The 72,089-nt window shown below is 40.1% G+C and overlaps 1 protein-coding gene and 3 pseudogenes across 3 annotated transcripts; 1 reads left to right on the forward strand and 3 right to left on the reverse strand.

Moving 5' to 3' along the window:
* Positions 1 to 400: 400 nt before the first annotated feature.
* NOX1 (NADPH oxidase 1) lies at positions 401 to 29,855 on the reverse strand. Of its 3 annotated transcripts, XM_024240799.3 has the most exons (13): positions 29,592 to 29,855; positions 26,210 to 26,305; positions 20,383 to 20,493; positions 20,057 to 20,141; positions 19,568 to 19,719; positions 19,291 to 19,472; positions 19,070 to 19,202; positions 8,359 to 8,451; positions 7,267 to 7,502; positions 6,889 to 7,051; positions 6,397 to 6,543; positions 5,745 to 5,869; positions 401 to 1,158 (listed from the first exon to the last, which is right to left on the reverse strand). In XM_024240799.3, the coding sequence occupies exons 1-13, from the start codon at positions 29,634 to 29,636 to the stop codon at positions 1,032 to 1,034; spliced, it is 1,695 nt and encodes a 564-aa protein (XP_024096567.1). In that variant the 5' UTR covers positions 29,637 to 29,855; the 3' UTR covers positions 401 to 1,031. The 3 variants fall into 3 exon arrangements, with proteins under 3 accessions (XP_024096567.1, XP_024096568.1, XP_024096569.1); XM_024240800.3 differs by lacking the exon at positions 20,383 to 20,493; XM_024240801.3 differs by lacking the exon at positions 6,397 to 6,543.
* Positions 11,841 to 13,268, reverse strand: LOC112130844 (heterogeneous nuclear ribonucleoprotein A1-like; annotated as a pseudogene).
* Positions 29,856 to 42,864: 13,009 nt separating the features above from the next.
* On the reverse strand, positions 42,865 to 44,199 carry LOC100447559 (heterogeneous nuclear ribonucleoprotein A1-like; annotated as a pseudogene).
* A 24,397-nt stretch (positions 44,200 to 68,596) lies between these two features.
* Positions 68,597 to 71,991, forward strand: LOC100439581 (ribosome biogenesis protein NSA2 homolog; annotated as a pseudogene).
* The last annotated feature ends 98 nt before the right edge of the window (positions 71,992 to 72,089 follow it).

Consider the following 72,089-nt stretch of genomic DNA (forward strand, 5'->3'; position numbering starts at 1 on the left):
ACATCCCAGAGCCAGTGTGGTCCTTGTAGGCCGAGGTTGGGTAGATGGCAGAAATAAAAAGCATTCTGATAGAGAATGAAGGCATTTTGCTTATGTTATTAGCTGAATGATTCCTTAGCGATATAGGTAGGAGTCCACAAAAATCTATGAAAATTATAAATTGTTATTTTTTAAACTAGACATTAATAAACTCCCTTAATAGTGATAAAGAGCTCCTCTTGACTAAATAAGTCATGCTAACATGGAGTTCAAGTTTTCACAATCGCTTTTAACAGAATAATACAAGATGACAGTATAGCTGACTTGCAATTATAATACAATTTCAATTACAATTAGCATACTTTCTAGATTTTCTTTCCCAAATGGAGAGCCCAAAAAGAAGTAACAAAAGACTCATTCATCAAGCAAAGAAGAAAATCCTTTATTTTTTGATGAGCAAAAATAAGAATAAATTGCTGTTCACACTGGAGAAGACCATATCAAAAGTGACAGTAAAAATGTACACTGTTGGTGTTATATGGGGATGGGGTTCTTGGTAATTTTGTTTATTATTTATGTTTATTGTTATGTTTTGTCATTAATTATTCAATAAATTTTTATTTAAAAAGTCACCCTACTTAGAAATCTTCTGTGGGGATGGGAGGGACAAAAGATTACAAACCAAAACTCAGGAGATGGTAACACTGGAATTGATAAAATCACCTGGGATTAGTTGTATAACTCTCAACAACCAAACCTCTGCTATCAAGCCTTGCTGCAGTCATGGCTGTCCAGAAAGATTTACAGTTATTTTTCCAAGAAAGGATCCAGGGGCTTTAAGAACTTCAGAACTTTAGGAACTTCAGAAGTTCTTAAGTTGCTGAAGCTCAGGTAACGAAGTTGAATGCAATCAAAAAAAGAATACCAGGGAGTCAAGGCTTGAGAGGCACATTCTTATCCTAAAGTGACTGCTCAAACCTGACCAGACCAAGTAAATTACTGAAGATACAAAGGAGAGACAAAATGCAGATTACCGTCCTTATTCCTATAACTCAAAAATTTTCTTTGTTGAAGTAGAATTGAACCTTTCTAGGATCCAGACTGGAATATCGGTGACAGCATTTGTGCAGGCTCTTTGCCAAAGTCTGAGGGCCACATAAGAAAACTCCCACTACAGACCTGTAGGAACAGAACAATAGCAAGGGCTAGAATGCAGCAATGATAGAATGGAGAAACTGCCTCTGTTAGGCCTCTACTACTTCCAAGAACCTTGAATAAAAATTCGGTTGTTAACTCCCACGTTCTTCATGGTAGTTTTTTAACCTTTTCTGCACACAAACCCCAAATATGCTCTCAGCCCTTAACACTCTCAGCACTCAGCCTTCCCTGTTTTGAGAACACAGATGAGAGACATAGGACAGTGCAGTGGCTAAGTGCCAGACTGTGCAGCCAGTCTGGGTTGTCTGGGCTCAAATCTCAGGTCTGACATTTATCCCACCTGTGGGACTTTGGGCACATTTCTTTTTTCTTTTTTCTTTTCTTTTCTTTCTTTTTTTTTTTTTTTTTGAGATGGAGTCTTGCTCTGTCCCCCAGGCTGGAGTGCAGTGGCACGATCTCGGTTCACTGCAACCTCCACCTCCCAGGTTCAAGCAATTTTCCTGCCTCAGCCTCCTGAGTAGCTGGGACTACAGGCACGCACCAGCATGCCCAGCTAAATTTTGTATTTTTATTAGAGACGGGGTTTCACCATGTTGGCCAGGCTGGTCTCGAACTCCTGGCCTCAAGTGATCCGCCTGCCTCAGCCTCCCTAAGTGCTGGGATTATAGGCGTGAGCCACAATGCCCGACAAGGGAAAATTTCTTAACCTCTCTCTGTTTCAGCTTTCCCACTTGCAAAATGGGGACAAAAATAGTACTCACCACGTAGGGTTGTTTTAAGGATTAAATAAGAACATGTAAATAAATTAGAAAAATGTCTGGCACATAGCAAGTACATACGTATTAGCTCCCATTAAACCCATCCACTGTGAGCTTATCCCTACCTCAAAATTTCTTCTACTGGAGAGGTAGTGTTCTTTCTTGCCAAAGCTAATCTTTCCAACTATGCTCTGGGTCTCACCATCTTCTTCCTTCTCTCATACCTTTCTCTCCCCCTCTTTTTTAAAACTCTAATTATGGTATGGTTTCTATACCATAAAATTCGCCCCTTTGAAGTGTGCAATTTGTGCTTTTTAGCATAGCCGCAAAGTTATGCAACCATCACCACTATCTAATTCCAGAACATTTTCATCATCCGCAAAGAAACCCCATCCACATTAGCAGTCCTCATTTCCTCCCAACTACCCTGTCCTACCCAAGACGATCACTTATCTACTTTCTGTCTCTGTGGGTATGCCTATCCTGAATGTTTCACATAAGTGGAATCATACAATACATGGCCTTTGGTGTCTGGTGTTTTTCAGCATGATGTTTTCAAGATTTGTCCATGTTGTAGCATGATTCAGTACTTTGTTTTTTTTAATAGCTAAATAATATTCCAGCATGTGAATATACTACATTTGCTTCATCCATTCATCTATTGATGGACGCTTGGCTTGTTTTCACTTTGGGGCTATTATGAGTAATGCTGCTATGTACATCATGTACAAGTTTTTGTGTAGACATATTTTCATTTCTCTTGGGTGTATAACAAGGAGTGGGATTGCTGGGTCATATGGAAACTATGTGTTTTTTTTTTTGTTTTTTTTTTTTTGAGACAGAGTCTTGCACTGTCACCCGGGCTGGAGTACAACGGTATGATCTGGGGTCACTGCAACCTCCGCCTCTCGGGTTCAAGCGATTCTCCTGCCTCAGCCTCCCGAGTAGCTGGGATTACAGGTGCCCGCCACCATGCCTGGCTAATTTTTTTCACCTTTTTTTTTTTTTTTTATGGAATCTCGCTGTCGCCCAGGCTGGAGTGCAGTGGCACGATCTGGGCTCACTGCAAGCTCCGCCTCCTGGGTTCACACCATTCTCCTGCCTCAGCTTCCCGAGTAGCTGGGACTACAGGCGCCTGCCACCGCACCCGGCTAATTTTTTTTTGTATGTTTAGTAAAGACAGCGTTTCACCGTGTTAGCCAGGATGGTCTCGATCTCCTAACCTCGTGATCCACCCGCCTCGTCCTCCCAAAGTGCTGGGATTGCAGGCATAAGCCACCACACCCGGCCTAATTTTTTTTATTTTTAGTAGAGACAAAGTTTCACTATGTTGGCCAGGCTGGTCTTGAACTCCTGACCTCGTGATCCACCCGCCTTGGCCTCCCAAAGTGCTGGGATTACAGGCTTGAGCCACCGTGCCCAGCTGGAAACTGTGTTTAACACTTTGAGGAACTGCCAAAGAGTTTTCCCCGAGTGTGGTATCATTTCACATTTCCACAAGCAATGTACTAGGTTTGCAGCTTCTCCACTTCCTTGCTAATACTATTGTCCATCTTTTATTATGACCATCTTAGTCCTCTCCCCTCTTTCATGTATTTATTTTATTTTATGTACTGGTCCCTGTTCTGTCTATAAATATGCTTAAGCTAAATCAATATTTCCTGACCCTGCTACTCTTCCAACACTATTGACCACGCTTCTGTAATATTTGCTCCCTTGGGTTCTGTGACACCACTTCTCTGTGTACTCCTATTTCTTCCCTGGTTTGTCTTTTTCCCTTCCCATATAACCTAGGCAGCATTCCTTGGTACTGTGTCCCTTGCTAGTCTGTCTGTCTCCCTCTCTCTCTTTCTCTCTCTCCTGACAACCTCATACTCTCTCAAAACTTCAGTTACATTCAACACAATAATTAGCATCTTTTATGCTTATATGCTGCTTTAAAATTTACAAAGCATTTTTTCATATATTGTCTCACTTAATTGTCATAACAACCCTGCAAGTGAGTAGAGCAGGCATTCACTAATATGACCCTTGTCTTACAGATGAGGAATCAAGATCAGAGGGTTCAGAAGTTCAAGGTCTCATAACTAGAAAGTGTCAGAACCAGAATAAGGGCCGGGCATGGTGTCTCATGCTTGTAATCCCAGCACTTTGGGAGGCCGAGGTGAGTGAATCACCTGAGGTCAGGAGTTCTTGACCAGCCTGGCCAACATGGCGAAACCCCGTCTCTACTAAAAATACAAAAAATTAGCTGGGTGTGGTGGCGGGCACTTGTAATCTCAGCTACTCGGGAGGCTGAGGCAGGAGACCTGCTTGAACCCAGGAGGTAGAGGTTGCAGTGAGCAACCATTGTACTCCAGCCTGGGTGACAAAGCAAGACTGTGTCTCAAAAAAAAAGAAAAAAGAAAAAAAAAAGAGAGAACCAGCATGAGGACCCAGGATCATCTGAATCCGAGTCACTAAGTGCTCTAGCCACTGCCTTCCTGAAGCCTTTCCTAATCACCCCATGTGGCCATAGACTTTTCTTCCCTCTAGCGTCCATGAACCTCTTTCACGGAGTGCATTATTCTGCTTTGAGGTGATTGTGTGCATCTCTTATTCAAATGTATGCTCCTTGAGGGCAAGAACCATATCCTATTTCTCTTTCAACCTCCAAAGCTTCTAGAACGGTGAGAGCTGAGCTTATAAAAGGTAACCAAGGCCGGGCTTGGTGGATCATGCCTGTAATCTCAGCACTTCTGGGGGCTGAGGCAGGTGGATCACCTGAGGTCAGGAGTTCGAGATCAGCCTGACCAACGTGGTGAAACACTATCTCTACTAAAAATACAAAAAATTAGCTGGGCATGGTGGTGGGCACCTGTAATCCCAGGTACGTGGGAGGCTGAGGCAGGAGAATCACTTGAACCCAGGATTCGGAGATTGCAGCGAGCAGAGATCGTGCCACTGCACTCCAGCCTGGGCGACAAGAGCGAAACTCCATCTCAAAAAAAAAAAAAAAGGTAATCAAGAATATTTGTAGCATTGAATTGATCATCACCTGCCTACTTGTTCAGGGAATCTCAGCTTCATCTCCTTCCCATTGGAATGGCTGATTTCATAGCACCAGGGTTTTTTGTGCTGTAACATGTCTCAAAACCCTCCAGAAAGATTGAGCTCAGGTGGCCAGTAAACTAGATAATAACTTTGTTACTTTAAGTAGAGATTATTGAGTCCCCTCCCCCCAAAAACACATTTGAATTGCTCCAGTTCTCTAGTCTGTTTGGTAGTATAGATCAGAAGTGGGTCCACTTGCCTCACTGTTTGAATGGAGTTTGCTGGGGCAAAAAAACCTCTTTTCATCAATTTCAAGATCATGACCCTATTTTTCTAAAACCCCAGATGAAATTTCCTCAGTCTTCACCAAGAATCTAAGAATGGCACAAAAGATTTCTGCCCCAGAGATCTTTTCTTAAGAGTGTTCAACATGTTGTAATACTTTCCTAAATCCTAACTTCGCATTCATCTTTTTTTTTTTTTTTTTTTTTTTTGAGACAGAGTTTCTCTCTTGTTGCCCAGGCTGGAGTGCAATGGCGCGATCTCAGCTCACTGCAACCCCTGCCTCCCAGGTTCAAGCGATTCTCCTTGCCTCAGCCTCCCAAGCAGCTGGGATTACAGGCATGTGCCACCACGCCTAGCTAATTTTTGTATTTTTAGTAGAGACGGGGTTTTGCCAAGTTGGCCAGACTGGTCTCGAACTCCTGACCCCAGGTGATCCACCCACCTTGGCCTCCCAAAGTGCTGAGATTACAGGCAGTAAGCCACCACGCATGGCCCCTGCAAACTCATCTTACTAGAGGAAAATATACTTACTTGGGGTGGGAGGTAGCTATTGTAGAAAACTCATTGTCCCACATTGGTCTCCCAAAGGAGGTTTTCTGTTTCAGACCTGTCACGATGTCAGTGGCCTTGTCAAAGTTTAATGCTGCATGACCAACCTGGATTCAGAGGAATAAAAGTTAGAAAAACCAAGTCCTAGGCTGGGCGCGTGGCTCATGCCTGTAATCCCAGTACTTTGGGGGGCCGAGGTGGGTGGATCACCTGAGGTCAGGAGTTCGAGACTAGCCTGACCAACATGGTGAAACCCCATCTCTATTAAAAATTCAAAATTAGCTGGGCGTGGTGGCGCATGCCTGTAATCCCAGTTACTCGGGAGGCTAAGGCAGGAGAATTGCTTAAACCCAGGAGGCAGAGGTTGTGGTGAGCCAAGATCGCACCATTGCACTCCAGCCTGGGCAACAAGAGTGAAACTCTGTCTCAAAAAGAAAAAAAAAAGAAGAAGAAAGAAAGAAAAGAAAAACCAAGTCCTGATAGCTGCCTCTTCTTTCCACCACTTTTAAACTTGTGTGTGAGTGTGAGGGCAGGTAGGAAATCATAAGAAATAACTTCTAATCCATATGCACTATCCTTTGTCTGACATTCGTCTTATGTTTAGTAGGGGAATTAGTGTGTTATTTGGACTCACAATATTGTTGTCCCATCCGGTGAGGAAGAGACGGTAGTTTAGAAAACCCACTTTGCCTAATTCCTCCATCTCCTGTTCCAGGGAAGTCAACAGGTTGTTGAACCAGGAAAAGGCACCTGTCTCCCTGCAGATCCAGTAGAAATAGATCTGAAATCAGCAAGAGAGAACATAGCCTTATTAGGTGACCTTAAAAGCCACATTTATAGAGCCGCAAACTTTAGGCAGCAGGAAAGTTCAGAGTTCTGACAATTTTCCTTAGGAACAAGCCTTCCAACATCTTTGGTCAGGGTGATCTTAAATTCCAAATTGAAAAGAAGACCCTGTTCTTATGATAAATCTGTAGAAGTGGATGTCCTGGCCAAGAGAAGTGATCACTTATTCTCATAACTCCAGGGATAGGTTGCTCCCTTATCAATTGTAAAGAGCTTAGCCCAAGAAGGCAATAGACTTGTCAGACTCAGGCCAGATGAAAAGTGATATACGGGATTATACCTTTTTTGTTTTGAGGTTGTGGTCTGCACACTGGAATTTGTACCAGATGGATTTCAAGATAGAAGCAAAGGGGGTGACCCCAATTCCTGCTCCAACCAGCACAGCCACTTCATACTGGAAAACATCCTCACTGGCTGTGCCAAAGGGACCATCCACTTCAATCCTGGCAAAGACAGAAGATAACGGGCAACTGAAGACTCCCCTCCACCTCCAACCTCAAACATCCTCCCAGAAATATAGTTGTTCCCATGGCTGACTTCTGCGTATTTATTATAATCCTATTCTATTGTACCAAACTTAAGGTTCAACGAAGAATTGCTTTCTCTTTTCTGCCAGTCTGCATCCTGGTCTGGGACTCTCCTGGTCTCAAGGACCTACCTGGGAATTGGTGAATATTGTTGTTCAAAAGCCCTTATGAGATTTTCTGTCCAGTCCCCTGCTGCTCGGATATGAATGGAGAAGAAATCTTCCTCTGGAGCAGAGGTCAAAGTAAAAGGATGCCATTCCAGGAGAGAGATTGAGGGGCAATTAACAAAGATATACTGCCCCACTTCCATGCTGAAGCCACGCTTGTTCATCTGCAATTCCAAAACTTTGGATGGGTGCATAACAACCTGTGAATGAAGCACATAGACCAAAGAAGGCAAACTCTAATGGCGACAGGGACAGGCACATAAAGCAAATGAGTGAAGCTGGAGGGCTGGTGACAGTGGTGAACTACAAACACAAGTCCTCTCTAAAGAGGGCAGCAGCTACTTAGCTCCAGACAGTGGTTGCGATATGGAACCATGACAGTGTTATCAGGTTTCCTGATTCTTCAAGAGAAGCAAGAAATAGCTTTTAAAAAGTCAAACAAAAGCTTCCATCCAGATTTTTAAATGTTGGCAACCAATTCAACTTTATAAACAAACACTGTGTGCACCAAACAAAACATATCTGTGGACTAGCTTTGGCCCAGGCTGCCTGTTTGCAACCTCTGACATAGACTCATCCTGATGATTTCGGCCAAGCCCCTCTTTCCCAGTTCTGTCCAGTGCTGGAGGAACTGAGGTATGCCAAACCCAAGTTCTTCTTTTTTTTTTTTTGAGACAGAGCCTCTCTCTGTCATCCAGGCTGGAGTGCAATGGCGCTATTTCGACTCACTGCAACCTCTGCCTCCCGGGTTCAAGTGATTCTCCTGCCTCAGCCTCCCAAGTAGCTGGAATTACAGGTGGGCACCACCACGCTCAGGTAATTTTTTTTTTTTTTTTTTAGAGACGGGGTTTCGCCATGTTGGCCAGGCTGGTCTCGAACTCCTGACCTCAACAGATCTGCCCTCCTCGGCCTCCCAAAGTGCTGGGACTACCATCCACTGTGCCCAGCTTCCAAGTTCCTCTTTATTCTTTTCAGGGTGACAACATAAAAATTGAGGTCTGTAGTCCGATAAAAGATAACTCTTATCACAGCAAGAGGAAAGTGCATATTCTTTACCTTGGTAATCACAACCTTCTGCTGGGAGCGGTAAAACCGGAGGATCCTTTCACAGATATAAAGAATGACCGGTGCAAGGATCCACTTCCAAGACTGCACAGAGACAGGGTTAAGAATGAGATTACACATTAATTTCTTGGCTAGGACTTATTTGTGTAGCAGTTCATCCTTTATTCTTTACTGAGTTCTCCAATGTGTATCATTTTTAAGCTACTAATTTCACCAAATCTGGAAGATGGAAATAGGAAAAATAAAGGACAATGGTTTCGTTTGCTAATCTGTTATTCATAAAACAGACCATTTCCTGAAAATTTACAAGTCTGACCAAGAAGCAGGAGAAAAGCACAGAAATGGGACACATGGTAAATATTCTTATTCTTAAATTACATATAAAATTTAATTTTAAGGCCTGGCACAGTGGCTTATCCTAGCACTTTAGGAGGCCGAGGCAGGCAGACTGCCTGATCTCAGGAGTTGGAGACCCAGCCTGGGCAACATAGCAAAACCCTGTCTCTACTAAAAATACAAAAAATTAGCTGCACGTGGTGGTGCATGCTTGTAATTCCAGCCACATGGGATGCTGAGGCATAAGAATCGCTTGAACCCAGGAGGCAGCAGAGGTTGCAGTGAGCTGAGATCATGCCACTGCACTCCAGCCTGGGCAACAGAGCAAGACACTGTCTCCAAAAAAATAAAATAAAATAAGATTTAATTTTAAGAATCTAAGACTGTCTTCGAGGACAGCTTGTCAAATCTAAAAAACCAACAGAGAAAGTAGATGTGAAATAGAAAGAAGCAGATGATTAAAAACAAAACAAACACAAAAAAGGGAAAGTATGTGACTGATGCTACTGGTACATAAAACTCAGTACTTATCCATCACCTCCTTTCTCAAGTGCTTAAACATTTAACATAGTAATTTTTTTTTACCTTGTGTACATTTTTTTTTAAGGCAGCTTTTTGGCCAGGCACGGTGGCTCACGCCTGTAATCCCAGCACCTTGGGAAGCCAAGGCAGGTGGATCACTTGAGGTCAGGAGTTCAAGACCAGCCTGGCCAACATGGTGAAATCCCATCTCTGCTAAAAACACAAAAATTAGCCGAGTGTGGTGGTGGGCGCCTGTAGTCCCAGCCACTCGGGAGATTGAGGAAGGAGAATCACTTGAACCCAGGAGGTCGCAGTGAGCCCAGGTTGCACCGCTGCATTCCAGCCTGGGTGACAGAGTGAGACTCTGTCTCAAAATTAAATAAATAAATAAATAAATAAAGCAGATTTTCTATCCCTGAGATCTTTGCAAAGCAGCAGTTTGCTTCTACCTGCACAGGAGCTACTAAAAATGTACTTCCTAGCAATACTAAATTATGTCCTTTCTTGCACAGTTGCTCAAGTATGATACATTGGGACTGTGTGAAGTGAGGTTTCTTAAGCTGGTGCAAGCAAATAACTTCCTTGAGTATCTCTAGGGAAGGAAGAGGCAGAGATGGACAAGTCAAACAGAGTGAACATTATGCAATTCAGTGCTATTTCTTATTTGAAGAAAATTCCCCAGCTGAATTTGAGGAAAAACATATTTAAGAAATGGATAATAACAATGTGAAAAAAATATTGACCTCAGAAATAGAGTAATAAATATTAAAACAACATACCATTTTAGTCTCTCAAATTGAAAAACAATTTTAAGTAATAATGCATTAACTGGGATTCAGGGAAATGGGAGTGTTCACGTGGGCATGCAAATTGAACATGCATTTCACATGGGTGAAAATGCAAATTGGCAACATCTTCCCAGAGAGCAATTGAGCAGTACATCTCAATAGCCTCAAAAGCATTCCTTCTCTTTTACCCTGGAACTTCACTTCTAGGAAATGAAGATAAATAATTAAGGTGTGAAAAAGTATTATACATGAGTAAAGTAATGGCCACAATGTTTACTTTAAAAAATGATTAAAATGGTATATATACCATACACATATTTTCTTTCTTTCTCTTTCTTTCCTTCTTTCTTTTTTCTTTCTTTCTTTCTTTCCTTCTTTCTTTCTTTCCTTTCTTTCCTTTCCCTTCCTTCCTTCCTTCCTTTCTTTCTTTCTTTTTTTTTTTTTGACAGAGTCTCACTCCATGCAGTCACACAGTCTCAGCTCACTGCAACCCCCGCCTCCTGGGTTCAAGCAACTCTCCTGCTTCAGCCTCCCAAGTAGCTAAAACTACAGGCATGCACCACCACACCTGGCGAAATTTTGCATTTTCAGTAGAGATGGGGATTCACCATGCTGGCCAGGCTGGTCTGGAACTGCTGGCCTCAAATGATCCACCTACCTCAGCCTCCCAAAGTGCTGGGATTACAGGCATGAGCCACCACTCCTGGCCAACTATTTTAAAACAAATGTTTCAATGCCGGGTGCGGTGGCTCACGCCTGTAATCCCAACACCTTGGGAAGCCGAGGCAGGTGGATCACCTGAGGTCAGGAGTTCGAGACCAGTCTGGTCAACATGGCAAAACCCCATCTCTACTAAAAATACAAAAATTAGCTAGGTGTGGTGGTGCATGCCTTTGGTCCCAGCTACTTGGGAAGCTGAGGCAGAAGAATCACTTAAACCCAGGAGGCGGAGGTTGCAGTGAGCCAAGATCACACCACTGCACTCTAGCCTGAGTAACAGAGGGAGACTGTCTCAAAACAAAAAAAAAATGTTTCAAAGGAAAGCATCCATGATATCAATCAAGGAAAAACATTATTTCCTCTAGGTGATAGAACTCTATGAAATTTTTTATTTACTTCTAATATTTTTTGTATTTTCCAAACTTTCTACAATAAATGTATATTATTTTTCTAATTTTTAAATGGGGTGTATATGGAGAGAGTATTTTTTAAATGTTTATGGAAGAAACAAAGCAATACATTCAGGTGGCAAAACTGGTGTTCTCTCTCTTAGAGTATTACATGACCAACCAAAGCAACCCCTAAGTTTTAAGGATACCAAATAGCCAACTATAACTTAACTCAGGTAATAGATGAGAAAAAGACAGAAGCTGATGTGCAAGATAAGACAAGGTATTAACCATCTTAGCTAGTAAGCTTTCCTAATAATCTTTAAATAGCTCCCTATCTTTTTTTTTCAAGAAAATTAAATTGTTTATTGATTACACATGATAATGGATGATACACAAGCTTCATTCCCATCTATAATTTTATCTGGTACCATTATTCAACTTAGATATATTGCATAGGATGTGCCAACAATCATTTTTATAACCAATAATCCCATGATTTTGCTTGGGTAGTCCCTTTTAATGGTGAACTTCAGGTCACAACAGTGACTATCAGTTCAATTACACCAAGGTTTCTGAAGACAATGGCTTCTCCACCCAAGCAGGTTGTATGTAAATTCCAAATAGAACCTGGCATCACCCTGAAGGAATTCTAACTTCACACTGCTGGGGAAATTTACCAAGATGGCTTCAGAGTAGACTAACTTTACACAGCACGTTAAAAAAAAAAGACATTTATTCAGCGTCACGATCAGACTATTACATTTAGCAATCAACAACATGGGTGCAAGGAAAAAAATCTACATTAAAATCCTTTGTTGGAATGCTTTACACTTTCCACAGAACAGAAACTAAAATAACCTGTTATACAATTAGTCACAAATACAGTCCTCAAGTTTTTTGCCCATACACATGAATATTTGTCTAAAATATGTCTTCTTTGTAGCAGCTAGGCCCTGTCACCACTGTGCTTGGCTGAGTTCACAAATCTGTTGTAACCTGCAGCTTCCCCGTCACTTCTCTGGCTCTCCTCTCCTGCTAAGCTTTGTTTCCTAATTAACATCTTCTGCCACTGCCATAGCTACTGCTGCTACTGGAACCACCACAGCCACTGTGGTTTGGTGGTTTGGCAAAGTATTGGCCTCCACCACCATAGGGGCCAGAGCTTCTGCCCCAAAATTTCCTCCCTTCACGGGTCCCAAATTTGAAGACTGACTGTTGTAATTGCCCAAATCATTGTAGCTTCCACCACCTCCAAAACTGCTTCCACTACCACTGCCAAAGCCGCCTCTGCCTCCCTTGTTACAGCTGTCATAGCTGCCACTCCCGCCATAGCCACTGTCCTGGTTTCCAAAACTCTGTCCACCACTTCCATAGCCTCTGCTTCCTCCAGAGTAACCAGGGCTGCCTCGATAACCACCATCGTTACCAAATCCATTATAGCCATCCCCACTGCCACCATATCCACCACCACCATGGCTACCACAAAAGCCACTATGACCACTGAAGTTTCCTCCACAACCAAAGTTGTCATTCCCACCGAAACCACCTCCACGACCACTTCGACCTCTTTGGCTGGGTGAAGCACTAGCCATCTCTTGCTTTGACAGGGCTTTCCTAACTTCACAGTTGTGGCCATTCACAGTATGGTATTTCGGAATGACAATCTTATCCACGGAGTCATGGTCATCAAAGGTTACAAAGGCAAAGCCCCTTTTCTTGCCACTGCCTCAGTCATTATTTCGATCACTTCCATTTTTCCAAACTGTTCAAAGTAATCTCTTAGGTGATGTTCTTCAGTGTCTTCTTTAATGCCACCAACAAATATCTTTTTCACAGTTAAGTGGGCACCTGGTCTTTGAGAATCTTCTCTTGAGACAGTTCTCTTTGGTTCCACAACTCTTCCATCCACCTTGTGTGGCCTTGCGTTCGTGGCTGCATCCGCCTCCTCCACAGTGGCGTATGTGACAAACCCACAGCCCCTGGAGCACTTGGTGTTTGGATCTATCATTACCACACAGTCTGTGAGCATTCCTCATCGCTCATAATGGCTCCTCAGGCTCTCGTCAGTTGTTTCAAAGCTCAAACCTCCAACGAAGAGCTTCCTCAGCTGTTTGAGCTCTTTAGGAGACTCTGACTTAGACATGATGGCAGGGAGAAGAGAGACTTTAACGATGCTTCTTCAGTGGCGTACACGGGCAGAAAGGCAATAGCTCCCTATCTTTAAGGTCCTTTTGTCTACTAGTCCACTAATACAGATCCCTGGTTATGATCTTGTAATTTCCTCTGACTTTAGAAACGAAATGTGCTATTAACATATCCCAAGTATGTCCTTCCAAAATTACTTTTTTTTTTTTTTGAGATGGGGTCTTTCTCTGTCAACCAGGCTGGAGTGCAGTGGTGCCATCACAGCTCACTGCAGCCTCAACCTCCTGGGCTCAAGTGATCCTCCCATCTCAGCCTCCCATGTAGCTGGAACCAGAGTCGTGTACCACCACGCCCGGCTAATTTTTTAATATTCTGTAGAGACAAGGTCTTCCTATGTTGCTCAGATTGGTCTCGAACTCTTGGGCTCAAGCAATCCTCCTGCCTCAGCCTCCCAAACTGCTGGGATTACAGGCATGAGCCACTGTGCCCCACCCAAAATTACTTTTTTTTTTTAACTTCTATTTTAGGTTCAGAGGTACATGTGCAGTTTTGTTATAGAGGTAAACTACATGTCACAGGGGTTTGGTGTACAGATTATTTCATCACCTAGGTAATAAGCCTAGTACCCATTAGATAGTTTTTTGATCCTCTCTCTCCACCCTTTCTTCATTCTCAAGTAGGCCCCAGTGTGTTATTCCCTTCTTTGTGTGCATATGTACTCAATGTTTAACTATCACTTATAAATGAGAACATATGATATTTGGTTTTCTGTTTCTACATTAGTTTGCTTAGGATAATGGCCTCCAGCTCCATCCATCTTGCTGCAAAGGACATGACCTTGTTATTTTTTATGGCTGCATAGTATTCCATGGTATATATGTACCACATTTTCTTTATCCAGTCTACCATTGATGGGCATTTAGGTGGATTCCATGTCTTTGCAATTTTGAATAGTGCTGCAATGAACACACAAGTGCATGTGTCTTTGTCATAGAATGATTTATATTTCTTTGGGTATATACTCAGTAATGGGATTGCTAGGTCAAACGGTAATCTGTTTTCAGTTCTTTGAGGAATTACCACACTGCTTTCCACAACGGCTGAACTAATTTACATTTCCACCAGCACTGTATAAGTGCTCCCTTTTCCCTGCAACCTCACCAGCATCTGTTATTTTTTGACTTTTTAATAATAGCCATTCTGACTGGTGTGAGATGGTGTGTCATTGTGGTTTGGATTTGCATTTCTCTAATGATCGGTGATGTTGAGCATTTTTTCATATGCTCGTTGGCTGCGTGTGTGTCTTCTTTTGAAAAGTGTTTCTTTATGTCCTTTGCCCACTTTTTTTTTTTTTGAGACTTTGCACACTTTGTTATGGGATAATTTGTTTTTTTTGTTGTTGTTGTTAATTTGTTTAGGTTCCTTATAGATGCTAGATATTAGACCTTTGTCAGATGTGTAGTTTGCAAATATGTTCTCCCATTCTGTAGGTTGTTTGTTTACTCTCTTGATAGTTGCTTTTGCTGTGCAGAAGCTCTTTAGTTTAATTAGATCCCATTCATCAATTTTCATTTTTGTTGCATTTGCTTTTGGTATCTTCATCATGAAATCTTTGCCAGGGCCTATGTCCTGAATGGTATTGCCTAGGTTGTCTTCCAGGGTGGTTGTCTTCTACGGTGTTTATAGTTTGGGGTTTTACATTTAAGTCTTTAATCCATTTTGAGTTGGTTTTTGTATATGGTGTAAGGAAAGAGTCCAGTTTCAATCTTCTTCATATGGCTAGCCGGTTATCCCAGCACCACCTATTGAACAGAGAGTCCTTTCCCCATTGCTTATTTTTGTTGACTTTGTTAAAGATCACATGGTCATGGGTATGCAACATTATTTCTGGGCTCTCCATTCTGTTCCATCAGTCTATATGTCTGTTTTTATACCAGTACTATGCTGTTTTGGTTGCTGTAGCCTTGTTGTATAGTTTGAAGTTGGGTAACATGATGCCTCCAGCTTTGTTCTTTTTGCTTAGGATTGCCTTGGCTATTTGGGCTCTTTTTTGGTTTCATATGAATTTTGAAATAGTTTTTCTTCTTATTCTGTGAAGAATGTCATTGGTAGTTTGGTAGGAATAGCGTTGAATCTGTAAATTGATTTGGGCAGTAGGGCCATTTTAATGATATTGATTCTTCCTATCCATTAGTATGGAATGCTTTTCCATTTGTTTGTGTCATCTCTAATTTCTTTGAGCAGTGTTTTGTAACTCTCATTGTAGAGATCTATCACCTCCCTGGTTGGCTGTATTCCTACGTATTTTATTTTATTTTTTTGTGGCTATTGTGAATGGGATTGCATTCTTGATTTGGCTCTCAGCTTGGGTGTTGTTGGGGTATAGCAATGCTACTGATTTTGTATATTGATTTTGTATCCTGAAACTTTGCTGAAGCTGTTTATTAGATCTAGGAGCTTTTGGACATAGACTATGGGGTTTTCTAGGTATAGAATCATATTGTCTGCAAACAGGGATAGTTTGACTTTTTGTCTTCCTATTTGGATGCCTTTTATTTCTTTCTCCTGCCTGATTGCTCTGTCCAGGACTTCTAGCACTATGTTAAATAGGAGTGGTAAGAGAGTGCATCCTTGTCTTGTTCCAGTTTTCAAGGGGAATGCCTCCAGCTTTTGCCCATTCAGTATGATGTTGGCTGTGGGTTTGTCACAGATGGCTCTTGTTATTTTGAAATATGTTCCTGCAATCCCTAGTTTGCTGAGAGTTTTTCATATGAAGGAATGTTGAATTTTATTGAAAGTCTTTTGTGTGTCTACTGAGATGATCACATGATTTTTGTCTTTAGTTCTCCTTATGTGATGAATCATATTTATTGATTTGCATATGTTGAACCAAACTTGCATCCCAGGGATAAAGCCTACTTGATTGTGGTGGATTAGCTTTTTGATGTGCTGCTGGATTCAGTTTGCCAGTATTTTGTTGAGGATTTTTTCATCGATGATTATCAAGGATATTGGCCTGAAGTTTTCTTTTTTCGTTGTATCTCTGCCACGTTTTGGTATCAGGATGATGCTGGCCTCATAGAGTGAGTTAGGAAGGAGACCCTCCTCCTCAATTTTTTTGCAATAGTTTCAGTAGGAATGGTACCAGATCTTCTTGATACATCTGGAAGAATTTGGCTGTGAATCTATCTGGTCCTGGGCATTTTTTGGTTGTAGGCTTTTTTATTACTGATTCAGTTTTGGAACTCAATATTAGTCTGCTCAGGGATTAAATTTTTTCGTGGTCTGGTCTTAGGAGGTTGTATGTGTCCAGGAATTTATCCATTTCTTCTAGGTTTTTTTTTTTTTTTTAGTTTGTGTGCATAGAGATGTTCATAATAGTCTCTGAGGGTTTTTTTTTTTTTAATTTCTGTGGGGTCAGTCGTAATGTCCTCTTTGTCATTTCTGATTGTGTTTTTTGGATTGTCTGTCTTTTTTCTTTATTAGTGTAGCTAGTGGTCTATTCTTTATTTGTGTAGCTAGCACTCTATCTTATTACACAATTACTTTCTGAATAGGTAATATATGTATACGGTACAAAATCTGAAAGTACAACAGTACAACAGTAAAAAGCAAATCCTCCTGCCCCTCCAGATCCCCAGAGGTAATGTTATTATTTTGTGAATTCTTCTGGAGAACATGCATTTAAATGATCTTTTCAATGCAAATGATAGGAGACTATACACACTGCCCTGCCTTTTACATTTAACATCTTAGAGACTGGTCCCTATTAGTGTCTATGGTGCTGTCTCTTTTGTTTTACTTGTTGCAGACTATTCCACTGCATGAAAGTCCCAAAATGTAAGTAGTTCCCCATTGATGGACACTTGTTTCCAATCTTTTTTCTATTAAACAATGCTGTAATGAATGACAATGCATGTAATTTAACACATATTTAAGTATATTTGTGGAAAAAATTGGAAGTCGAGTTTTAAAGCTTAATTGCTACTGCCAAATCACTCTCTACAAGCAGTTGTATAGGTTTACACTCTCACCAGCAATGCATAAGAGCATTTATCCATACTCTTGCCAACACCATACATTAGCAGGTTTTTTTATCTTTGCTAATCTGTTAGGTTAACAGATTCTTGTAGTTTTATTTGGCATTTTTTCCATTATGAATAACATTAAGCTTCATTTCATATATTTAAGATAAAGACATATGTCCATTTCTGAGATCATTCTGTTCATATCTTCTATCTCTTTTTATCATGTTATTAGGCTTTTTCTTATTGATTTCTAGGAGTTATTTATATATTAGAAAATTAGTCCAAGGCCTGTGAGTTGTAAATACTTTTCCTACTTGGTAATTTTTTGTCTATCTTTATTTACAATGGGAATCTTTGTTTGTTTGTTTGTTTGTTTTGACATAGGATCTCACTGTCACCCAGGTTGGAGTGCAGTGGCATGATTACAGCTCACTGCAGCCTCAACCTCCCAGGCTCAAGTAATCCTTTCACCTCACCCTCCACACCACCATGCCCAATAATTTTTGTGTTTTTTGTAGAGATGGGGTTTTGCCATGTTGCCCAGGCTGGTCTCAAACTCCTGGGCTCAAGCAATCCACCCACCTCAGCCTCCCAAATTGCTGGGATTACAGGAGTGAGCCACTGTGCCCGGCCCAATGGGGATTTCTTTTGCCATGCAAAATTATCTCTTCTTTTATGGCTTCAGGGTGGTTTATCTTATTTAGAAACATGTTCCTCCACTTCAGTATTAGAAAAAAAAACTTCCCATGTGGTCTTAAAGTGCTTTTATGGTTTTTTTGCTTCATGTATCCTCGATTCATATTTTAGTGCAAGGCGTGAAATGAAGATACAGCTTTTTTCCCAGATGATGATCTTATTGTGCTAAAAATTATTAATTTATCCCTTTCTTGCTGAATTAAAATGCTAACTTTAGAAGACTTTTTGTTTTATATATTTTTCCTGTTCCAGATGAGAACTAAGCTATTGCTCCTAATCCTGAATCTGATTTAAAGACCTTAATCATTCTCAGAGTACTTTGAGGCACCACAAATCAACCTTCCCCTTCCATTTACTCCTCAATATAACCTATTTTGTGAGCAAGCAAAGGTAAATAATAATATCCGCAAGAATTACCCTGGGGCACACCTTGAGTTCCCTAGAACACAGTTTCATAATCACCCAGTATCTAACAAAAATTTCCAAGCATATTCTTAGAACACCAAAGAAAGCCCACTTCAAGAATGCTTTATTTCCCCCCAGAATTTGACTGGAATATCACAGCTGAGCTTCGGGACAGTATAGTGGTCAAGAGTTCAAACCTTTGGAATCCAAAAGGCCTGGGCTTGTATTCAAGCTCCACTACTTACTTACTGTAAGAGCTTGTCAGTTTACTTAATCTCTTGGAATCCTGTCCTTTTGTTTCAAAATTTAGACAAAAAAGAAGTAATATCTCATAGGTTATTGCTATATATAAATGAAATAATCCATATTATGCAGCAAGGCTGGCAGATGATAAACACAATTAATAATGTGGGCTATCATTATTACCTTTGCAGAGGGTCTCACAATATGCAAGAACTATTAGTTTTTTCTCTTCAAGATCCCCTTGTAATTGCCTGTTGCCAGTGATATTGGAAGTTTCTTAAAGGTAGGAACCCCATGGATATCCTTCATAAGACCCAGCACAGGACTGAACTAATAATAATGATGATAATAACAATAAGAGTAATAATAAGAATAATAACAGTAACAGCTCCTAACAAGAGTCTGTCCTTGCCCATAGGGCTCTTACCTCAGGGGGGTGCCCTTCAAACTTAGGGCGCCTACAGTGGGAGTCATGATCATTCCACATCTCAAAAGACCCTGCACACTTGTGAGGATGACTCTCATTCATGCTCTCCTCTGTTTGACCCCGGACAATTCCACTGAAATAGACAAAGAAGGATGGTTTGGGACAAAGAATTATGCAAGGTCAGGGGCTGGGGCATGAGAATGAGGGTTTGAAGATCTTACCCAATGCCGTGAATCCCTAAGCCAAGGATATAGAAGATAAAAAGGTGGTGAGTATACCAGAAGACTTCAAAATAACTCCTCCGGATGAACTCAGTAGCTGAAGTTACCATGAGAATCAAGGCTATTGTCATGATCACTCCAGTGAGACCAGCAATGCTGGTGAATGTCACATACTCCACTGTCTGTGAAAGGAGAAATGTCAGCCTGACACAATGTCCACCTGTGCACTTCCTGCTCATGACCAGATCTCAGATGCTTTGCTAGAAAGTCAACTCACCATGTTTCGGGACTGGATGGGATTTAGCCAAGAACCCCCCTTTTGCTCATCATGAGATAGGCTGGAGAGAATGGAGGCAAGGGAGCCACTTGTGTCCTGTCGGCTTCTGCTATAGCGGTCAAAGTTAAACAGGTGTGCAATGATGTGAATAGCTAAATGGAAAGATGAAAAGAAATGTTAAGAGGCATCTCAGCAACATCATGGCAGATGTGCCCCACTAGATTAGAAGAATCCTACATTATAGTGCTTAGCAGAATGCTGAGTGCACAGAAGGTGCCCAATAAACCCTCGATTGCAGAGAGATCTTTTTTATACTTACTCTGTTCCCAAAGGAATAGAACTTAAGCTCCATGAAAACAGACCAAGAAAGTGCCTGACAAATAGTGCCCAGTGCTCAATAAATATTTTTTGAATGTGCATATGGATGGATGAATGAAGCAAGATTCTGAATGCCCTGGAGTCTGCAGATTCATGGATTGCCTGAGTTACCTGTATGTAGGCAGATCATATAGGCCACCAGCTTGTGGAAGGTGAGGTTGTGATCCAATTGCTTTCTCAGTGTGCGGCTGCAAAACTACAAATGTAAAGTGATCATGGTCAGATGTCTCCAGCCAGCTTTATTAAATTCACTAACCCATAATCAACATGTCTTGCACATAGCATGCCAATACTCACCCACCCTTACCCACACCCTTAGCTACCAAAGGAGATTTCTAACTTCCATTCTTAGGAGCATGGTGTTGGGCTGTCCTACTGAGGAGTCTGGGGTCTCCTTCTTTAATGTGAAAGTTGACTTAGGAATGGTTGGGACTCACTGAGCAGGTGCCCCTCAGGAAGGACAGCAGATTGCGACACACGGGAAGCAGGATCAGCATGCTGTTAAAATTCAAGCAGAGAGCAGACGCTCGGGCACAGGCCAATGTTGACTACAGCAGAGGAGAAAAAGAGACCATCAGCTGCTTCATTTCACCATCTAGCATGTGAGCAACTGACCCAGCCCACTCATCTGAGGCCTGCAAATGAACAGGGCTACAGCTGCCTCTCCTCTCTCTCAGTAGCTAACACCATCAGGCCAGGCTCTGTTTGCAAAATACATAAAACATACTGAATTTAATATTGAGTTGAGAAATTCCCATGACAGTAGTTTGGAAATGTTTGACTACATTTATTAACATGAAAGAGAATAGGATTTAATGATTACGTTAGCAAAACATTCTATGGATGTAACATTTTACTTAATACTCTTTATTATAATTTTGTTATTTGTCACTTGTAAAAGAGTCCTAAGGATCATATATATATATATATATATATATATATATATATATTTTTTTTTTTTTTTTTTTTTTTGAGACAAGGTCTGGCACTATTGCCCAGGCTGGAGTGCAGTGGCGAGATATTGGCTCACTGCATCCTCTGCCTCCTGGGCTCAAGCCATCCTCCCACCTCAGCCTCCTGAGTAGCTGGGACTACAGGCGTGCACCACCATACCCAGCTAATTTTTGTATTTTTGGTAGAGACAGCGTTTTGCCATGTTGCCCAGGCTGGTCTGGAACTCCTGAGCTCAAGAGATCTGCCTGCTTTGGCCTCCCAAAGTGCTGGGATTACAGATGTGAGCCACCGTGCCTGGCCAAGGATCATATAGACCTTTATTTGCATTTTAAATAAAGCTCATACTTAGAGGTACAATTACAGATGGTATTTTATTCTTTTCTGTATTTTCTAATATTGCAATTACAAGCACATAAGAGTTGTATAATAAAAACACTTAAAATTTTTAACCAATTCTATTTAAGATGTCTTTAAAAATTTAACAAAGTTAGTCAAGACTAGCAAACCTCTTAGAGTAAAATTTTTAAACAGATAGATACTTGAGAAGGGAGAACTTCAGAGGAGCAAAATTTTAAGCTGATTTCCTTGGGTGGCCAGGCAGCATAAATCAAGAACAACCTGATCCAGCAGTAGAAGCTGCTAGCAAAGGAGACAAGGAATCAATGCTTCAAAGAAGTATTTAGCCCAAAAAAACAGGCATTACTAGGTATAAGCTGGACAGAATATGCTTAACTCCATGGCAGCTAAATCTGACTTCTCTCCTTAACTCTGTACAACTGGTCTCTGAGTCTACTTCATGAACTTGGGACTGCTATGGAGTGTGGCAATGTTGTTGTAGCAGAGGAGCTGACAGCAGCAGCCAGGCAATTTTTGTTGCACTTCTGCTGACTGGCCAGCCTTACATTGTGTGCCTGTCAAAGACTTTCTAAAAGGAGGGGTATGGGTTAAGGTTAACAATTTCTTGGCCTTTTTGTAATTATCTATGAAGCACAAAATTGATTTTTCCTTACATCGTAAACCCAGGAACATGTGATATTAGTTTAATAAGCCAGGACAAGATCTGTCTAGTATCTATAATGGCTAAGAATGTCAGGCAATGTGGTGAACAAAAGCTGCCCTACTGTTTTCCATTTCTGGCTTTTCCACATGACCTGTGTTTTCTCCCTCTGCTGAGTCACGCTCCGACTGTTTTTGGTACAGACAGCCTGTTCCATTTCTGAGTAAATTTCCTCTGCTCATCTCAGAGATCCTGCATTTCCACATTGGTTCCCACTACTTGCTTATTTGAATCACAGAGATTTCTTAAAGCTAAAATTGGCAAGTGAATTGAAAATATAGGACTATAATTTCACAGTTCCATATTCTGTGGTGGCTATCTGTATAGGATGAATTCTTTTTAGAGAAAACATTTTTTCCTCATTGCAGCATATTTAAATACGCCAATGTATGTTCATTTCTCTAGATCCCCACTCACTGGTGTTATAATTGAACTCCTGCTGTCATTAATGCATAATTGACTATGGATTTAAACTTCTTCCTCTGCTGCTTATCTGCTCCACTTCGTAGTGAATCAAATTGTTCTCTGTATTTTCCCAAGGTGAGCAGAGCATGAGTTTAAGAAATAACCTGTGGAATGTTTAAATAAATTATGGCATATCAATGCAATGAATTGTTATTCTCTTAAAAGGCTCAGAGCTCTATGCAGTGATGCAGTGATGGTAAATGTTTTAATGACTAGCTTTTTGGGAGGAAGGGGATTCCTGATTTCCAGCATTTGCCAATTTTGATGATGTAAATACTCCCACCATGGCAGATTTCAAGACACTAACTTGATGTCATTGAACACCACTGAGTGCAGAGTTGGGAAGAGATGCACGCAACTGGCATTGCAACCTGGTATGAGCTGGTTTCAGCACACCACTGGTTAGGCACTCACATGGAAAGATATCTGAGGCTGGGAGCAGTGGCTTATGCCTGTAATCCTAGCACTTTGGGAGACCAAGGCGGGTGGATCACTTGAGGTCAGGAGTTTGAGATCAGCCTGGCCAACACGGTGAAACCCCGTCTCTACTAAAAATACAAACAATTAGCCAGGCGTGGAAGTGCGCACATGTAATCCCTGCTACTCGGGAGACTGAGGCAGGAAAATCGCTTGATCCCAGGAGGTGGAGGTTGCAGTGAGCAGAGATTGTGCCACTGTACTCCAGGCTGGGCGACACAGTGAGACTCCATCTCAAAAAAAAAAAAAAAAAAAAAAGAAAGAAAGATATCTGAGATATATTAACATAAGCAATTTCCAGCCAATATCTACAAAGTGATCCCTTTTTTGGTTAAAACAAAAAGCTGTGTGTCTTATTATATGTGTTTACCCAAACTCATAGAACTGTATACCAAAAAACAGCAAATTTTACTATATGAAAATGAAAAAGTGAATAAACAATAGCACCCACCTCAAAAACAAAACCTATGTGTCTGATACATTTGTGAGCATATGTCAGTGTGTGTGTGTGTGTGTGTGTGTGTGTGTGTATCTCTGGGGAGTAGGATGGGAGGGAGATTTTCACATTTTACTTATACACTTCTATTAGGTTGGTGCAAAAGTAATTGCGGTTTTTGCAAACAGTTTTAATAGCAATAACTTTTGCACCAACCTAATATATGGTTTGATCTCATTGGAAGCAGCATTATTGATAAATAAGTTTTTAAAATAGGGATTTAAAAAATGAAATGTCCTACAGAGTGGAATAATGGACATTGGAGACTACAAAAGGTGGGAGGGAGGGAGGGGAGTGAGGGTTGAAAAATGACCCACTGGGTACAGTGTTCACTATTCAGGTGATAGGTAACTAAAAACTCAGACTTCATCACTACGCAATATATGCATGTAAGAAACCTACACTTGTGGCTGGGCATGGTGGCTCACACCTGTAATACACGGCCTTTGGGAGGCCGAGGTGGGAATATTACTTGAGCCCAGGAGTTTTGAGACTAGCCTGAGCAACACGGAGACCCCATGTCTACAAAAAAAAATTATTTATTTATTTATTTATTTATTTATTGAGACAGAGTCTGGCTCTGTCGCCCAGGCTGGAGTGCAGTGGCGCAATCTCGGCTCACTGCAAGCTCCGCCTTCTGGGCTCACGCCATTCTTCTGCCTCAGCCTCCCGAGTAGCTGGGACTACAGGCGCCTGCCACCACGCCCGGCTAATTTTTTGTATTTTTAGTAGAGACGGCGTTTCACCGTGGTCTCGATCTCCTGACCTCGTGATCCGTCCACCTCAGCCTCCCAAAGTGCTGGGATTACAGGTGTGAGCCACAGCGCCTGGCAAAAAAAAATTTTTAATTATGGATTTAAACTTCTTCCTCTGCTGCTTATCTGCTCTACTTCATAGTGAATCAAATTGTTCCCTGTATTTTCCCAAGGTGAGCATGAATTTAAGAAATAACCTGTGGAATGTTTAAATAAATTATGGCATATCAATGCAATGAATTGTTATTCTCTTAAAAGGCTCAGAGCTCTATGCAGTGATGCAGTGATGGTAAATGTTTTAATGACTGTGGAATGTTTAAATAAATTATGGCATATTAATTAGCCAGGCTTAGTGGCACACACCTGTGGTCCCAGCTAATCAGGAGGCTGAGGTGGGAAGATAGCTGAAGCCTGGGAGAGTCAAGGCTGCAGTGAACCATGATCATGCCACTGCATGCCAGCCTGGGTAACAGAGAAAGACCCTGTCTCAAAATAAAGAGAATGAAAACAAAGAAAGAAAGAAGGAAGGAAGGAAGGAAGGAAGGAAGGAAGGAAAGAAAAGAAAAGAAAAGAAAGAAGAAAGAGAGAGAGAAAGAGAGAAGGAAAGAAGGAAGGAAGGAAGGAAGGAAAGAGAGAGAGAAGAAAGAAAGAGAAAGAAAAGGAAGGAAGGAAGGAAGGAAGGAAAAGGAAGGAAGAATAAAGAAAGGAAGAAAGAGAAAAAAGAAAGAAGGAAAGAAAGAGACCTGCACTTGTACCCCCTACATATATAAACAATTTTTAAATAATTTTGAAAAAACAAAATGTCCATTGGACATAAGCATAATTCATTTTTGTGCTGCTGACATTTTGGTCATGTAGTAATCAAGCTGTTAATAACTAGTCACATTTATTGCATCATTCTTTTAGTAAAAAGCTATTTTTAAAGCAAATTAATACCTCCTTTGGAGTTATAGTTTCTAAAGAAGGATCAAGGATGAACATTTAAAATGGAAAACAGCAGGGTGAAATAAACCATGAACAGAACGTTCAAATTAGTTGTGATCTCAACATGGATTCTTTGATTATGGAGAGAGAAAAAAGCATTTTTTAAAAGGACAAGCTGTCTTTAAACATGTACGTTGGGAGGATACCGAAAGCTACTGAAAAAATGACACCGTCAAGATGAAAGTGATTTAAAATCCTCTGTTATTGCATAATAGACTAGTGGTAGCAGTCAAATATGCTCTTCTAACCAGGCAGCATCCGGGTTCATCAGCCTGTGAGAGAACCATCCTCAACTCCGTGCTTCCTCCTGGTCACCTCCACACCCCTGTGCCCTACCCACTCCCTCCCTCCCTCTTCTGTTTTTGATCTGCCACTTCCCCAGGCTTCTCAGGTTCTGTAACCTTGACCTGAGCCCTCCTTTCTGAAGGCCTTGAATTCTGTAGCACCCATGAGACTCCCCTAAGTATCCCTCCTATTTGATAGAGAGGTATGTTTCCATGACAGCAGTGTTTTCAAGTTGTGTTTGTTTTTTCTTTTTCACTTTCCTTTAAAAAAAAAAAAAACAAAAAAAAAACTCTTTCTTAAAATTGTAAGCAGGTGTTCATAGATAGATATAGGCTGCTTTGGTTGAAACAGGGGCAGGAGCAGGAGCAGGAGCACTGCCCAGTTAGCCTTCCCCTCATACTCTGTAGGAACACCTGAGTTTCTGGAAACCAGTTTGAAAACCACTGCCTAATAGTTTTCTTTATTGCATGTTTCCTTTATTGGGTCTGGGTAGTGTGCCCTAGATGGGGTTATCAGATTTATTAAATAAAAATACAGGATACTAAGCTAAATTTTAACTTCAGACTTTTTAAAATAAATATTTTAGTATACCTGTGTTTCATACAGTATTTGGAGCATAGTTGTATCAAAAAATAATTTGTCATTTATCTGAAACTCAAAGTCAGTTGGGCATTCTGTACTTTTTCTGGCAACCCTAGCCCTAGAGAATATCAGGGCATTGGGTCACAAAGAAGCCGGAATCAGAGATAAGGAAAAAAATAGATTCTATCCGTGACAACCGTGATACTCACCCCAAGGATTTTTCTTGTGTAGTAGTATTTGTCAGCCTTCTCATATTTCAGGAAGGCATCCACAAACAGGAAAACATTCAACCCTAACCAAACAACCTAGATGAGAAAAAAAACATGCAAGGAATAAAGTGAAATTTGAGTATGGGAAGGAGTAAATGAGGGATAGGGATAGGAATAGTGTCGCCATTTTGGCTATTTTGTGTTTACCTGTTTTCATTTTAAATGAGTGCAATCCTGCCAGTATCTAACTGGCTTTCAGAGTGAGTTAGCACTTTGAGACATGCATTAGACTAGAGTAGGGTCAGCAAACTGAGGCCCATGGCCCATTACCTGTTTTGCCACAGCCTGCAAGCTCAGAATTGTTTTTTATATTTTATATTTTCAAATTTGCTAATGGTTGAGAAAATCAAAAGAAGAATATTTTGTGGCATGTGAAAGTTATATGAAATTCAAATTTCAGTGACCATAAATAAAGTGGTATTGGAACTTAGCCACTGCTACTCATTTCTGTATTGTTTATGGCTGTTTTTGTGATACAATGACGGAGTAGAGTAGTTGGGACAGAGACCATATGGCTTGCAAAGCCTAAAATATGTACTATCTAGATTTTTACAGAAACATTTGCCATTTCTTGGACTAGAGCATTCAAACTGTTGCACCTAAAAGATGGCAATAAGTGAATAAATGGATATCTGAAGAAACAAAGAACAAATTTAGCACCTATAACAATATCTAACTGAAAAGAACTAAACCATTCCAGATGGGCCTGCCTTTTTAATTACACCCTGACACACATTTTTCTGTTTTCAGATTGTGAGTCTTTTTTCAAATTAACCTGTTTTTCCTTGGGACTCGTTTGAGCTCTTAAGACTGCTTTTGCCTGTCCCAAGTTCTGTCTCTGCACTGGCTAAAGGTGAAATTTGGAACTCACTGCCCATTGCCTTGAGGACCAACCAGCTGGTCTCTAGCCCAAGTGTGGAGGTGCTAGTCTGTAATTCGACAGGTCTCCAGGGCACTAGTATATATCCCTCGACCCAGTATGAGTCAGAACCATCTCAGCACAACAGGCAAAGGGCCTTTAGCCTAGGACATGGCCTATTCAGACTCCCTAGATCTAGACCACTCACACACCTTTAGTACTATAATATAGTGATTTAAAGTGTGATATTGGAGTCAAGTTGTAGCATCACCAATTAATAGCTCTATAATCTCAGACAGACATGTGATTTAACTTTTCTAAATCTCAATTTCTTCACCTGTAAAATGAGCATAATAACAGGACCTACTTTATAGTAATGCTATGAGGCTTACGTCAGATAATGCGTGTAAAGTGATTAATGCAATGCTTGGGGCTTAGTAAGAGATCAATAAGTGCTAGCTACAGAGTTGTGTCACCACCGAACCTGCTTTACCAATCAATTTCTTCTTGCCTCCTTTGCTCAGTTACCCTTTTCCAGAGCTGAGTGTCTTCCAGAGAAACGTCTTTGAAAGAAAAGAAAGTCAACAGTCACAGATACCTCAAGAATTTGGAAGACAGAGGAGAGAAGTTTATTTGGAGGGAGCAGAAATATTTCTGGATCACAAAGAGACACAGGGGCAAATAACTGTGTCAGCCCATCATCAATTGTAGGCAAGGCAAATGATGAAATACAGTGATATCTAGGAGTAAGGCATTCCATTCCCCATCTTAGCTGTCATTTCCTCCACTATGAACGACAAAGAAGGTAAACTACAAGACCTGGGAGGAAGGAGGAATAAAACTATTTTTAAGTAATTTATTTTTTATTTAAAAATCAGTGCATAGGACTATATGTCAGAGATAATGAGAAGTCTAAGCTTGCCAGCTGGTTTGATGGGGGATGAAAATTCAAAGCTAGAGAGTTAAATGTGAGTCACCATCATAGCTGGTAAACTCTCCCGGCAAAAAATAAGAGAGGGGGATAAAAATGCAGGTAAACGTGGATTTTAGAGCTAGAAACACCCTTATATTTGTATCTAATCTAGTCACTTTATTAATCCCCTGCTCCCCTCCCCTGCCCAATTCCCCCCACCCACACACCCACAGGACCTGAAGTCTAGAGAGGATAAATAATTTGATCAAGGTCACCCAGTTAGTAGCAGAATTCAAAGTACTTGCCAGGTTCCCTTTCTCCTAAACTAGTGTTCTTTCCATTATAGTGCAAAAGGAACTCAATATAAGGCATTGAGCAATTAAAATATGTCATGGGATAACCTGACAAAATAAGCACTTTTGTTAAATGTAAAACAAACAACCCTCCAGGGAAACTCCACATACTTTTCCCTGGAGCACCTGGTGGGGGGTGGCGGGGGGGTAGACAGGAGAAAAAAGAAGCATCACACCTTCTCTCTTCTGTTTTACCTGTGGGACCCAAAAGCAAAACAGGAGAAAAGAGAAAGAGTAATGAATGAAGATCTAGGAAAGTGAGAAAGGACACAGGGAGCCCCAGGCTCAATTGCGGCTCAGAAATGGAAGAATGAGAGTGGAGAGAGGTGTTCGAGTGTTAAGAGAAAGGGATTGTGCATACAAAGGGAGATAAAGGGTGATAAAGTGACGTTCTGGCCTGAACATCACTGGGGAGCTGGCTTCGAGTGATGCCAATTCAGTCAATTCATTGTGTGACATCTAGGTCTTATTTTCCTTTGTACAATCAATAAGTTGGTTTACATCTGCACTATGCAATGCCACAGCCACTACCCACATGGGGCTGCTGAGCACTTGAAATGTGGCTAGTCCTCACTGAGATGTGCTGTGGGTATATATACACATCAGATTTGAAAGACTCAGTAAAAATAAAAATATGTGAATTACCTTATTAATATTTTCAATATTGAATACATACTGAAAGGATTTGTTGATATGTTGGGTTAAATGAATTATATTGTTAAATATTAACTTCACCTGTTTATTTTTACCTTTTCGGTGTAGGCATTAAAAAATTTAGGAATTACATTATGTGGTTTGCTATATTTCTAGTGGTCAGTGCTGGGCCAGATGATCTCTAAGATCACTTTCATCTCAAACATTCAGTGACTTCTTGAAATCTTGATGGGACCAGTATAGGAAAGATAGAGAGAAATCAGCACTCATGGTAGTAGTTAGAAGTGAGATGGAAGAGAAAGGGAGATGACAGAAAATGAAAACAGATTGAAATTCCAAATACTTGTGATTTGACAACATGAACAATTGCGTGTTATTTGCCTCTGTCCTCTCATCTGACCCACAGTTGTATTTTTTAACTAACTGGTCTTGATGAGCCCAATAATCGGCATGGAATCATCTTTCCCTTTGAAATTACAAATATTAAAAAACATGATTTCTCCTTAATCCTTCCTAATTAATAGGAAGTCAAACATCACTTACCAGAAACAAAACTGAAAACCAGTGGTTAACTACCCAGTTTCCCATTGTGAAGAGGTGGTTTGGAGCCCTTCTAGGCAGCAAAGAAGATTCAGCAATCCGGATTCTGGAGAGGTCCTTCAGGAATGGAACCTTTGTCCAGCGCAGGGTCTGTGAGTCTTTAAGATGTGAAAACACACACCTACCCCAAGAGTTCCCGGGAATGAATAAGTTTATTCTGCCTTCCTTCTCTGGACAGAACTGTGCTATCAGCTTAGATAGACCAGCCCTACCCATGAGAACCACGGGGGTTTTACCTGTGGGGATTTTACTCTTTCAGGAAATAGCAACATTCTTGGATGAAAATATTCTCTCTCATCATCTTATCAACATGACCTAATGTGAAGCATTGCCTTACTAGATAAAAGATTTGCTAAAGTTTCTCATAAAAAAGATTATTGGTCTGGGTCTATAAACAGATTACTTCAGGAGAAGTAGGGAGGGAAGCGTGTGTGGTAAGGAAGCTGTTTCAAAGTGCACTTTTCAAAGTGTTGCCACATCTGCCGGCTGCCATTTGGATTTCAGCCTGGCTAGCTCAGAAACTTTAGTATACCAGTTCCCCTGAAGGATGATCCGTGGTTGACATATATGATGATGGCTTTGGGGAGAGCTTGACTGGCTGGAAGGACAAGTGAAAAGAAGGGCCAAATAGAGCAAGAGAAAATTTAACAAGTATAAAAGTACCCTTTGGTTCAAAATAAACAGAGGCAGAGCACTCAAAAGAATGGAGATGATTGTCTTCTAGTATGATAGATTTACTAGAGTTGTATGTTCAGCTCTGGGCAGATTAACCAGAGTTGTATGTTCAGCTCTGGGCACTGATTTTTTTTCCCTTTTCTAAAATGGTGAAATATACACAGAAGAGTATATAAAACATACATATGTAACTTAAAGAATAATTTTAAGGAATAAGTATCAATGTGTTCACTACTCAGATTAAAGAAAATAGACTATTTTTCTCCAGTATCTTAAAGCTCTTTGTGTTTCCCTCCCTGATCACGTCTATCTTCTTCCCCTCCTCTACCCCACCAGAGGTAATCACTATCCTGAAATCTGGGATAATCATTGTGTTATTTTTCTCTATATTTTTACTAACTACAATTGCATCCCTAAGCAATATATTGTTTAGTTTTTCCTGTTTTTGAACTTTTTGTAAATGAAACCTGGCAGTGTGTATGTATGCTTCTGTGGTTTGCTTCTTTCAACATTGGGTTTTTGAGATTCATACATATACATGTAATTGCAGTTCACTTACACTGCTATCTAATATGCCATTGCATGAATGAATATACATTAATGTATTCATTCATCCTACTACTGATGGATATGATGATGGAACAATGTTGATCGAATGTCACACATATGCTAGTTTCTCTAAGGTATATACCCAGGAGTAAAATTCCAGGGTCCTGAGATTTGCACATATTCTACTTTGCTGTGTAATTCCAAACCCATTCCGAAGTGACCACCTAAATGTATACTACAGAGAGTTATGAATGAGAGTTCTACTTCCTCCACATGCTTACCAACCCTTGGTATTTTCCAGACTTTTTAATTTTTATGATTCAAGTAAGTGTGGAAAACTATTGTACTATGATTTTAATTTGCATTTCCCTGATTACTAATGAGTTTGAGCATATTTTAATTCAACTGCTGGCCATTTGAGTTTTCTCTTTTTAAAAGAACCTATTCTGAGCCTATTCTACTTTTTGGTCTATCTTTCTATTGGTTTTTCTTTTGCTTTTAGATTCTTAGGGTTCTGTTTATAATCTTATACTAACCTTTTATTGCTTATGTTTATGGCTTGTCTTTTCACTCTCTTAATAGTGTTTTCTGATAAATGGAAGTTCTTAATTTTAATGCACTCTGATTACCAGTCATTTCTTTTATGATTTATGCATTTTATGTCTTGTTTTAGAAATCCATCACTACCCAGATATCAAGATGATACTCTTTTATATTTTCTTCTAGAAATTTTATATTTTTGCATTTTACATTTATGTTTTGAATCCACCCGGAGCTGATTTTCATGTATGGTATCCAATTTACTACTTTTAAATATGGAAAACGAATTGCTCCAGCATCATTTTTGAAAAGTACTTTTTTTTTTAATTTTTATTTTTTTGAGGCAGGGTCTCACTCTGTCACCCAGGTTGGAGTACAGTGGTATGATCTCCCTTCACTGCAACCTTCACCTCCCGGGTTCAAGTGATTGTCATGCTTTAGCCACCTGAGTAGCTGGGATTACAGGCAAGTGCCATCATGCCTGGCTAATTTTTGTACTTTTAGTAGAGACAGGGTTTTGCTATGTTGGCCAGGCTGGTCTTGACCTCCTGGCCTCATGTGATCCACCCACGTGGGCCTCTCAAAGTGCTGGGATTACAGGCATGGGCCACCGCCCTCAGCCATTTTTGAAAAGTACTTTCAAAAATATACTTTCTTCACTGATCTAAAATGTCAGTTCTATTATATATGAAATGTCTATATACACGAGTTTGTTCCAGAGCTCTCCACTCAGTTCTTCCATGCCACTTCCTTAATTACTAAGTCTTGACATCTGATAAGACAAGTTTCCCCACCTTGTTCTTCAAGAGTGCTTTGACTATTCTTGGCTTTTTGTTTGTTTGTTTCTTTGTTTTAGGGGGGAGTGTTCTGTGTTTTGTGTTTATTCTTGGCCTTTTTCATTTTGATGTAAATTTTATAATCAAATTCTTGCATGTTTCCTTTGTTATATTCACTTCTTCTTTTTTTTTTTTTTTCCTTTGAGATGGAGTCTCGCTCTGTCGCCCAGGCGGAAGTACAGTGGTGCAATCTCGGCTCACTGCAAGCTCCGCCTCCCGGGTTCACACCATTCTCCTGCCTCAGCCTCCCAAGTAGCTGGGACCACAGGTGCCCACCACCATGCCTGGCTAATTTTTTCTATTTTTTAGTAGAGACGGGGTTTCACCATGCTAGCCAGGATGGTCTCGATCTCCTCACCTCGTGATCTGCCCGCCTCGGCCTCTCAAAGTGCTGGGATTACAGGCATGAGCCACCGTGCCCAGCCTGTTATATCCACTTCTAAGAACTTTATATGTTCTCATGAGGTTGTAAATTATATATTTTTATTTTAATTTTTAATGATGGCTGTTAAAGATACAATTTGTTTTTACATATTGATTTTTATGCCCAGCAACATTGCTAAACTCACTTATTAATTGTAATAATATTTCTGTATTTTGTCTTACATTATCTATAAACACAGTCACATTTTTCGCTCTAAACATAGTTTTATTTCTTTTTTCTAATTCTTTTTTTTTTTTTGAGATGGAGTTTCCCTCTTGTTGCCCAGGCTGGAGTGCAATGGCCCACTGCAACCTCTGCCTCCCGGGTTCAAGCGATTCTCCTGCCTCAGCCTCCTGAGTAGCTGGGACTACAGGTGCCCACCACCATGCTCGGCTAATTTTTCTATTTTTAGTAGAGACTGGGTTTCACCATGTTGGCCAGGCAGGTCTGAAACGCCTGACCTCAGGTGATACGCCTGCCTCGGCCTCCCAAAATGCTGGGATTACAGGCATGAGCCACCGTGCCCAACCTTCTTTTTTCTAATTCTTATAACTTTTATTTCTTTTTCTTCGCTTACTGCACTCACTAGAACTTCTAGTACAATGTTGCACAAAGGTAGAAGTAGTGATCCCCTTGCCTAATTCCCAATCTCAAAGGGGATTCTTCCATTTCACCCTTAAGTAGAATGTTTTGTATAGGTTTTGTAGATATCCTGCTACATATTTTTATTTTACTTTAGGCACAAAAGCAAATATTTATTTAAAATAAAAAAGAAAGCACAGCACAATTAACAGATTTATTGAGGTATAATTTATATGCCATGAAATGTTCCCATTATAAGGAGTATAGCTCAATGCACAGCACATTTTATATTTATTGTAAAAAGCTGAAAAATCTCTTCAACATCACAAAACCCATAAAAATAACATTTTCATTAGCTGCCGAACACTCCTGCAATTTAGCATCATAATGCCAGGTGAAATTGGCACAGTGGGTGGTAGGAGTTTTCCTGGAAGCCATTTCTACACTAAGGCAGCTATCAATCAGTTAACTAGATATAGAAGTGTCAGTGAACCACATAATATATATTCTCCTAAATCCAAACTAAATATACCACCAACACAACAACCTCTTATCTGTATTCCAGAAATGCTCATGGCCACTCCAGCATCACTTGACCTGAGGGGAAGTGTGACGGAGGGAAGTTGGAGTGGCAAGAGACAGTCAATCACTAGCGATGAAAATATTTTACATTTGTAAATTTTACAAAAACACTTGCCCGTGCCCAAGACCACACATTAAAAGAGAAACTAAAGCCTGTCCATGGAAGGGTGACCAGGATGATGTAATGAGTTGAAAGCATCCTATATTAGGAGGATTTAAAGAGTGTAGGGAATTTGGCCTGGAAAGAGGTTTATCGGGGACATGAGTTTATCTACATTTTTTAAAGAAGATTTAGATTGTTTTGTATGTGACCCAAGGAGTCAACCAAGAAATAGAGGCTCTAAAGTAACACACTTTAAGTTGGGCACGGTGGCTCACGCCTATAATCTCAGCACTTTGGGAGGCCGAGGCGGGCAGATCACCTGGGGTCAGGAGTTTGAGACAAGCCTGGCCAGCATGGCAAAACCCCATCTCTACCAAAAATACAAAAATTAGCCTGGCATGGTTGTGCATGCCTGTAGTCCCAGCTACTCGGGAGGCTGAGGCACTTGAATGGCTTGAATCCAGGAGGCGGGGGTTGTGGTGAGCCAAGGTCACGCCACTGCACTCCAGCCTGGGCGACAGAACAAGACTCTGTGTCAAAAAATAAAAATAAAAATAAATAAAGTAACACAACTTTTTTTCAATATAAAGCAGAATTTTCCAACATAGGTGTTCAGAGAAGTAAAGAGGTAATGAGTTTCCTATTACTTGAGACTCTCAAGGAAAAATGGACAACCCCTTGTCAGCTTTTTATAAGGGGAATATCAGCACCAGGTGGATGGTTAACTAAATGTCCTTTAAATATACTCCAACATTGAGATCCTGTGATTCATAAAAGAATGATCTATAATCTGGATGACAATTTATGTATTATCTAAAGAATTATATATGCCATGCTGATTGGACCCCTATGTCTGTGAGGTAGGACCCCCATTCCCAATATCAGAGTACTAGAAAGTCTGTTGATAAGCTGGTGATCACAGAATCTGAACTAAGATAGTCAGATGATCTTAATGGAATATTACTATTAAGCTGCAGCAGCAAACTCACTTGGCTCTTTTCAAGATAAGATTACACCAGCAAATTCAACTAAAATATCCATGTCCCAAATCTGAAACCTCCCTCTCTTGGGCAATGCAGGACACACTAAAAACTTCTCACCATCAAGACATTTATGTGGCCAACAAACATATGAAAAAAAGCTCATCATCACTGGTCATTAGAGAAATGCAAATCAAAACCACAATGAGATACCATCTCACGCCAGTTACAATGGTGATCATTAAAAAGTCTGGAAACAACAGATGCTGGTGAGGATGTGGAGAAATAGGAATGCTTTTACACTGTTGGTGGGAGTGTAAATTAGTTCAACCATTGTGAAAGACAGTGTGGTGATTCCTCAAGGATCTAAAACCAGAAATACCATTTGACCCAGCAATCCCATTACTGGGTATATACCCAAAGGATTAGAAATAATTCTACTATAAAGACACATGCACATGTATGTTTACTGCAGCACTATTTACAATAGCAAAGACTTGGAATAAACCCAAATGCCCATTAATAATAGACTAGATAAAGAAAATGTGGCACATATATACCATGGAATAGTATGCAGTCATAAAAAAGAATGAGTTCATGTCCTTTGCAGGGACATGGATGAAGCTGGAAACCATCATCCTCAGCAAACTAACACAGGAACAGAAAACCAAACACTGCATGTTCTCACTCATAAGTGGGAGTTGAACAATGAGAATACATGGGCACAGGGAGGGGAACATCACACACTGGGGCCTGTTGGGGGTGGCAGGCAAGGGGAGGGAGAGCATGAGGACAAATACCTAATGCATGCAGGGCTTAAAAACTAGATGATGGGTTGATAGGTGCAGCAAACCACCATGGCACATGTATACCTATGTAACAAACCTGCACGTTCAGCACATGTATCCCAGAACTTAAAGTAAAATAAAAATAAGTTAAAATAAATAAACAAAACTTCTCACCATCAACCTCCCTTTTTTGTAAATTCTCCCAGAATTGCTTTCCTTCTGTTGGCTCTAGACCTTATAATAGTCCCCTCCACCCTGTATCGCTTCATCTATCTTGATGTTTGCATTTCCCAGGTTTATGGATTATGCGGCATTGATTAAATTTGAGGTTGCTTCCTGGAGATCTCTAGGGAGTACTTAAATGTCATCAGTAACTTATTCACAGTTTTACCATAGACTGCAGTCTTTCGGAAAGATTTCCTGTAGACGGTTGATCCCACCCATGGTAGATGGATTCTTGCAAACTGTGAACACAAAGCCCTTACCTGAACTGCATGTTCTGTCTTCTCCCTGATCACTTGTGTCTGTCCTCATTTGTCCCAAATTTGCCTTTACAGTTACAACTCTTGTACACCTCTTCCAGGAATTAATATATAACAGAGAGTGTTGAATTACTTAACAGTTTAAACATGTGCTTAGGATATCAGAAAAAATTGTTTTGAGAATTATTTTAAGAATTTATAAAAGAATTTGATGGTTGGTTTTCAAAAACAAAAATTTAAGTAGTCATGGGGAAAATGATAGTTTGTTTTACTTATTTTATTGTTTATAATTACTTTTAATTTGAATCCATAGAGGATGGTGTTGGGAGGACATTCGTTTCTTTTCTTTTTTTCAATTTTTATTTATTTATTTATTTATTTATTTATTTATTTATTTTTATTTTTTATTTTTTAAGACGGAGTCTTGCTCTGTCGCCCAGGCTGGAGTGCAGTGGCGCGATCTCAGCTCACTGCAAGCTCCGCCTCCCAGGTTCACGCCATTCTGCTGCCTCAGCCTCCCGAGTAGCTGGGACTACAGGCGCCCGCCACCACGCCCAGCTAATTTTTTTGGTATTTTTAGTAGAGACGGGGTTTCACTGTGGTCTCGATCTCCTGACCTCGTGATCCACCCGCCTCGGCCTCCCAAAGTGCTGGGATTACAGGCGTGAGCCATCACTCCCAGCCCATTCGTTTCTTTTAAATGTTAGAGCCTTTAAAGGTATTAATCTGGTCTTGATTACAGCGTCCAAAAGTGAAACATCCCATAATGATAAGAGGGACTGATACATGTTGAATTATTTGAAATCAATTCTTTTTACTATGTTGGAGCAGAACCAGACCTCACCAAAATAGCACCTCGTAAAGGCAACATGGTATGATGGAGCTGGATTTGATCTCCAGCTCCCCACTCACTATTAATGCTGCCTTGGAAAAGTCTAACTTTGCTCAGCCTTAGTTTCTTCATCTGTAACCTAGCGTACTGATCCCTCATGGAGAAAGTGTTCAAATTGTAGCCTATATTGACAGGCAGAAGGCAAAGTGGTGGTATGGAAGAGATGGTAGAGCAATATGGTGTAGTGGTTAGAAATAGATTCCAGAGCCAGTCTACCTAGGTTTGAAGCCTGCTTCATTATCCATAAAATGGGTTGTTATAAGAATTAAATGAGTTAAAGTATGGAAAGCAATGAGAACACTGCCTGACATATAAAAAGCACTCCATAGTTGCTTGCTACAATAATGATGATGATGATGAGCCCTAAGAAAATATAGGCAGAGGACCTAAACTCAATGGTACTTTCTTTTGCCATTGAAAAGGGGAGCAGAAACTATAGATCAGAGACCATTATTATACAAACTTTGTAAGATTACGAAACTTTTGTCACTACCTTATGTCTGTCAGTTTTACCCTGTTTTCTCCAAAGTTTAGCAAATTTTAAATGAGCCTGTGTGCTTGGCTTCAATAGTAGCAAGAAACTGGGAAGGTGCAGAGTTTGTGTCTCATTCTGCAGCTAGGCTTGGGGAGTAATTACCAAAGGAGAAAACAGGTGGTATCCCCATGGCCACAAGGAAGAAAGAACACTGGGGGTGGCCCTAGGCCTGGAAAGGGGCCTGGGGACTCAATGATGGAAAGGTTTATGTAATTCCCTGTTCTCCCTACTTCCATCACAGGGCTGTGGTGAGCATCAAATGAGCTGGTATGTTTAACAGTGATTTTTAGACCAATAAGTATCATGGAGATATCACCAGAATAGCAATGAGTCCTTTCATGTTACATCTGCTACTTTGGAAATCTGCCCTCAAAAGTGTATATGTAAGACTTATTCAGCTCAGAAACAATATTCAACTCTTGCCTTTTCTTTAAGACGGATTAAGCTCTGCCTCTTCCAGGAAGTCTTCTCTGACCACCTCAGTCATCATACCACACTGTCTTCCAATTTTTATAGCATGACATAGCATGAGTTCCTCATCTTCTTACCTCTCTCATAGCCTGTGAAACCTCCCATTGTTATTTACCCTTTTCTGAACAAGTCCTATCTTATCCAGATTGCCCCTTAAGGCAGAGCACAAAGCTCTCTATGCACAGTAGATGTTCAATAAACATTTGTCATGTGGTGGTGTGGTAGGCAGAATAATAGCCCCCTAAAGATGTCCACATCCTAAGCCTGTGAATACGTTACCTTGCATGGCAAAGGGGAATGAAGGTGGAATTAAGATTGCTAATCAGCTGACCGCAAAGCAGGGAGATTATGATGGATTATATGAGTGGCCTAACGTAATCACAAGGATCCTTAAAAATGGAAGAGGGACACAGAAGTCAGAGTGACGAGATGTGAGAAGAACATGACCCACTATTACTGACTTTGAAGATGGAGAAAGGAAGCCAGGAGCCAAGGAATGTGGGCTGAAACTTCTCCCCCAGAGCCTCCAGAAAGGAATGCAGCCCTGTCAGCACCTTGATTTTAACCCAGTGAGACCCAATGCAGAATTACAACAACCAGAATCATAAGATAATGATAAGTGTGTGTTGCTTTAAGCCACCAAGTTTATAGTAATTTGTTATAGCAGCAATAGGAAAGTAATACAGATGGTAAAGAAAAGACTTTCCTGCAACCATATTTACTGGCTCTGAACTGACTACTCTGCCTGGGAAAGAAGATAGGCCAGGTGCAGTGGCTCACACCTGTAATCCCAGCATTTTGGGAGGCCGAGGCGGGCGGGTCACTTGAGCTCAGGAGTTTGAGACCAGCCTGGCCAACGTGGTGAAACCCCATCTCTACTAAAAATACAAAAAATTAGCCAGGCGTGGTGGCGGGCACCTGTAATCCCAGCTAACTACCTGGGAGGCTGAGGCAGGAGAATTGCTTGAGCCCTGGAGGCAGAGGTTGCAGTGAGCTGAGATCACGCCACTGCACCCCAGCCTGGGTGACAAACCGAGACGCCATCTCAAGAAAAAAAAAAAAAAAGAAGAAGAAGATAAAGTCACAAGTTTTCAGAGCTAAAGGTTGACAATGTACAGTCCCTACCATCAGCATAATGTGCTGTGGATAAATGCATTAGAACTATTTGGGTTGCAAGTAAAGCAGTGTGTAAATGATTGGCCTTTTAAATAAGGAAATGCAACTGCTTTAAAAAAAAAAATCCTTTTCCTTTGTTGTATTAGGAGCACTTAACACATTCTTAGCGGAAGGGACCTCTCCCAGAACAGAATGCAAATATTTGCCCTCCCTTCCGGAGAGTACAAGATGAGACAATTTGAATTTTGAAGACTGAGCCCTCTTTGCAGTTAAGAAAAATATTTTCATGGTTAAGACTTTGGACGCTGCTTTGAAGCTCTTAACCATGGGTCATCAAGGTCTCTCAGTAAAAAAAAAAAAAAAAAAAAAAAAAAGAAAAGAAAAAGATAAATTCGTTGCTTCCCTTACTTTGGAATTTCAACCACTTTGGACATAACCATGAAATAACTGGTCATTTAACAGTTTCGTGGTTCCATTTCTAAAATAAGACAATGTTGCTTTCAATGAGACCGGAGCAGATGAGAGGCAGAGCAGAGTGTAAGCAGGTCAGATTGGCAGTTACCTAGGTAGGTTGTATGGATTTTTTTTTCTGAGAAATTAGAAATTCTATTCCTCCTCTCCAAACCACTAAAAAATAGCCTTTTCATTAGTGTGTTATAAGGCAGAAAAATTTTACCATTTGGAATTTTTCCTTTGAGAAAAGCTTTGTTCCTGAAAGCTATAGTTAAATTCCATTGTTACCTTGTGGTGGTGGAGGGATGAGTGGACTTGGTCTTCTGTCCAAGGGAGAAAGAGAAATAACCCATCAACCCACGATCACCTGTTGCTCATTATATTTTCACTGAGAGTAGCGTCCAGAGAGAAACACACCTAAGAGAGGTAAACTTGAAGGTGAGGTAAAAACAGAAAGATTTGTAACAGGGGCATCTGACAAGAATTAATAGTTAGAATGGATACTGCAGCAGTGGACTTTGAAAAACAGGAGTGCATTGGGCATTTGGAGGTGGGCTGAAGCCAAAGTGGGTGCCCAAGTGGGGAAGCTTGGAGATGCATTTGATCCATCCAACAATGCCCTCCCCTGACCTACTGAATCAGAATTTTCATTTTAGCAGGACCACCAGGTGGTTCATACCCATATTAAATTTGAGATGCTTCGTCCTAAGGTGTCTGCAACCCACAAGGGCTTAAAAACTACTGACTTAAGGAGGTTTGGAAAAAGATTAAATAGAAAAAAGTTGGAACCTGATCTCAGAAAATTGTTAAATTAAATTCTTTCCTGTGTTCATTTAAAGATTTGTCTTTTAAGAAACAGTTTTTAAAAATCAACTTTTCTCTCCTCCCTTGCTTAAATCTTCACAAACCACAAACAAGCTTACTTTCTTTATTGCAGGAAAAAACTGAATTTACTTGGATAAACATCAAAGGTTCCTGTTAGAGTCCTCTTTTGATCATTCAGAAGATATGAAAGCAAACAATAATCAAAAATCCCCAAGAGACTTTGTTTATATATCAATTTGTCTTAGTAATTGTCATAAGTCATACAAGAGCTGGGAGGCAGCAGGCAGGAGGTCATTAGGTTCACCACTCAATTTTCAGGCAGGTCAGAACTCGAAGTGGACAATTCTTTTTTGAAAAACCTCTGAGGAACAAAACATAGCCATTGCTCTGACTTAAAGCTCTTACATTCAGAAATCTCAGCTAGAAGTCAGTTTAGGGCTGGGCGCGGTGGCTCACACCTGTAATCCCAGCACTTTGGGGGGCCAAGGTGGGCAGATCACGAGGTCAGGAGTTCAAGACCTGCCTGGCCAACATGGTGAAACCCCGCCTCTACTAAAAATACAAAAATTAGCTGGGCATGGTGGTGGCACGCCTGTGATCCCAGCTACTCAGGAGGCTGAGGCAGGAGAATCGCTTGAACCCAGGGGGCAGAGGTTGCAGTAAGCCGAGATCACTCCATTGCACTCCAGCCTGCGTGACAGAACAAGACTCCGTCTCAAAAAAAAAAGAAGAAGAAGAAATCAGCTTAGGCCGTGTGCAGTGGCTCACGCCTATAATTCCAGCACTTTGGGGAGGTCGAGGCGGGTGGATGACCTGAGGTCAGGAGTTCATGACCAGCCTGGCTAACATGGCGAAACCCCGTCTCTACTACAAATACAAAAATTAGCCAGACGTGGTTAATACCTGTAGTCCCTGTAGTCCCAGCTACTCAGGAGGCTGAGGCTCGAGAATTGCTTGAACCTGGGAGGTGGAAGGTGCAATGAGCCTGAGATCGCACCACTGCACTCCGGCCTGGGTGACAGAGCCAGACTCCACCTCAAAAAAAAAAAAAAAAAAAAAAAAAAAAAAAGAAGTCAGCTTAGTTCCCTAGTCTTTTCTGAGCCTGTTAATCTAATGGAAGGAATCACCCTTTTCTGTCTCATAGGTGGTCCAGCCAGGCCCATTAATGTGTGCCTATCGGGCCTGAAAAGAGCTAGCCAGGCTGGAGAGAGAGCAGGTGATGGATAATCTTTCAGTAAAGATTGACAATGTGTTTCTGTCTTGGAACTAACCTTTCTTCACTCTGATTTTTGCTACCATTAAGTAGTTCCCTGGTAGTACAAGAAGAGAGAAAAAAGGCAACTGTAGGAGAGAGGAGTATTTTATTGTTTTATAATTGGTCTCTTAGATAGGTGTAGTTTATTTCAAAGGGGGAAAATGAATGTCTTTAGGAGTTTGAAATAAGCTGTATTTTCTCAGTGGAAACTTGATTCTACTGGATTTTTTAGAGACTCAGTTGGAGAACAAAGTGAGTGTTCATTCAATGTTCATTCAACATTTATTAAATATTTAATTTTGAACAGGCATTATGTTAGGAGCTAATGATACAGAAGTAAGATGAACAAGTTTCTTATCCTCAAGGAACTTATATTCTGGTGGGAGGGACAGATAAAAACAACTGAAAATAAAAGTAGTTCAGGTAGTAATGAGTGCTATGAAGAAAACTGAAACAGGAAAGGGAGTAGGGAATGATGTGTGTGAGGTAGAGAGGCTATTTTATTTATTTTTTTTTCCTTTAATGGAAGCCTATCTTTATTTTCATTAAAATGCTTTCTGACATGGTCATTTTTAAAAGGCCGCCCAAACACTTCAAATCTGTGGGTTTATGGAGCAGCATTAGCCAGCAGCTAGTTTCTATTCCTGGCAGAGCTTTGAACTTGAACTGTGATAGAAGCACTCAACATAATCAGGGGTAGTGGGTAGGGAAAGTCCAAATCTCTGCCAGTCCCAAATCCATAGAGTTGTCATTTCATTCAAGAGAATTAAATTATTTATTGATTACACATGATAATGGATGATACATAAGCTTCATTCCCATCTATAATTTTATCTGGTACTATTATTCAATTTAGATATATTGTATAGGATATGCCAACAATCATTTTTATAACCAATAATCCCATGATTTTGCTTGGGTAGTCCCTTTTAATGGTGAACTTCAGGTCACAACAGTAACTATCAATTCAATTACACCAAGGTTTCTGAAGACAATGGCTTCTCCACCCAAGCAGGTTGTATGTAAATTCCAAATAGAACCTGGCATCACCCTGAAGGAATTCTAACTTCACACTGCTGGGGAAATTTACCAAGATGGCTTCAGAGTAGACTAACTTTACACAGCACGTTAAAAAAAAAAGACATTTATTCAGCGTCACGATCAGACTATTACATTTAGCAATCAACAACATGGGTGCAAGGAAAAAAATCTACATTAAAATCCTTTGTTGGAATGCTTTACACTTTCCACAGAACAGAAGCTAAAATAACCTGTTATACAATTAGTCACAAATACAGTCCTCAAGTTTTTTGCCCATACACATGAATATTTGTCTAAAATATGTCTTCTTTGTAGCAGCTAGGCCCTGTCACCACTGTGCTTGGCTGAGTTCACGAATCTGTTGTAACCTGCAGCTTCCCCGTCACTTCTCTGGCTCTCCTCTCCTGCTAAGCTTTGTTTCCTAATTAACATCTTCTGCCACTGCCATAGCTACTGCTGCTACTGGAACCACCATAGCCACTGTGGTTTGGTGGTTTGGCAAAATATTGGCCTCCACCAACATAGGGGCCAGAGCTTCTGCCCCAAAATTTCCTCCCTTCACGGGTCCAAAATTTGAAGACTGACTGTTGTAATTGCCCAAATCATTGTAGCTTCCACCACCTCCAAAACTGCTTCCATCATTACCAAATCCATTATAGCCATCCCCACTGCCACCATATCCACCACCACCATGGCTGCCACCAAAGCCACCATGACCACTGACGTTTCCTCCACGACCAAAGTTGTCATTCCCACCAAAACCACCTCCACAACCACCAACAAAGTTTCCAGAACCACTTTGACCTCTTTGGCTGGATGAAGCACTAGCCATCTCTCATTTTGACAGGGCTTTCCTAACTTCACAGTTGTGGCCATTCACAGTATGGTATTTCGGAATGACAATCTTATCCACGGAGTCATGGTCGTCAAAGGTTACAAAGGCAAAGCCCCTTTTCTTGCCACTGCCTCAGTCATGATTTCAATCACTTCCATTTTTCCATGCTGTTCAAAATAATCTCTTAGCTGATGTTTTTCAGTGTCTTCTTTAATGCCACCCACAAATATCTTTTTCACAGTTAAGTGGGCACCTGGTCTTTGATAATCTTCTCTTGAGACAGCTGTCTTTTGTTCCACAACTTTTCCATCCACCTTGTGTGGCCTTGCATTTGTGGCTGCATCCACCTCCTCCACAGTGGCATATGTGACAAACCCAAAGCCCCTGGAGCGCTTGGTGTTTGGATCTCTCATTACCACACAGTCTGTGAGCATTCCCCATCGCTCAAAATGGCTCCTCAGGCTCTCGTCAGTTGTTTCAAACCTCAACTCTCCAATGAAGAGCTTCCTCAGCTATTCGGGCTCTTTAGGAGACTCTGACTTAGACACGACAGAAGGGAGAAGAGAGACTTTAATGATGCTTCTTTGTTGGCATCCACAGGCAGAAAGGAGCAAGCTGACAAATGTATCTGGAGAGGCTATTTTAAATAGAGTGATCAGGGAAGGCCTTTTTGAGAAGGTGGCATATGAGATAACATGTGTATGCTGAGCAGGGAACAGCCAGGCTTCTTTAGGGTTCTAGACAGAAAGACTTGCCATGTACAAAGGACCTGAAATGAAAATCAGCTTAGTGTGCTAGAGGAACAGCAAGAAGGCAAGAGTTATGTGTTGAATTGTGTCTCCCCAAAAATTCATATGTTGAAGACATAACCTCTAGTGCCCTAGAATATGACCTTATTTGAAAATAGGGAACTGGCTGGGTGCGGTGGCTCATGCCTGTAATCCTAGCACTATGGGAGGTTGAGGTGGGCTGATCAAGTGAGGTCAGGAGTTCAAGACCAGTCATGGCCAACATGGTGAAACCCCATCTCTACTAAAAATACAAAAATTAGCCGGGCATGGTGGTGCGTGCCTGTAGTCCCAGCTACTCGGAAGGCTGAGACACAGGAATTGCTTGAACCCGGGAGGTGGAGGCTGCAGTGAGCTGAGATCGCACCACTGCACTCCAGCCTGGGTGACAGAGCAAGACTCTATCTCAAAAAAAAAAAAAAAAAAAAAGAAAAAGAAAAAAAGAAAATAGGTACCTTATAGATGTAATTAGTTAAGATGAGGTCATACTGGAGTAGGGTAGGCTGCTAATCCAATATGACCGTGTCCTTATAAAAAGGGAGCAAGTTTTTTTTTACTTATTTATTTATTTATTTTTTTAATTTTTTCAGAGACAGGGTCTTCCTAGATCATCCAGACTGGTCTCGAACTCCTAGCCTCAAGCAATCTTCCTGCGTCAGCCTTGCTAGTAGCCATGATTACAGGTGTGAGGCACTGTGCCTGGCTAAAAACAGGGGGAATATTTGAATGCAAACATGCACATGGGGAGAACACCACATAAAGATGAAGGCAGAGATCAGGGTGATGCTTCTATAAGCCAAGGAATGCCAAAGATAGCCAGCAAACCACCAGAAGATAGGAGACAGGCATGGAACAGATTCTTCCTCACAGCCCCCAAAAGGAAAAAACCCAAACAGATATGGTGGCTCACACCTATAATCCCAGGAATGTGAGAGGCTGACGTGAGTGGATAGCTTGAGCCCAGGAGTTTGGGACCAGCCTGGGCAACATGGTGAAACCCCATCTCTACAAAAAATACAAAAATTAGCCGGGCGTGGTGATGCATGCCTGTGGTCCCAGCTACCTCGGAGGCTGAGGTGGGAGGATCACCTGACTCCAGGAGGTCGAGACTGCAGTGAGCCATGATTGTGCCACTGCACTCCAGCCTGGGCGACAGAGTGAGACCCTGATAAGGAACAAACCCTGCCTCCAGAAGTATGAGGCAACACATTTCTGGTATTTAAACCACTCAATTTGTGATACTTTGCTATGGCATCGCAGCAAATGAATACAACCAGAGTTGCTGGACAGAAGTGAGGGTAGGTGGGGAGAGGTAAGTTCAGAGAGGTAGATAAAAGTCAGATTACCTAGGGCTTTGCAAATGGACCTAAACTCGTTGTTTTTGGTAGATTTAGGAAGCTTCTGAATATTAGAGGTAGGCGAGGGCCATAAGTCACCTCTCCTACAACCTCCTTACTAGGTAGAATATTAAAATGGAAGTAATTGTCAGACTGAATTCTACAACACATACAGTTATTAGCAATCAGGGACCAAAACAGTCACACAGTCTCTCCTTGTAAAGTGGGTCAAGTATAGGTTGGTGCAAAAGTAATTGCGGTTTTTGCCATTAAAAGCAATGACAAAAACTGCAGTTACTTTTGCACCAACCTAATACATGCTCTGATCTTTAGGAACTCCAGCAAGTCCTTTGCATAAAAAATCCACATGAAATAGTTGACCTAATATTATGGTAACAGGATCAACCTATCTTCTGGTTGGAACAGGAAAATCTTCTATTAAGTGACACTATTTATTTATTTTATTTATTTATTGCTGTGTTACAAATTACCCCCAACATGTAGTGGCTGAAAATAACACTTATTATTACTAGGGACATCTGGCAAACTGGCTCTATATAGGATCACACAAAGTCTGAGGCCTAGATGCCATTCCAGAACATGCTGAACTGTTGGGCTGGCTTGCCAAATTTTTATCTTTTATTCATGCAAGCATGTACCTTCATACATGGACAAAATTTCTAGCCATTGCACATATTTTTAACAGAATTCATTTCACAAATGAAATATTATTTCTTACATCCTTTATACTAATTAATGGACTCTCTGGTACAAGGTTTCCTCCCCTGAGGTTCTGTGAATAGAATTTAGGGGTGCTCTTTGGACTTTGATGGGAAAAATTACACCTTTATTTTTATTCATTTCTAATTGAATGTAATCAACCAATTACAGTCTTATTATCAGTGTCTACAACTTTCTCACCAACATATATCAAAGATATTTTCATATCACATTATAGCTGTTGCAAATATCTCATAAGATCAGTTATGCTCATCACTATTTAAAAATTGTGATGATTATAGACCTGCCCTAGATCGTGCTATTTGCTAGGTTAATAAAAAAGAACACACAATATTGTTAAAATGCCCATGCTACCCAAAGTGATCTATAGAGCCAATACAATCCCTATCAAAATTCCAAGGACATTTTTCACAGCAATAATAATAAAAAATACTAACATACACATGGAACCACAAAAGGCACAGAATAGCCAAAGCCATCCTGAACAAAAAGAACATAACTGGAGGAATTATGTTACCTGACTTCAAATTATACTGCAGAGAGATAGTAACCAAAACAGCATGGTAATGGCATAAAAACAGACATATAGACTAAGGAAACAGAATAAGAGCCCAGAAATAAATCTACACATTTATGGTCAGTTGATCTTTAACAAAGGTACCAATGGGGAAACAGCAGTCTCTTCAATAAATGATTTTGGGGGCCAGGTGTGGTGCTCATGCCTGTAATCCCAGCACTTTGGGAGCCCGAGGCAGGCAGATTACTTGAGCCCAGGAGTTTGAGACCAGCCTTGGCAATATAGTGAGACCCCATCTCTATTCATAAAAAAGGGAAAGAAGAAAAAAGAAAGAAAGAAAGAAAGAAAGAAAGAAAGAAAGAAAAGAAAGAAAGAAAGAAAGAAAGAAAGAAAGAAAGAAAGAAAGAAAGAAAGAAAGAAAGAAAGAAAGTTAAAATAATTAATGATGTTGGGAAAACTGGATATCCGCATGCAGAAGAATGAAATTGGACCCTTATACTATATTTAAACAAACTCAAAATGGATTAAATACTTAAACATAAGACCTGAAACTGCAAAACTACTAGAAGAAAACATAATTTAAAAGCTTCTTGACATTGGTCTAGACAATAAATTTTTGGATATGACCCCAAAAACATAAGCAAAACTAGACAAATAGAATTGCACTAAACTAAAAAGCTTCTGCACAGCAAAGGAAATAATCAACAAAGAGAGACAATCTACAGAATGGGAGAAAATATTTGCAAACAGTATATCTGATAAGGGGTTAATATCCAAAATATGTAAGGAACTCAAACAACTCACTAGAAAGAAAACAAATAACTCAATTAAAATAGCTTGAATGAATGAATAAGACCTAGTATTTGATAGCAAAACATGCTGACTATAGTCAATAATAATTTAATTGTATAAGCAAAAATAACTAAAAGAGTATAATGGGAATATTTGTAACACAAAGGTTTAATGCTTGAGGGGATGGATACCCCATTCTCCATGATGTGATTATTACACATTGCATGCCTGTATCAAAACATCTCATGTGCCCCACAAATATATATACCTACTATGTACCCATAAAAATTAAAACTAAAAAAACTTAAAATAAATGTAAAAAAACAATTAAAAATGAGCAAAGGATCTGAATAAATATTTTCAAAAGATGACAAACAAGTGGCCAACAGAGATTAAAAAAATAATGTCCAACATCGCTAATCATCACAGAAAGGCAAATCAAAACCACAATGAGATATCACCTCGTACTTGTTAGGATGGCTACTTTCAAAAACAGGAAAGATAACAAGTGTAGGTGAGGGTATAGAGAAAAGGGAATCCTTGCATACTGTTAATGGGAATGTAAATTAGTACAGCCATTATGAAAAACAGTAAGTGGTTCCTCAAAAAATTAAAAACAGAATTACCACATGATCTAGCAATCCCAATTCCAGGTATATATCCAAAGGAATTGAAATCAATATGTTGAAGGCATACCTTCACTCTCAAATTCATTGCAGCATTCTTCACATTAACCAAGATATGGAATCAACTAAGTGTCCACCAGTGGATGAATGGATAAAAAAAATGTGGTATGTATGCACAACAGAATACTATTCAGCTTTAAAAAAAGAAGGAAATCCTTTCATTTGTGACAACATGGACAAACCTAGAGGATATTACGCTAAGTGAAATAAGCTAGGCACAGAAAGATAAATACTGCATGATCTCACTTATGTGTGGAATCTTGAAAATTTGAACTGGTAGAAGCAGAGAGTAGAATAGTGACTACTAGGGACTGGGGTGGGAGAAATGGAAAGATGTTGGTCAACATGTACAAAGTTTCAGTGAGGATGAATCAGTTCTGGAGATATATTGTACAGCATGGTGACTATAGTAAATAATAATGTATTATATACTTGAAAATTGCTAAGAGAGTAGATCTTAAATGTTCTCACCACACAAAAATGATAAGTATACCACTGTTGGTGAGGATGTAAATTAGTACAACCTCTACAAAAAAACAGTATGGAGATATCTCCAAGAACTAAGAAGGGAACTACCATTCAATCTAGCTATCCCACTACTGTATATCTATCCAAAGGAAAAGAAATCATTGTATAAAAAAGACACCTGCACACATATGTTTGTCACAGCATTATGTGCAATAGCAAAGGCATGGAACCAACCTCCACCAACGGTTGTCCACCAACAGTGGACAGTGTCCACCTCCACCAACAGTGTCCACCAACGGTTGATTGAATAAAGAAAATGTGGTGGAGATACACCATGGAATACTACACAGTCACAATAAAGAACAAAGTAATGTCATTTGCAGCAACATGGATGCAGCTGAAGGCCATTATCCTAAGTGAACCAACACAGAAGCAGAATATCAAATAGCGCATGTTCTCACTTACAAGTGGAAGCTAAACAAATGGCACACATGGACATAAAGATGGGGAAAATAGACTCTGGGGACTCCAAAGGAGGGAGAGTGGGAGGGGAGGAAGGGGTGAAAAATTACCTACTGGGTACAATGTTCAATATTTGGGTGATGTGTACACTAGAAGCCCAGTCCTCACTATTACACATTTAATTCCCATGTAACAAACATACACATGTACTACTTCAATCTAAAATAAAAATTTTTTAAAAAGTAGGCCAGGTGCGGTGGCTCATGCCTGTAATCCCAGCCCTTTGGGAGGCCGAGGCAGGCAGATCACGAGGTCAGGAGTTTGAGACCAGACTGACCAACATGGTGAAACCCCATCTCTATTAAAAATACAAAAATTAGCCCGGCATGGTGGCGCATGCCTGTAGTCCCAGCTACTCAGGAGGCTGTGGCAGGAGAATTGCTTGAACCCGGCAGGGCGAGGTTGTAGTGAGCCGAGATTGCAGCACTGCACTCCAGCCTGGGCGACAGAGCGAGACTCTGTCTTAAAATAATAATAATAAGTATGTGAGATAATTATATTTAAATTAGCTTGACTTAGTCATTTCACAATACATACAGATATCAAAACATCATGCTGTACACCATAAATATATACAATTTTGTCAATCATACCTTAATAAAGCTGAGGGTGAAGAAGCACATGTTAATGTCATAAATTGTATCTTTAATATTTTGATAACTGCATTTGAATGCATTTATGTTTTTTTCAGCCTGTGGTGTAACCATAGCTCATTGCAGTCTCCACCCCTGGGGCTCAAGCGATAGCAGGGGAGTACTCAGCCTCCCAAGTAGATGGGACCACAGGTGCACAGCAACATGACCAGCTAATTTTTAAATGTTTTGTAGAGGCAGTGGGGAGGAGTGGGATGGGATGGGGGGGTGGTCTTCCAATGTTCCTCAGACTGGTCTCAAACTCCTAGCCTCAAGCCATCCCGCCGCCTCAGCCTCCAAAGTGCTATAATTACAGGCTTACGCAATTGGTTTTGATTGTAATCCTATGAATTTTATTTTGGGTATTAAAAGCATGACTCTGAAATGGGTTCACCAGTTGGCCAAAGGGGACCATGGCAAAAATAAAGTATAAGAATTTCTGAGTTAGTGCAAGTTCAGGTAGGAAAAAGTGAATATCCTGGGGTATAATTACTTCTGGGATGTAAACACCTGAGTAGGATATTTCTAATAATAACTAATCACTCCTGAGTATGTATTCCTGATTAGGATAATTCGAATGTTAACTAACCACCCCCAGAGGTGGATTAAAACTAATTAACAATGAATTGTAAAAATTGTTTATCAGTATGAATAAACATTACCGGTTTCTCCTCCACTTCAAAGTATATACTAAATCCGCCCCTTCTTCCTACCTCCACTGTCCCCAGCCTAGGCTGGTATTTCAAAAGATCATTTCATAGACAGACACAATATTTTGTTAAATAATAAATTCATGAATCCAAAATGTCATAGGTTGTAAGACTCATCATTCTTTTCTGCACCCAGAAAGAAAATTTGCTGTTAATTAAATTATGACATATTATTAATGGTAAAATTCATCCTAATTTCAGAGGTGATTAAAAGTGAAAAAGATATGCATTTTAGAATAGATGAAATAAGGTATATCACACAGCTGGTACTGAAGCATTTTGAAGCAAATTATAGACAGTATACATTGCACATATACAGTACAGCATGGTAAGGAGTTTGAATTTGATTTTCTTCACACTTAGGTAAAGTTGAAATTTCCGTTCTGAAGCCTGCTGACCTGCCACAAGATGGCGAGAGCTCCAAGGAGACACAGAGAGAGGCAGCGAATGGAAGTGAAGGCCAGCACCACAGGTGAAAGATCAACAACAAAAGCAATGATGGTTTTTTGTTCTTGCGATAGTTTACTGAGAATGATGATTTCCAATTTCATCCATGTCCCTACAAAGGACATGAACTCATCATTTTTTATGGCTGCATAGTATTCCATGGTGTATATGTGCCACATTTTCTTAATCCAGTCTATCATTGTTGGACATTTGGGTTGGTTCCAAGTCTTTGCTATTGTGAATAATGCTGCAGTAAACATACGTGTGCATGTGTCTTTATAGCAGCATGATTTATAGCCCTTTGGGTATATACCCAGTAATGGGATGGCTGGGTCAAATGGAATTTCTAGTTCTAGATCCCTGAGGAATCGCCACACTGACTTCCACAAGGGTTGAACTAGTTTACAGTCCCACCAACAGTGTAAAAGTGTTCCTATTTCTCCACATCCTCTCCAGCACCTGTTGTTTCCTGACTTTTTAATGATTGCCATTCTAACTGGTGTGACATGGTATCTCATTGTGGTTTTGATTTGCATTTCTCTGATGGCCAGTGATGGTGAGCATTTTTTCATGTGTTTTTTGGCTGCATAAATGTCTTCTTTTGAGAGGTGTCTGTTCATGTCCTTTGCCCACTTTTTGATGGGGTTGTTTGTTTTTTTCTTGTAAATTTGTTGGAGTTCATTGTAGATTCTGGATATCAGCCCTTTGTCAGATGAGTAGGTTGCAAAAATTTTCTCCCATTTTGTAGGTTGCCTGTTCACTCTGATGGTAGTTTCTTTTGCTGTGCAGAAGCTCTTGAGTTTAATTAGATCCCATTTGTCAATTTTGGCTTTTGTTGCCATTGCTTTTGGTGTTTTAGACATGAAGTCCTTGCCCATGCCTATGTCCTGAATGGTAATGCCTAGGTTTTCTTCTAGGCTTTTTATGGTTTTAGGTCTAACATTTAAGTCTTTAATCCATCTTGAATTAATTTTTGTATAAGGTGTAAGGAAGGGATCCAGTTTCAGCTTTCTGCATATGGCTAGCCAGTTTTCCCAGCACCATTTATTAAATAGGGAATCCTTTCCCCATTTCTTGTTTTTGTCAGGTTTGTCAAAGATCAGATAGTTGTAGATATGTGGCATTATTTCTGAGGGCTCTGTTCTGTTCCATTGATCTATATCTCTGTTTTGGTACCAGTACCATGCTGTTTTGGTTACTGTAGCCTTGTAGTATAGTTTGAAGTCAGGTAGTGTGATGCCTCCAGCTTTGTTCTTTTGGCTTAGGATTGACTTGGTGATGCGGGCTCTTTTTTGGTTCCATATGAACTTTAAAGTAGTTTTTTCCAATTCTGTGAAGAAAGTCATTGGTAACTTGATGGGGATGGCATTGAATCTGTAAATTACCTTGGGAAGGATGGCCATTTTCATGATATTGATTCTTCCTACCCATGAGCACCGCATATTCTCACTCATAGGTGGGAATTGAACAATGAGAACACATGGACACAGGAAGGGGAACATCACACTTCGGGGACTGTTGTGGGGTGGGGGGAGGGGGGAGGGATAGCATTGGGAGATATACCTAATGCTAGATGACGAGTTGGTGGGTGCAGCGCACCAGCATGGCACATGTATACATATGTAACTTACCTGCATGTTGCGCACATGTACCATAGAGCCTAAAGTAGAATAATAATAATAATAATAATAAAACAAAGAGTTTCTGTATTAGTTTTCTCTATTAAATCAGTTTGAAGTCATTTGTTTTTATCCTGAAAGATAAGTAAATAAAATAAGCTCTTGATAACATAATCAAAAGAATCACATTTCAATAAAGCAGTAAAAAATTCCAAAAAAAAAAAAAAAAGTATCAGGAAGGAGAGGGCATTGAAGATGTCCGGGACCAGAGTACCCAGAGGAATGGGGACAGAAAAGCAAGTTTGAGAATTGAAGACTTCAATCAAGTGATGGGACAATAGTCCCAGCAACTTCAAAGAATATAACAATAGCACTAAGTTGTTCACTTGCATTCTTTATATGATTCATATAAAGAATTCATAATAAGTGTTAAACTTATAAATAAATGTTCACTTACAAATATTCATAAAGAAGTGTTCACTTACAAATATTCATAAGTGTTCATTTATAAATATTCATAAATAAGTGTTAAACAAATAAAGTTACTACTTTACGACAAAAAAAAAAAGCAATGATGGGTCTGTCTTGCGGGGCCTCCATTGGGTCTATTTCAATGTTGGTAATAATGAACAGAAAGCAAGTACTTCAGAGAAGCAGAAAGATGAACATCTGATGTTCCATTCTGCCTTATGTATGCTGGGGTATACCCTCCAGACACAGGTTCATGGGCAAGATCACTTGGTTAGTGTAGGCAGCTGACAATGTAGACTCATTAGCAATCAGGCTGTCAGGGCTGTTTAACATGTTTCAGAACCTTCCTCAGCCACAGGCAGCCAGGCAAACTTGAGAAGTGGCTCATAACAAGACAAGGCTTGCCACAAAGGGTTGCTCATTCCTGCTAGGCAACCCATTTGTTTTAAGCACAGGGTATGTAATAGGGAAAATAATAGGATGTGAGCTGTGGTATATTTCTGTGGGATGAGTGGTGAGGGAGGTGAAGTCTCTCCCAGGCCATAAAACTCAGAGTTACCAATTTGGTCCACCCTGGCTCTGTGGAAAGACGTAAAGAGACCTGGATTCTCTCACACATTGCTGCTGGGAATGCAAAATGGTATAGCCCATTTGGAGGGGAACTTGTCAATACATAGAGCAATCTCACTTCCTGGAATCTATTCCAAAGACATACTGGAAAAAAATACAGAATGACATATTCCCAGTGCTATTTATTGGCATTATTTATAATATTAAAAGACTGAAAAAAAAACAATATAACCACATAATGGAGTAATACACAGTTGTAAAAAGGAAAATAATCCTCATATATTCACATGGAATGATCTCTGGATGTATGAAGTGAAAAAAATCAAGGTAAAGAACAGTTTTTATCATGTATCATCTTTGTGTACAAAAAGGGAAATACACACATGTGTGGTTATACATATATTTGCTTATATTTTTAAATAAGAAACATTAAAAGTATGAACCACAATCTTACAAAACTGGGGGAAGGAGGGAACAGGATGAAGTAATAGGAATGGAAGCTAAATTTCTCTGGATGTATCTTGTTAACTAGTTTCATCTTTGGAAGCATAATTTAAAATAAAATTAAGTGGCCAGGCACAGTGGCTCACGCCTGTAATACCAGCATTTTAGGAGGCTGTGGCAGGAGGATTGCTTGAGCCCGGGAGTTTGAGGCTGCAGTGAGCCATGATTGTGCCACTGTACTCTAGCCTGGGAGACAGAGTGACACCCTATGTAAAAAAAATTATTAGAAAAATGTTTTAATAATATTAACTCAAAAGGAAAATAAGAATCAATCCCAAAAAACTGAAAACAAACTGAAACAAATGAACTTCACTGTTTATCAAGTTGGTGACATAATCATACAAATAGAATACCTTCAGATTACTTTAAAACAATATTTTGACCGTACATCCTTAATGATATATGATCTAAGGACAAAATGAACCACAAAGAAATCTTAAACTGCTTTCCATAGTCTTAATGTTAATAGTAATATTGGTATTGTTATTTTTAAATTATTATTTGTTTGTTTAGAATTAAGCAAATAAGTATGAGGTTAATATACTTAGAAACAAAGATTGTCAGGGTAAGAGAAAAAGGACACAAGTACAAGATAAAGAAATTGGGTAAAACCCTGTACCATTAAATTTGAATTGGAAATAGCTTTATAAACTCATTATATTTTTCACATTTAAAAATATCTTTTTCAGCCAAATGTGGTGGCTCATACCTGTAATCCCAGCACTTTGAGAGGCCAAGGCAGGTGGACCACATGAGGTCAGGAGTTCGAGACTAGCCTGGCCAACATGGTGAAACCTGTCTCTGCCAAAAAATACAAAAATTAGCCCGGTATAGTGGCACATGCCTGTAGTCCTGGCTACTCGGGAGGCTGAGGCAAGAGAATCGCTTGAACCGGGGAGGTGGAGGTTGCAGTGAGCTGAAATCACATTACTGCACTCCAGCCTGGGCAACAGTGACAGAGCAAGACTCTGTCTTAAAAAAAAAAATCCCACAAATATATATATATGTATATGTTTTTCCTAGTTCTTTCTACTGAAAAGCCCAGAAGCAATGACAACTCAACAGCAAAAAAAAAAAAAAAAAAAAAAGACCTTTAGCACCCAGCTTTGGTCTTTCAATACCATTTCCCACTGAAGGAGTCAGAGTCCTTTGGAGAAATTGCTATCCAGGTCAGGGTCAGTAAATGTATGAGATGAGCCTAGGACATCTTGCAGCAGAAAGCAAGGAAGCTATCAAAGATTACTGGGATTCTGTCAAAAAAACAAGGAACCACTTTGAAGGGGATTCTACTGGCCAATGATAAGACAATTTGTGCATAAAAATAATGAAGGGACATCTGGTTGTGGCTCAGGCATGTTAAGAGTGGCATTGCTGTCCTTACACAAAAATTAAAAGCCAAGGTCACTAAAAATGGTGGAGTAGATAATTCCAGGGTTCTGTCCTCCATAAAGGTAACTAATAAGCTGTCAAACTGTCAGAAGCAACTTTCACAATACTCTGGAATCTAGTCAACAATTTACACTAACCAAGGGAAAGCTTAATGAATAAAGAAGCTGCTACATTGTAATAATTGAAGACTCTGGCATTTAAAATTGCCTGCCTGCTGTCCTCACTCAGCAGATCAGTGGCACCTATGAAAATGGCAGCCTACATTCTTGGTGCAAGTTGCTTTTGCCAGAGGAAACAATACAGACCTATTCTCATTGTGGATGTGTATTTTGCCTTTTTTTTTTTTTTTTTCAACTGACTTGAAATGTTCCAAGGTCTGGGGCAGCTTACTGGGAAGATTTGCCAAAAGCATTTCACAGCAGCCTTGGCAAGAGATAGCACTTAGGACAAGCAATAGACAGACTGAAAAGAATGGGAAGGAGGAGGCTGGGAAAGGAGATACCGAGGGGAATAATGGATTTCAAAAGCTCCCACCTAAACAACAACAACAAAAAAAAAAAACAAGAAGGCCATGCACATGCCCAGGGTTGGACACACGCTCTGTAAAGGTTTGAGAGAACCTTAAGTTTTCACGGGTGGCTGACCATCAGACTCCACACAAGCAGGACATGAAGTCTGAGGCACAGTTGCAAATGTGTTGGCTAAGCATTGAAGGACTACCCCGCAAAAAAGAGCCAATCTACAAGGCTTGGAAGAGCATTAGTTTCTTTTTCTCTTTTCTTTCTTTATTTTATTTTTTTTGACTCCTGGCATTAAGAAGAAAACTTCATCAAAACACTTGCTGACCACTAAGCTAATGGAACACAGACTTCATGGCCACATGTAGCAAAGAAATCAGACTTTAACAAGTAGTTTAGAAAAGTCACTAAACAAACAACAATCCACAATAAGCAGAAACAAAAATCCTGCAATAGAGAAGAATCCGAGTTCCAGAGTTCCAACTTTTAATACTCAAAGTATCCAGTTTTCTATAAAAAAATAATAAAACATGCAAAGAAACAAGAAAGCATGGCCCATATGTATACAAGAATAAAGAAATGAATGAAACTGCTCCTGAGGAAGCCCAGGTAGTGAAATTACTAGCAAAAGATTTTAAATAAACTGTCTTAAGAGAATACTAAGAACAGGCCGGGCATGGTGGCTCACGCCTGTAATCCCAGCAATTTGGGAGGCCAAGGCAGGCGGATCACTTGAGGTCAGGAGTTCCAGACCAGCCTGGCCAACATGGTGAAACTCCATCTCTACTAAAAATACAAAAGCTAGCTGGGTGTCGTGGCACGGGCCTGTAGTCCCAGCCTCTTGAGAGGCTGAGGTGGGAGGATCACTGGAGCCTGAGAGGCAAAGGATACAGTGAACCGAGATCATACCACTGCACTCCAGCCTGGGTGACAGAGTGTGACCCTGTCTCAAAAAAGAGAGAGAAATTGAGAAAGCCCATTCAAATGGAAAAGGAAGAAGTAAAATTATTCACAGATGACTTGATCTTATATATGGAAACTTCTAAAGAATCCACAAAAGCAATTCGAACTAATAAAGTTACAGGTTGCAACCTGTTGTGCTGTGTAAGATCAGCACAAAAATTCAGTTGTGTTTCTATGCACTAGAAGCAATGTAAAAGTGAAATTAAGAAAACAATTTCATTTCCAATAGCATAAAAAATAATACATAGGAGTAAATTAAACCAAGGAAGGGCAAGACTTGTACAATGAAAATTATAAAACGTTGTTGAAAGAAATTAAAGAAGACCTAAATAAATTGAAAAATATCCCATGTTTATGAATTGGAAGATTTAATATTAAGATGACAATACTACTCAAAGTGATCTATAGATTCAATGCAATCCCTATCAAAATCTCAGCCATCATTTTTGCAGAAATGGAAAACATGATTGTAAATTTTAAATGGAATTGCAAAAGACCCCAAATAGCCAAAATAATCTTGGAAAAGAAAAACAAAACTGAAAGACTTGGCCAGGTGCAGTGGCTCATGCTTGTAATCCCAGCACTTTGGGAGGCACAATCTCAGCTCACTGCAGCCTCAACCTCCTGTGCTCAAGTGATCCTCCTACCTCAGCCTCTGGAGTAGCTGGGACTACAGGTGTGCACCATTAGTCAGGGATAATTTTTTATTTTTTGTAGAGATGGGGTCTCACTATGTTGCCCAGGCTGGTCTCGAACTCCTGGGCTCAAGTGATCCTCCTGTCTTGGCCTCCCAAAGTTCTGGGATTACAGGTGTGAGCCATCACACCCAGCCCCAGTCTTTATTTTTTCACTAATATTACCTTTCCTCTCCAAGCTACCTGGACTCAAAATCTCAGTTGTCTTTGACAATTACTTTTTCTTGTCCTCAAGTAATAAAGAATGATCATATCCATAATTTAATATTTGATATCATTTTAAGAACGTATGTCCTGGCAGGGCACGGTGGCTCACACCTAAAATCCCAGCACTTTGCAGAGCCAAGGTGGGAGAATCATTTGAGCTAAGGAGTTCGAGACCAGCCTGGGCAAGATACCGAGACCTCGCTTCTATAAAATTAAAAAAAAAAGAAAAAAAAGAATGTATGTCCTACTGTTTTTCAAAGACTGAATCTATCGTATGTATAAAAACGCCTTAAGGGGAAGGGGGGTTTGAGAATGTAGGACCTCTGGCCCCATCCTCGAGACCCAGCTTCACAATCTCCTCTTTTTTTTTTTGAGACGGAGTCTCGCTCTGTCACCCAGGCTGGAGTGCAATGGCGCAATCTCGGCTCACTGCAACCTCTGCTTCCCGGATTCAAGCGATTCTCCTGCCTCAGCCTCTCGAGTAGCTGGGACTACAGGCACGTGCCACCATGCCCGGCTAATTTTTTTGTATTTTTAGTAGAGACGGGGTTTTACCATGTTAGCCAGGATGGTCTCGATCTCCTGACCTCGTGATCTGCCCGCCTTGGCCTCCCAAAGCGCTGGGATTACAGGCATGAGCCACCGCACCTGGCCCACAATCTCCATTTTTAACGAGCTCCTTAAGTAACTCTGATGTACACCAAAGTCGATGCCATTGGTTTGTGTGTATGTATCTATCTATATACATATGTGTGTATATATCATGTGTCATAAGTGTAAATAATAAAGAAAGAATAACGGGAGGAAAAGCCCCAAATGTAAGCAGTCTATAAGAAATTCACTTTACATATAAAGAATTAGGTTAAAAATTAAAGAATGAAGATATACCATGCAAACACTAAGCAAAATAAAACTGGAGTAGCCATATTAATTTCAGAAAAAAAGTCTTTGAACAAAAGAGGCATTACATAATAATAAAATGGTCAATTTTCCAGGAAGACATACCATCCTAAACATGCATGCAACAACAGAGCCTAAAAATCCATGAAAGAAAACTAGTAAAACTGATAGGAGAAACAGAAAAATCCACAAGTGAGAGATTTCAATACCCCTCTTTCAGTAATTTAAAGATCAGACAGAAAATTAGTAAGGATACAGATGACCTTAACAGTACTATCAACCAATTTGACCTAATGGACATTTACAAAACACTTCACCCAACAGCAGCAGAATACATTCTGCCTAAGTGCACATGGAACATTCATCAAGATATCACATTCTGAGGCCGGGCACGATGGCTCACACCTGTAATCCCAATGCTCTGGGAGGCTGAGGCGAGCAGATCACCTGAGGTCAGGAGTTCAAGACCAGCCTGACCAACATGGTGAAACCCTGTCTCTACCAAAAATACAAAATTAGCCGGGCGTGGTGGCACATGCCTGTAATCCCAGCTACTTGGGAGGCTGAGGCAGGAGAATTGCTTGAACCCGGGAGGTGGAGGTTGCAGTGAGCCGAGATTGCGACATTGCACTCCAGCCTGAGCAACAACAGCGAAACTCCAACTGAAAAAAAAAAAAGATATCACATTTTAGATGATAAAATACACTCAACACATTTAAAAGAATAGAAATCATACAAAATGCATTCTCAGACCAAAAAGAAATTAAGCTAGAAATCAGTAACAGAAAGATAGCTGAAAAGTTCCCAGATATTTGGAAATTAAACAATACAGTTCTAAATAACTCACAGGTCAAAGAATAAGTCTAGAAATTAAAACATATTTTGAACTAAATGAAAATTAAAACACGTCTTATCAAAATTTGTGGAATGCAGTGAAAGCCGTGCTGAGGGGGAAAATTATGGCATTATATGCATATATTAGAAATGAAAGATATAAAATGATACCAACTGCCTATAACCTTTCCCAGAAAGTGGAAAAGAATGAAACAATTCCCAACTTATTTTATGAGGCCAGCATTACCGTAATACCAAGTCCAGACAAAACATTACAAGAAAATGACAAATACCTCTCATGAACATAGATGCAAAAATTCTTAACAAAGTATTAGCAAATTTAATCCAACAATATAAAAAAGGATAATATATCAAGAACAAGTGGGATTCATCCCACGAATGGAAGTCTGTTCTATCATTTATAAATCAATTAATGTAATTCATCATATTAACAGACTAAATAGCAACCATATGATCCTATTAATAGATACAGAAAAAAGCTGACAAAATCTAACATCCATTCATGATAAAAATGCTTGACAAACTAGGAATGGAGGGGAATTTCCTCAACTTGATAAAGAACATCTTTTTTTTTTTTTTTTTGAGATGGAGTCTCGCTCTGTCACCCAGGCTGGAGTGCAGTGGCGCGATCTCGGCTCACTGCAAGCTCCGCCTCCAGGGTTCACGCCATTCTCCTGCCTCAGCCTCCCGAGTACCTGGAGTACAGGCGCCTGCTAGCATGCCTGGCTATTTTTTTGTATTTTTAGTAGAGACAAGGTTTCACCATGTTAGCCAGGATGGTCTCAATCTTCTGACCTCGTGATCCATCCACCTCAGCCTCCCAAAGTGCTGGGATTACAGTCGTGAGCCACCACGCCTGGCCAAGAACATACATTAAAAAAAAAAAAAAAACAAAAAAAAAAACCTACAACTAATATCATACTTCATGATGAGAAACTTGGAGCTTTCTGCTAAGATCAGAAACAAGGAAAAAAACAAAAAGACAACAACAAAAAAAGGCAAGAACATTTCATCTCAGCACTGCATTCCAACATATTGGAAGTCCTAGATAATGCAATAAAGCAAGAAAAGGAAATAAACTGTATATGGATTGGGAAGAAAGAAATAAAAGTGTCTTTGTAGTTAACATAATTTTCTATGCAGAAAATCTGAAATAATTGACAAAAAACTGCTGGAAATGGAACTAATAATTATAGCAGGGTTGCAGGATACAAAATTAATATACAAAAATTAATTGCTTTCCTATATACCAGCAATGAACAAGTAGAATTTGAAATTTATAACACATTATCAAGGAGCATGATTGCTGGATTGTATGGTAAGAGTATATTTAGTTTTGTAAGAAACTACCAAACTGTCTTCCAAACTGGCTGTACCATTTTTATTCCCACCTTCAATGAACTGGAGTTCCTGTTGCTCTACAGCATTTGGTATTATCAGTGTTTTGGATTTTGGACATTCTAACAGGTGTGTAGTAGTATCTTGTTTTTTTTTAATTTGCAATTCCTTAATGACATATGATGTCAAATATCTTTTCATATGCACATTTACATTAGCGCCCCCCAAAATAAAATACTTAAGTATAAATTTAACAAGATATGTACAAGTTCTATATAAAGAAAACTACAAAACTTTGATGGATGATATCAAATAATAACTAAATAAATGAAGAAATAGTCCATGTTCATGGATAAGAAGAATCAATATTGTCAAGCTGTCAGTTCTTCCCAAATTCTTCTATAGCTTGAATACAATCCCAATCAAAATCCCAGCAAATTATTTTGTGGATATCAATAAACTGATTCTAAAGTATTTATGGAGAGGCAAAAGGCCCAGAATAGCCAACTCGATATTGGAAAGGAAGAACAAAGAGGTTGACACTACCAAATTTCAAGACTTACTATAAAGCTACAGTAATCAAGACTGTGTGGTATTGGTGAAAGGGTAGACAAATAGATCAATGGGACAGTAGAGATAGCCCAGAAATAGACTCACGTAAATAGTCAACTGATGTTTGGTAAAGGAGCAAATGCAATACCATGGAGCAAAGATGGTCTCTTCAACAAATAGTACTGGAATAACCAGACATACACATGCAGAAACAAACAAACAAACAAACAAAAAACAAAAAAAAAACACCCAGACCTTACACTCTTCAAAAAATTAACTCGAAATAGATCAGAGACTTAGATGTAAAACACAAAATGATAAAACTCCTAGAAGATAACATAGGAGAAAATCTAGATGACATTGGATATGATGATGACCTTTTAGATACAACACCAAAGGTATGATCCATGGAATAACCGATAAGCTGGACTTCATTAAAATTAAAAAGCTTTCATCTTCATTCTTAATTAAATAAGTTCCTGCTTTCCTGCTCTGGTGCTGAATTCCTGGCTTGGCCCCCTAAGCACATGATTCTTCCATGCCACTCCCAGGGAAGTTCAAGTTTTCTGACCTGGCTATGCCTGTTTAATCCTACTCTCCTGGCTGGGAGACAGGGAAGCTTGTCCAGCGGGTGTTGATACCTGGGGGTTGAGGCTGGCAGAAGGAAGGTCTTATGGGTAAGTGAGCCAATCCAATGGAGAAGAGAAAGTTGGAAAATCAAGTGAGGCAGGTAGAAGTTGGTAAACCAGAGAAGCAGAGCCAAACGGGTCAGGAAAGGAAGAAGGGCTGGAGCCCAAAGCCAAGAATATAAGCACATGGAGGGCAGGGAACCATATACAGCAGGCTAAGCCATGAGCTGGTTTGGATAAATATTAGAAATAGAGGCCTTTTGCCTGTTTTCTGTGTGATGTATGACTAGATCTGCCCCAATTTAAAGAGCCAACAATGAGTATAAAATGCTCACTGACTTCAGTCCTACCCAGTCCAGACCATGGGTCCCAACATCTATGGGAGGTAGTACAGTAAAATGGAAAGAATATGAGCTTTGGAATAAGACCAGGGCTTAAATTCTGGCTCTTTGTCTTAGTAGCTGTGTGACCGTGGGCAAGTTACTCTCAGCTTCAGCTTTTTTATATGAAAAAGAGAGACAGAATCTGCCTCACAGAGTCATTGTGATGATAAAATGAACCTATATTAATGATCCAAGATGGCCCTTGGTATCTCACAGGCACTCAACAGATGATAGCCCCCTTCCTTCAAAGGCACCTATCATAACTGGCCTTGTATTTCTATTTAGTTGAATGAAGCACGTCTCTATCTTTAGCCAGATCTTAAACTTGTTGAGGGCGCACACTGTGTGTGAATCATTTTCATACATATTTACTTTTTAAAGCAATGTATTTTTCTGATTACAAATATCGTGTAAATTTATACAAAATCTAAATGTTGCAAAACACTAAACACAGGAGAAATCTCTAGTATTCTCTCCCACCTTCCCAAACAGAACTGCTGAAAAAAGCTTGAAACATTTTCCTCTACCCCCCCGCCAATATTGTTGGTTTTGTATTTTACAAAAATGGGATCATTGTTAACATATGATTCTCAAAATAAATCTAAAACAAAGAAGTATAAGTTTCATACAAATAGAGAATTCATACGTATCAAAGATTTATTTAACTCATTGAGGAGGAAACCAGTAAGGCGGCAGCCAACTCAAAAGAGGATATGAAAACTGGTATTTTATATATAGTCAGTAAAAACACGAAAGGAATACTAAAATAAGATTGCTAAATTAGAATCAAAGCTGGTTAATGTTCTACAGGGCAATAAGAACCAAAATAGTGGTGTCTTTTAAAAAATAATTTAATGAACATATAGTTTAATATATAGTTTTATTTCTACAAAGATGCATTTAAAATTACAATTTTAGAGCCAAGACAGTTCTATTAAATCAATTGTCAATATTAACATAATTGATTGTCTGTTTCATCCAATAATGTTATAGTCCAGGTTTTTCTTTTAAAAAAGACTATTTTTTTATTTTATTATTATTATACTTTAAGTTTTAGGGTACATGTGCACAATGTGCAGGTTAGTTACATATGTATACATGTGCCATGCTGGTGTGCTGCACCCATTAACTCGTCACTTAGCATTAGGTTAGGTTCACAGCAAAACTGAAAGGAAGGTAGGAAGATTTTCCACATATACCCTCCCCCTACAAGTGCATAGCCTCCCTCTTCATCAACATCGCTCATCAGAGTAGTGCATTTGTTACAATTGATGAAGATACATTGACACATCATAATCACCCAAAGTTCATAGTTTACATTAAGGTTCATTCGATGTTGTACATTCTATGGGTTTGGACAAATATATAATGATATGTACCCACCAATGTAGTATCATACAGAGTAATTTCACTGCCCTAAAAAATCCTCTGTGCTCCACTTATTCATCCCTCCCCTTCTCCCTGTGGCGTCTTCTTTAGGTGGACAGAAAACAATGTCACTGCATCTTGCCAGTTTTACAGAATTGTAAATTGACTGGAATCTCATCAATTGTGTTAAATTGCAATTGTCTAGACGTAGAGAGTCAGATGACCCTCAGAGAGGCCTGTTAAAAAAAATTATCTTAACATGACATTAAAGCATCAAGTAGTCATCTTTCCTTTTGTATTAGTTTCCTAGTGCTGCTGTAACAAATTACGAAAAACTAGGTGGCTTAAAACAACACACATTTATTCTCTTAACAGTTCTGGAGATCAGAAGTTAGAAATCTGTTTCACAAGGCTGAAATCAACATGTCAGAAGGGCCATGTTCCTTTTGGAGGTTCTATGAGAGAATGTTTCCATGCTTTTTCCAGCTTCTGAAGCTGCTTTCTCGTACTCCTTGGTTCGTGGCCTCTTCCTCCATCTTTAAAACCAACAGCATAGCATCCTCAAATCTCTTTGCCTCCATCTTCGCATCACCTTCTCTCTTATAAGGATCCTTGTGATTACATCAAGCACACCTGGATAATTCAAGGTAACTCCCCTATTTCAAGGTAAACTGATTTGCAACCTTATTCCCCCAGCTATGTAACATAACATATTCACAGGTTCTGAGGAGCAGGACATGGAGATCTTAAGTGGGGGTAGTCATTATTCTTCCCATCTTACTCTTGCTTCCAAATTTTGAATGATTCTTTATAGCCTCATCTTACACATTTTATTCTTCAACTTGCTTTTGTCACTTAAAAATTTTTTTTTTAGTTTTTGAGACAGGATCTTGCTGTGTCACCCATTCTGGGGTGCAGTGGTGCGATCATGGCTCACTGCAGCCTCAATCTCCTGAGCTCAAGTGATCCTCCCACCTCAGCCTCCCAAGTAGCTGGGACTACAGATACACACCACTATGCCTGACTGATTTTTCTTTTTCTTTTTAGTAGAGTCGCGGTCTCACTCTGTTGCCCAGGCTGATCTCAGATTCCTAAGTTCAAGCAATCCTCCTGCCTTGGCCTCCCAAAGTGCTGGGATTACAGGCGTGAGCCACCACACCTGACCTGTCCCTTATCTTCTCATTCAGCACATGCTGTATGCAGCCACCCCATTCCTCTTAATGGGTAGATAGTATTCCAATTATGGAACTGTTACAGTTTAGTCATTTCCCCATAGATGAAAATTTAAGTTATCAGTTTTTCACCATTATAAACAGAGGGGCAATGAACACCCCTATGCATAACTCTTCGTGTAATTGTGACTATGTTTCCATAGGAAAATTTTCTGGTGGTTAAAATTCTGAGACACAATGTATGTCAATTTAATTTTCACAAATATTAACAAATCACTTTTCAAAATGTACATCAATATCTTACACTCATACCAATAACGTGTGAGAGTACCTGTTTATCTTCCACATCTCTTACACTAGGTATATGGAATTCATTTTTAAGTCTTTCAGGATCTACACAGCATTTTGAGATATCCATATAGGTTTTCTTGGCAAAAAATAAAAGCTTAATCCTTGGTGAATTGAATGTTAAAACAATGCAAATCCATGTGTATAACTCAGAGGGTTTATCCTAACAATGATGCATTGGTAACAGATAATGTGTGTAAATGTGCTTTTCATATTATAAAGTGCTATTCAGATATTATTTTCATGCATGGAGTGTGTGTGTGTGTGTGTGCGCACGTGTATGTAAGTGTGTGTGTGTGTGTTTGAAATGGAGTCTTACTCCATAGCCAAAGCTGGAGTGCAGTGGCATGATCTCGGCTCACTGCAACCTCCTGGGCTCAAGCGATTCTCATGCCTCAGCCTCCCAAGTAGCTGTGAGTACAGGTGCACGCCACGATGCCTGGCTAATTTTTTGTATTTTAGTAGAGACAGGGTTTCACCATGTTGCCCAGGATGGTCTCGAACTCCTGAGCTCAGGTGATCCACCTGCATTGGCCTCCCAAAGTGCTGAGATTACAGGTGTGAGCCACCGCGCCCGGCTGGAATGTGTGTTCTTTTCATACTTAGTTCACATATCTCACACAGGTTGGCCTCACTACTTGCCAGTTTCACACAGTGTACGTTCTTTTGCCAAGACTCAACATATTTCCGCTATGTACCCCAAGGGCTCTAAGGTCTAAAGTGTGTGACTGATTGCGCCAATCCTTCAGGAGGAAAGACGTGGTAAGATTATGGACATATGTGTCCTCTGAAGATAGTAAGACAGCCCAATAGCAAAGGCTTCAGAGAACAAGGGTTCCCACTCTTGAGTAGGTAAGTATTTCACAGGGTAGAGTCAGCTGATTATGTACTAAAGAATTTCCTAGATATAAAGCCCCATGGGCTTAGATGGAAAGTCCTGGTGAGTACCCTACCCCACAGATGCCCGCCCCACCCTCACCCTGGAACGTGACAATAAACTCTGTAATGTTAAGGACCATGACCATACGAGATGCAGGCATGAAGGGGCTAGCTGAAAGGGCACTGAAGGTTGACCTAGGCTCTAGGGAGGGGCATTATTCTCTACTGTCCACTTCCCTCGGCCTGCTCTAGAACTAGAAGTCAGCTTCCTAGCAGGAGTAAGAGCAGTGCTGGCAAGATGAAGTGGAAGGGAATGGGCTTCAGCACTGGCCTGATTGGTTGTTCCTGGAGTCAGAGTTCATACAACCCTTAGCAGGAACTGCTCTCTCCAGTTTTCTTCCCACAACCACAGTTTGAAAGGTGTGTAAGGAAGAGCATACAGGAGTTAATGTCCTGAAACTAGAAAGGAAATGGGCCCCTCTACCATCCTTCTCCTCACTATCCCAGTACAAATCTACAAGTACATGTGAGCATATGCTCAGCTTTCATCTCAGGCTTTTTAGGACTTCTCTCTCTAGAGAGAATTCAGTGGTGCCTCCTGATAAGGAGCGTTTAAGGGGAAAATATGTTTGGGATGAACCCAACCATAGCTCAGAAAATACTGCTGAAACCACTAACACATTAAAATGCTTTCATAAGGACCTAAGAGGACTTAGAGGCTTGTACCATGATTAAGAGCGTAAGCTCTGGAGCCTAAGGGCATAGGACTGAATCCTGTCTCTGACACTAGCTGTGACCTTGGACAAGCCTCTTAACTTTCCTATGCCTTAGAATCAACTGTAAAATGGGAGATAACAATACCTACCTCATAAGGGTTGTTGTGAGGATCGAATGAAATAATGCATATAGGCCTGGCACAGTGGCTCACGCCTGTGATCCCAACACTTTGGGAGGCCAAGGCAAGTGGATCACCTGAGGTCAGGAGTTCAAGACCAGCCTGGCCAACATGGTGAAACCCCGTCTCTACAAAAATACAAAAATCAGCTGGGCATGATGGCGGGTCCCTGTAATTCCAGCTACTTGGGAGGCTGAGGCGGGAGAATCACTTGAACCCACAAGGCGGATGTTGTAGTGAGCCGAGATCGCACCACTGCACTCCAGCCTGGGTGACAGATCGAGACTCCAACTCAAAAAAAAAAAAAAAAAAAAAAAAAAGCATATAAAACACCTAGTACCATGCCAGGAATATAGTAAGTGCTCATAAATATAAGCTATTATTTAGTTCTCCCACAGTGCCTCACAGTCCTACGCCCATAGTCTTTTAAGTTCTTGTGGAGCAAATGAAATTGAAAACTATTAGTTTATTTCTTTTCCTAACATGCAAATTTGCCCATACTTAGCCTACCAAATTTCCAATAATATGAGAATAGCTGTTGTTACAATGGCCTACTTTTCTTTTCCCCAAACTTCATAGTTCTGTCTGCCTTTTCCAGAAACTATTTGCTGGCTCTGTCTCTGCCTCCTCTCCACTCAGCAAGACTTGTCCCTACACATGTACCCTATGTTGCTTTAAGATTTCAGAGAGTAGGCCAGGTGTGGTGGCTCACGCCTGTAATCCCAGCACTTTGGGAGGCCGAGGCAGGCGGATCACCTGAGGTCGGGAGTTCAAGACCAGCCTGACCAACATGGAGAAACCCCGTCTCTACTAAAAATACAAAATTAGCCAGGCATGGTGGCACATACCTGTAATCCCAGCTACTTGGGAGGCTGAGGCAGGAGAATCACTTGAACCTGGGAGGTGGAGGTGGTGGTGAGCCAAGATCATGCCACTGCACTCCAGCCTGGGCAACAAGAGCAAAATTCCGTCTTAAAAAAAAAAAAAAAGATTTCAGAGAGGACTGCGTGGCCTCGGCTCGTGGGTCTCTGAGACCTGAAAATTGAGAGCATTTTCGCACCCCAGAGGCTGCTACTGGCGGCCCTGCGGCCTTCACCATGCCACAGAACGAATATATTGAATTACACTGTAAACGCTATGGATATCGTTTGGATTACCATGAGAAAAAGAGAAAGAAGGAAAGTCGAGAGGCTCACGAATGTTCAAAGAAGGCAAAGAAAATGATGGTCTGAAGGCTAAGCTTTACCATAAACCACGCCATGCTGAGAAAATACGAATGAAAAAGACTATCAAGATGCATGGAAAGAGAAACACCAAACAAAAGAATAATGAAAAGACTCCCTAACTGCCCTGGCCAGAACTTCCAACACTATGTTGAATAGGAGTGGTGAGAGAAGGCATCCCTGTCTTGTGCCAGTTTTCAAAGGGAATGCTTCCAGTTTTTGCCCATTCAGTATGATATTGGCTGTGGGTTTGTCATAGATAGCTCTTATTGAGATACGTCCCATCAATACCTAATTTATTGAGAGTTTTTAGCATGAAGTGTTGTTGAATTTTGTCAAAGGCCTTTTCTGCATCTATTTAGATAATCATGTGGTTTTTGTCTTTGGTTCTGTTTATATGCTGGATTACATTTATTGATTTGCGTATATTGAACCAGCCTTGCAGCCCAGGGATGAAGCCCACTTGATCATGGTGGATAAGTTTTTTGATGTGCTGCTGGATTCGGTTTGCCAGTACTTTATTGAGGATTTTTGCATCAATGTTCATCAAGGATATTGGTCTAAAATTCTCTTTTTTGGTTGTGTCTCTGCCCGGCTTTGGTATCAGGATGATGCTGGCCTCATAAATCAGGCAGGAGAAGGAAATAAAGGGTATTCAATTAGGAAAAGAGGAAGTCAAATTGTCCCTGTTTGCAGACGACATGATTGTATATCTAGAAAACCCCATTGTCTCAGCCCAAAATCTCCTTAAGCTGATAAGCAACTTCAGCAAAGTTTCAGGATACAAAATCAATGTACAAAAATCACAAGCATTCTTATACACCAATAACAGACAAACAGAGAGCCAAACCATGAGTGAACTCCCATTCACAATCACTTCAAAGAGAGTAAAATACTTAGGAATCCAACTTACAAGGGACGTGAAGGACCTCTTCAAGGAGAACTACAAACCACTGCTCAATGAAATAAAAGAGGATACAAACAAATGGAAGAACATTCCATGCTCATGGGTAGGAATAATCAATATCATGAAAATGGCCACACTACCCAAGGTAATTTATAGATTCAATGCCATCCCCATCAAGCTACCAATGACTTTCTTCACAGAACTGGAAACAACTACTTTAAAGTTCATATGGAACCAAAAAAGAGCCCGCATCGCCAAGTCAATCCTAAGCCAAAAGAACAAAGCTGGAGGCATCATGCTACCTGACTTCAAACTATACTACAAGGCTACAGTAACAAAAACAGCATGGTACTGGTACCAAAGCAGAGATATAGATCAATGGAACACAACAGAGCCCTCAGAAATAACGCTGCATATCTACAACTATCCGATCTTTGACAAACCTGAGAAAAACAAGCAATGGGGAAAGGAGTCCCTATTTAATAAATGGTGCTGGGTAGCCATATGTAGAAAGCTGAAACTGGATCCCTTCCTTACACCTTATACAAAAATTAATTCAAGATGGATTAAAGACTTAAACGTTAGACCTAAAACCATAAAAACCCGAGAAGAAAACCTAGGCATTACCATTCAGGACATAGGCATGGGCAAGGACTTCATGTCTAAAACACCAAAAGCAATGGCAACAAAAGCCAAAATTGACAAATGGGATCTAATTAAACTAAAGAGCTTCTGCACAGCAAAAGAAACTACCATCAGAGTGAACAGGCAACCTACAACATGGGAGAAAATTTTCACAACCTACTCATCTGACAAAGGGCCAATATCCAGAATCTACAATGAACTCCAACAAATTTACAAGAAAAAAACAAACAACCCCATCAAAAAGTGGGCAAAGGATATGAACAGACACTTCTCGAAAGAAGACATTTATGCTGCCAAAAGACACATGAAAAAATGCTCATCATCACTGGCCATCAGAGAAATGCAAATGAAAACCACAATGAGATACCATGTCACACCAGTTAGAATGGCAATCATTAAAAAGTCAGGAAACAACAGGTGCTGGAGAGGATGTAGAGAAATAGGAACACTTTTACACTGTTGGTGGGACTGTAAACTAGTTCAACCCCTGTGGAAGTCAGTGTGGCAATTCCTCAGGGATCTAGAGCTAGAAATACCATTTGACCCAGCCATCCCATTACCGGGTATATACCCAAAGGACTATAAATCATGCTGCTATAAAGACACATGCACACGTATGTTTATTGTGGCACTTTTCACAATAGCAAAGACTTGGAACCAACCCAAATGTCCAACAATGATAGACTGGATTAAGAAAATGTGGCACATATACACCATGGAATACTATGCAGCCATAAAAAATGATGAGTTCATGTCCTTTGTAGGGACATGGATGAAATTGGAAATCATCATTCTCAGTAAACTATCGCAAAGACAAAAACCCAAACACCGCATGTTCTCACTCATAGATGGGAATTGAACAATGAGAACACATGGACACAGGAAGGGGAACATCACACTCTGGGGACTGTTGTGGGGTGGGGGGATGGGGGAGGGATAGCATTAGAAGATATACCTAATGCTAAGTGATGAGTTAATGGGTGCAGCACACCAGCATGGCACATGTATACGTATGTAACTAACCTGCACATTGTGCACATGTACCCTAAAACTTAAAGCATAATTAAAAAAAAGAAAGAAAGAAAAGACTCCACAGGGATCAGTACCTGCCTATTTGCTGGACAGAGAGGGACAATCTCGAGCTACAGTACTTTCCAATATGATTAAACAGAAATGAAAAGAGAAGGTGGGAAAATGGGAAGTCCCTCTGCCTGAAGTATGTGTCCAAGGAGAAACAAAAGTATGAAAAGTTATTTGAACAGGAAAGAGAAAGAAGAAGGCATGGAAGAGGATGGTTACTAAAGTCTGCTTTGTTGGAGATGGCTTTACAAGAAAACCACCTAAATATGAAAGACTCATCAGGCCAATGGGCTTGTGTTTCAAGAAAGCCCATGTAACACATCCTGAACTGAAAGCCACCTTTTGCCTACCAATACTTGGTGTAAAGAAGAATCCCTCATCCCCACTGTATACAACTTTGGGTGTTATTACCAAAGGTACTGTCATTGAGGTAAATGTGAGCAAACTGGGACTTGTGACGCAAGGAGGCAAAGTTATTTGGGGAAAATATGCCCAGGTTACCAACAATCCTGAAAATGATGGATGCATAAATGCAGTCTTACTGGTTTGACAGCAATTTAATATATAATTATTGAGGACTACAAACCAATTGAAAAAACTGCCATTACTGTGATGTTTCTGAATACCACCAAACAGCCTTACATGTCTGCAATCATCAAGAGATTTATTTATTAAATTGCAAACATTAAAATGGTTAAAAAAAGATTTCAGAAAGTAAAAAGAGAGT

The sequence above is a fragment of the Pongo abelii genome, chromosome X (genome assembly GCF_028885655.2).
Source record: "Pongo abelii isolate AG06213 chromosome X, NHGRI_mPonAbe1-v2.0_pri, whole genome shotgun sequence".
In the NCBI taxonomy this organism is placed as follows: domain Eukaryota; kingdom Metazoa; phylum Chordata; class Mammalia; order Primates; family Hominidae; genus Pongo; species Pongo abelii.

What these genes read in the sequence shown, in the direction of transcription:
- NOX1 (XM_024240799.3), bottom strand. Translation starts at nt 29,636, where the DNA reads ATGGGAAACTGGGTAGTTAACCACTGGTTTTCAGTTTTGTTTCTG. An exon ending in GGTTTTCAGTTTTGTTTCTG is followed by an intron (nt 26,306 to 29,591) that starts GTAAGTGATGTT and finishes TTTCTCATCTAG; the next exon opens with GTTGTTTGGTTAGGGTTGAA. An exon ending in TTGAAGGGCACCCCCCTGAG is followed by an intron (nt 8,452 to 19,069) that starts GTAAGAGCCCTA and finishes GTCTCTGTGCAG; the next exon opens with TCTTGGAAGTGGATCCTTGC.